Source organism: Cryptotermes secundus, unplaced genomic scaffold (assembly GCF_002891405.2).
Source record: "Cryptotermes secundus unplaced genomic scaffold, Csec_1.0 scaffold556, whole genome shotgun sequence".
Classification (NCBI taxonomy): domain Eukaryota; kingdom Metazoa; phylum Arthropoda; class Insecta; order Blattodea; family Kalotermitidae; genus Cryptotermes; species Cryptotermes secundus.
The window spans coordinates 197,658-265,054 of NW_019725847.1; the positions used below are offsets into that span (position 1 = coordinate 197,658).

Sequence of the window (67,397 nt, forward strand, 5' to 3'; positions counted from 1 at the left end):
TGTTTCAGCCCTATACAGAGCTATGCTCCAAATGTAGCATTTCACTAGTTTCTTCCTCAAATTTAAGTCCAATTTGCTGGTAAAAAGATTCTTCTTCTTGCTAAATGCAGCTTTTGCCATGGAAATCCTGGATTTAATTTCACTAGTACACCTTCTATCATCTGTTAACAAACAAACCAAATGAAGAAAGCAGTTTTCTGGGATTTGGCACCCTGTATACGTGGTGTTAACCGACGTTTCGGAGGAACGTATCGCCTCCATCTTCAGGGTAGAAGAAAAAATATAAGAAATCTGCAAGCGAGGAGACCGTGAGAACCGGTAAAAGCAGACAAACACAGAAAAACGCACACAAACATCCATGTCCTGAGTGGGATTCGAACCCACGATCCCGGCTTCCGAGCGAGCGAAGACAGTGCATGCCTTAGACCGCTCGACTACCGTGACCGGCAAGCTAAGGTATTATTTTCCATATAACATTAATAATTTTGAACGAGAACACATGCAGCGGGTTTATAACAAAATTGGCAACTAATTTTTTTTTTTCCATAAGAAAACATTTCTTAAGTGTGTACAATTATCCGTGTAACAAGCTCTGTAGTAAGTTTCCAGAATACAAGCTGATAGCCGCTCAGCTCCTCAGCAAAGTCCCTACTCCGATAGAACCCAATTGCTCACAAAGTTCTCTCAAAGGCCTATCACTGGACACTATTCTAATCCCCCTCGATCATATTCACACGTCACAACGTACTTTGCAAGTGCTGTCTCTGTGAAGCAGTTCCTCATGGCCGCCAGCTGCTTCCCAAACTTCTTCGGCTTTACCAGTTTTTACGTCTTCTTGGTGACCATTGCCTGCTGTCAGCTGGAGAAGCTGCGAGCGAACCTCCTGGATATCAGACAGGAATACAAGACACAAGAACAGGACTCGGGTGCTGAGACTGACCGAGAGGAAGAAGAGACCCTAGTACACACGTCTCAGGAAGTGTTCCGTCGGATGCAGGGAGAGCTCAAAGACTGCATACGGCACCACCAGCAGATACTAAGGTGCGTGACCCAAAAAATGCGGCTTAAAATGTTAAGTCAGTATAATTCAAAATGTGATTTATGTTTCATGGCTCAGACAATCCATATATTCAATTACACCTCAATGAAATATGGTGAATAAAACTCACTTTTTTTTTTCGAAAATAATGACATTATGTTTCAGCTGACCTAAATGGAAACCAAATCGAAGTAGGGGAATAAATATACGTATATCACACAAAAAAACATTGACTTCAATGGGACATACATTGTATTTTAGACAAATATTTTCTTCATTTGGTCTGTTGTTTTGAATATCAGACTCGTCAAGTGTCGAAATAGCCTTGATAAAGGAGTTGTTCATGGCAGAATTAACAAAACCTACGTTTCCATTGCGGACTTCTCGTACTAAATCCTCTGTTCTTAACGTCACATTCAGTTAATTTAATCCAACGTTGTCAAAATTGACCCTTAAAATAGCAAGGTAGACTTGTGCAGAAATGGACATTGGATGGAGTACTTTTCGATTCAGATATTTTTATTGTTAGCAATTATTAGTTTTTAAGAATTATTAGTATTATTATCAATATTATTAGAGGGACATAGATGTATTTAGAACAAAAATTCTGTCTCTTAAGTATATTTTATAGTTGCACTCTTAATTATTAATTTTTAAAATACTCCTTTGTTCAGTATTTATATGCTTTGTATACATACATTGTATTTATATTTAATTTTTTTTCTTATTGCATCATGGTTTTGAAGGTGGCATAAACTACTTTATTATCTGAGTGGTACAAGTGGACTAGATTTTGCCTTTGTATGTATGTGTTTATTTTGTTTGTCCTTTTGCTTGTGATTGTGTCAACGTTAGCCTTTGGGTTCCTGAGCTGTTAAAATTACATTATTATTATTATTGTGATTATTATTATTACTGATGTATGACGGAATTTTTATTATTATTATTATTCGTACTATTACTGTTATTGTATGAACTTTTCGTCTTTTTTATTTTGTTTCTAAGTCGTTTGCTGTTGTTTCTTTCTTATTACGCGTGCAAACTTTGTAATTTGCCTCTGGGATAGTAAGTTTCCACATAAATAAATAAGAATATATTTGAAATTGAATTTGAATTGTTATTTGCTTCTGGATATGTTCAGTTTGCATGAAAAGAGTATTAATTCACTTAATTATTTGTAAGAAATTATTACTGAAGTACAGATTTGGTGTACATTATGTGCGAGACATAACCTGAACGGCAATGCTATCATCAGACACAAAGCGCAGCAAATAAAATTCTGAAATTCAACAGCTTATGAAATATTACCGTGAAAAAATAGCATAATTACAATCTGTTATCATACAGCCTCGATTAAATTTTTGCTTGAGAGATTCTACTTCACAGATTCATGCTTCTGGCCTGTTGTTAATATCAATTGTAGGGAAATGAAAATAACGAACTTTAGATGTACTTTAATAACATAATGCTGATACCACACTTTATGAAAGTGATTGAATTTGTTTAGAAGTCTGAACGTGAAGTAGCCGCATAGGCCAAAACTTACAAAACAAACGAACTTCGTGGTTTTAGTCCGCAAGAGAACTAACTTCGCACTAACTTCGCCGAGAAGCGGCGGTCGCTCTGTTGGTATGGTTCGGTCGGCCTGTGTAAACACATATCGTAATAATCTCATAATGTCATTTTCTTCCTCAAATAAGGAAATTTGGATGAAGTCTTCAAAGATGTCCATTCTAAACTTTATTCAAAAGATACCAGGGACCCCTTATATCGTATTGGCTTTCTGACAGAGCAATTTTCTTTACAGACAAATTTGTCTTTTTTCTGACAGGTACATGAAGGCTTTGGAAGAAGCGATGAACCCAATACTGATGGGCCAGTTCCTTCTAATTTTAACGGGGATGTGTTTTGCAGCCTTCTCTTTTGCCATGGTACGGTATATATTTGTGAATTTTACCGACAGCTTTAGGATAATTAGTTCAAGTACAGGGAACATAATGCATGGTGTACGTATGAGTCGAGAAAATTAGTAAGTTTACTGCCGTAAGAAAAAAAGTGACAGTTTGTTCAGCCAGAATAGACACGCATCCTCTCTTGAGAAGAAGTCTTTTTCAATTTCGACATCTCGAAAATAAAAATCTTTACACTCTGTTGAATTAAGTACTTTCTGTTATGTCCGGGAGTTTTTAAGTTCTCTGAGGCAGTGGCTATGAGGATTACCGTCTCCTACAATATTAGGTCACGTAACCTGGTACATTGTTAATAACGTTTCGGAGTAATTTTTTGTCTCCATAGTCAAAGTAAAAGTGTGTCCTGAAGATGGAGGTAGAGTTATATCTGTTTTCTTTATTAATTCGATTCAAAGACATGCAATTTTAAATAAAATTACTAGGCCATAATTCAGTCGTTCAGGTTGATATAATGTCACTCTCTAGACTTGAACTCGAAAGGTGCTTGGTTCGAATTTTGGACAAACCAGCAGCTATCCTGACTGCGATTTTTCGTGTCTCTTTTTCTTTCCGGTCCCTCCATGAAAATTCCCCGGGGAGGGCCTCGGTTTGGCTGCGGTCGCTTCTATGTAAATACTTTCAGTCTATCCTTAACAAAATATCCTTTCATTCGACGCTACATACTGACAGGTTTAAAAATGAACTACACACGAAATATACTTTTGAGATTGAAAGTACACATGGGGCATTATGTCTGTAAGTTCCATATATAAAATCCTGCCGGACATCCGACGGAGTTCTCAACTAAAGTACAGATATTACCGAAAAATTTATATAGGCCTACATCGCTAGTTGAATCCATTTTACACTTTCATATCACGAATCTATAATCTCTATAAGTAGGTTTCATTCCTTCAGATGTAAATAAGTCCTAAGGACATGGACAAAGAAGTATTAGGGTATAAAATGAAATATAAAAGAAGAATGTTCTATACAATATATAAATATACTCGTACGTGTACGAGTATAATACTTTCATATTGTCTGTGTAGTGACTTTGTTTCTTTACTAAGCAATCACATGTAATTAATTTGTGTTTGATATTCACAAGCTAAGGCATTAATGAGCCGGTCACGGTAGCCGAGCGGTCTAAGGCATGCACTGTCTTCGCTCGCTCGGAAGCCGGGATCGTGGGTTCGAATCCCACTCAGGGCATGGATGTTTGTGTGCGGTTTTCTGTGTTTGTCTACAGGTAGAGGCCTTGCGACGAGCTGATCACTCGCCCAAGGAGTCATACCGTCTGTGTAAGATCTAGAAAAACCGAAGTGAACGGAGAAGTTCATGGAGGTATACCTAGGCCCACTGGGGCTGTAGTGCCAAGGAAAAAAAAAGTTTTAATGATAGGACGGATACAATAATCTTTCACCTTCAGAAACTTAAATGAATAAACGTAAGAATAATTAAATATTTTTACAGCGCATTCAATTTCATCTGTCTTTTAATATATTGAAGTGTTCTGCTGTAGGTTACAATATTTATGAAATTTGTTATAGGAGTATATAGATTATTAAAGACGAGTTTATAAGCATTTAATAAGAGTTTATAAATTATATATGATGTAATAAGTAAGCAATTCCATCATTTCATTAGAGTTTATTTAAAGAAAGCCTAGAAAATGTAGTAGTACTTTTGCCATTATCATATAAATTATGTTCATGATGACATTAAGGAATAAAATAGAGTAAATATTCCTGAGCAGAACAAAATAGAATTGTATATAATAGAACATAGTATAATAGAGTACACTAGAATAAAATGGGATAGAATGGGATATAATAGAATAGAAGAAAACGGAAGAAAGTTGAATAAAATCAATACAATTTCCCTTCTTATCCTCTTTCTGACCAAGTTAAAGCAATAAATAACGTTAAAATATAGTAAAAAATTCTCCATAAATGTAAAATTTTGCCTCCTGTTGTAACAAGGAAATGGATTAAATTATCAGTAAATAGAAGGTTGAAACCTTTGTTCCCAATAGACACCTTTCACAACGCCTAGGATTTGCACTTGCTGGAGACCAGAAGTTATATAACCGAAATAATTTTATGTCCATAACGCAAATGTAATTACTTGTAACTTGTGAATGTGTTCCTCAAATACAAGTCTCATTATGTATAACACGACATAAAAGTGGCCAAATTTATTGACAGCTTTCAAAAATGTGGGAGAATAAGGAAGAGAGTAGCTTGAGGCTGTAAATTTAGCGTAAGGAATATTCACTGTACTGGTTTTGGTAAGAACCATGATGAAACATGCTTTGTGCCCACAGAGCTTCGGAAACGGTTTGCATATGACTCAGGCTGTCTTGGGATACGGCGCATTCTTGGTACAACTCTACGCCTATTGTTGGTTTGGAGGAGAGCTGACTCGACTGGTACTGAAGTAGCATCCCCACAGTGCAGTTGTAGAGGGTGAAATATTCAGCATTGTTACATACAGACAAACCACCCAATCATAATATTAAACGGACCAAATATCCTTCCATAAAAATTTTTGTAAGCATGAGTTATAGATGTCATTATGCCGTTCTGGGTTACCACAGCGACTGAGTGTCCAGCGTTAAGACGTTGCGTGAAGGTACGCCTACGGGCGAGTGAAGACTTCTGTTTGTGTATTGTGTGTATTAGGCGAGTATCGATAAAATTTGCCGGTCGATGTGGATTCGTTGCGCTGACCACGCGATACCCTCTATCCGCTAGAGTTGTCACTAACTTCGCCGACAAAGGGCGGTCGCTCGGTCGATTTAGTTCGCTTGCGGACTAAAGTCACTGAGTTTTTTTTCTATCGATAATGTTTTGACGTAGATAGGAAGTGTAAACACTGTATAAGGAAGATGTTTTACAATTATTTGTGCGTGTCATTCGTGGAAGATATCTCCAATCATTGACTTCAAAAAATAAATTGATGTAATACAGGTACAAAGCAAAGTAAGTAGAGGTATCCCTGTAAAATGCCGTGGAAACCAATAGGGTTGTGAGATGTTGAGGTTCCCACAGTTTCTAGACAATCGGCCCACAGATGGCGGTAAGGTTGCCAGCCTTACGCGCTTCCACCCTTTACCCCCAAGATTATCCTGATACTCAATTCTGTTAGAGGCTGAGACGACCCCAGGGACATAGTATGGCTGGAAGGATTAGGTAAACTGAAAAAATCCACCGCATCGGGATTCGATCCCGCGACCCTCCGGCTTGTAGCGTAGTGCCTCAACTAACTACGCTACAGCGTGCCCCTAAATGAAGTGCCAACAACACGTGGTGTTCCCCAGCTGTCAACCATCCAAGTACTAACCACGCCCAATGTTGCTTAACTTCGGTTACCGGACGAGAACCGGTGTTTTCAATATGGAATGGCCGTTAGGTATGGCAAGGAATAAGAGGGAGAGAGCGGGAGAAATTGATAGTACGGACGTTTATACAGAGTGTTCAAATGTTTGCAGGCTTTAAGGGAATACGGTACTTACCAAAATGAGAGAAGAAGACCCAGTAAATATGTTTCCAAAAATTATTGTTAAATGAGACATGTGGGAGTTCTTAGGAAGTTCGCTTCTTAAGAAGAGAGAAAGAAGTTCAAAGAAGAAGTATGCAAAATATTTTAGCTTCTGAAAATGTCAGTGTTCCTCATACCTCGAGAATTTTCCACGAACACTCACTCTACCCATACTACTCGTACATCCAGCGAATGAAAGGCTTACTCCTCCTGACCATTGTGCAAGGTTGGTATTTTGCCACTGGCTTCTTGCAAAATGCGTTGCAAACATATAGTTTGTAGCTAATATCCTCTTTACTGATAAGCTAAGATTCACAAAGAACGGTATTGCAAACTTTCGTAATATGTTCTTATTGTCCTACATATGTAATTAAATTCACTCAATTTCCTCTCTAGCTCTTTATTCTCAATCACTAGAAAACACCGTAAGTAGTTAAACATTTTCTTCTTCTGAAGGATTATTACATATAAGAGCACGAATATCTCATGAGTGTTTTCCTTTTAAAAGCCATTACTTTGGTTTTATTTGTTAATAACATTATACTACAAGCAACTTTAGCTATTGCAATGGAATATTGGAATCGTAGTAGAATTTACTAGTGTGTTCTTCTAAAAAACCAGTATTAAAATAAATAAACACTGGCCAGGCATGCACTGTCTTCACTCGCTAGGAAGCCGGGATCGTGGATTCGAATACCACTCAGGGCATGGATGTTTAGTTTGTGTGTGTGTGTGTGTGTGTGTGCGCGTTTTTCTCTGTTTGTGTACAGGTAGAGGCCCTGCGACGAGCTGTTCACCCGCCCAAGGAGTCCTACCGAATGTGTAAGATCTAGAAAACCAAAGTGAACGGAGAAGTTCGTGGAGGTAGGCCTAGGCCCACTGGGGCTGTAGTGCCAAGAAAAAAAAAACACTGGTCAATTTGGAAATACTAAGAGACGAATAGCTGATCACAGTGACTGCGTGGACTAAGGCATGAAATTTCTTCGCTCGCTCGATCGCTGGGATCGTGGGTTCGAATTCCACTCAAGGCATGAATGTCTGTTTGCGTTTATTCTGTTTTTGTGTTGTTCTGTGTGTAGGCAGAGGCCTTGCGACGGGCTGATCTCCCGTCCAAGGAGTCCTACGGAATGTGCATAGGATTAAGAAACTGAAAAAGGGACCAAGGTGAAACAAAGGGCTGTAGAGTCATTATAATGATAACAGACGAACACAGGTAAGTGTATAAGTGTCCAATATCTGGTGATGGCTTAATGAGCTGACTGTACAGTGTGCCCATACTACAAGTTGTGGTGATTGAATAAAAGAAAGAAAAGTAAGGTTGAAGAAAACTATTCAACAAGAAACCCTTCTCTTGTATTTGCTAGTATGTTAAATTACCGTTAACAGAAAGGGTGAAATGTTGCAGGCAGAGAGTGTGAGGGATGCGGCCTGGAGATGTGACTGGGTGGGGATGCCTGTCTCTTTCCAGCGCTGCCTCGTCTTCATCACAGCCATGGCCAGCAAGGGGTTTACCCTCACAGCTGGGAAATTCGTTCCAGTGTCCAGGACCACAATGCTCAATGTACGCATCATTTTTTTTACTTCACGCAAAGAATGCAATGCCTGACTCGATCTAATATTCATAGTTCCTGGAGTTTCGTATTCCGACTTACTCACTCATGGAGATAAGTCCTTCTTGAGAAGCTGCCAATTGTGCAGCCACTCAAGAACTTCCCAGCGTTTTATCTAGTCCGAAGGTTCAAAGTGTTCACAAGAGCGCTCCAACGGTCCCTATACTGAGCCAGATTAATCTAACCCATACCATCCCATCCTATCTCTCTAAGATTCATTTTAATACTAGTATTTTCCACCCACCTACGCCTTGGTGTTCCCAGTTGTCTCTTTCCTTCGGGCTTTCCCATCAATATACTATATGCATTGCTCTTCTCCTCAATTCATGCTACATGCCGTGCCCACTTCATCCTCCTTGCCTTGATCATTCTAATTATATTTAGACAAGAGTACAAGTTACGAAGCTCCACATAATGCAGTTTTCTCCAACCTCCCGTCATCTCATCTATCTTCGGTCCAAATATTCCCCTCAACACGCTGTTCTCAAACACCTTCAGTCTATGTTCCATACCCATACAGAACCACAGGCAAAATTGTAGTTTTTTATGTTCTGATTTTTATGTTTTTGGACAATAGGCGAGAAGACAAAGTATTCTGGACTGAATGGTAGCAAGCATTGCCCGAAATCAACCTCTTAATTTTTTCCTTAACCAGGTTTTGGTTCGTTTATCCACAGGATCCGTCCAGGTATGAGGCTTCGTTTCGTATTCCAACAGTTTCATAAATGTAAGATTTGAGGCTTTCACGGAGGTGACTATGAAGAAAGCAGTCCTCTGGGATTTGGCACCGTGTATATGTGGTGTTAACCGACGTTTCGGAGGAACGTATCGCCTCCATCTGCTTTTACCGGTTCTCACGGTCTCTTCGCTTGCAGATTTCTTATATTTTTTCTTCCACCCTGAAGATGGAGGCGATACGTTCCTCCGAAAGGTCGGTTAACACCACATATACACGGTGCCAAATCCCAGAAGACTGCTTCCTTCAGTTTCATAAATATTCATTTTTCTTCTCACTACGTTGTCCGTAATCGAAATTCGTAAATCTACAGCAGAGGTATGACATGCCGACAGACGGACCTATATATTCTGCATTTCCATAATTCTCAATAATATTGTATTTAAACACCCTACAGCATCAGTTGATCACTTGGCATATACGTATTGATACACATACATAGACCTCCAGTCCGGCTTCACAGGTTACTGATTGAATTACAACTTAGTCTACATTTTCATGTAGATTTAACGACATGTTTCGGCAACACAAGGACATCATGAGTTACATATGACTGCATGCCTAAATAATTAGACCGTAAGATGGCGAGGGCTGTTGTCAGATATAGAGTCGACAATACGTAGATGTGGTTTGGATTTGAGAATGGATTCATTGACCACTTAAACACACGACTTCGAACTACAAGCAATTACACCGCCACCGCTAAGCTCCACAATTCACAAATCACCACAACACCCGCTAAGCTATCTCCATCCCTCTGTATTCACCAGCCATTCCCAGGCAACGGCTTCTAACAGCGGAGATTCTTCAGCTTCATGCGCTCAAATCCTCTCTTCACAGACTCCCATACAGAACAGATTACTGACCATCGATTGACTAAGTTCCAACCTTGTCTCTTTCTTATAACATCTCTGTATGGATACAGCAGGAAACACAGATATTTCGTTGTTACATTCGTGTCTGTTATTGCATGAACGTGTTTACCGAGCCGTTGTCCAGAAACGGCCCTGATATATCTGCCCATCTAGCTGTTGCTGCATAGTAACGGATCTACACGCTGCAATACAAATCAAATATGTACCTGGAAAAATTTAATATACAATTTTTAAATTAATTAAGAGACACACACTGGCGACCGGAAGACACGTAATTTTACAAAAAAAAAATTAGTCGTTTCTTCATAGTTATCAACGATGCTACACACAAGGATTCAAATTTGACGAAATTATACACAAGTTACTTGTTATCAAATTACACTTTGGTCACTTCACAATCTCTACAAGCACACACGTGTTATATTTCAATACTGTAGTGTTAGACACAGCAGAACACATTCTGTTGAACAGTGATTTACACAAGATTACCGAATAAAGTTGGATTTAGCAGAAGACTGTCAGCAACTGTTTGTTCTATATAGCAGTCAAAATAAAGGTCTTCAAGACCAATATCGAAACTGAGTGTCTACTGTCGAGCGGCCGAGTTCCCGGAGTGGATACTATTATATCTTTTGAACTCAAAAACTGTCTTAAATTAAATAAATTAACATAATATTGTCATGAAAGGGAGTAGAAGGTGTTTGGACATGAGATTGAATTTATTGACCGCTTTAACAAACGACTCGTGGATACAGTTAATTATAGTGCCAACGCTGATTTCCACACTTTAAAAAACACTACATCACCCGCTAAGTCTTTTTAGTCTGCTGTCTTCACTAGTCGTTCCCTGGTAATAGCTTCTAACAGCTCTCACTTCGTTACCAGCTGGCTCTCAGCTGCACCGACTACATCTCCTTTTCACAGACTCCCTTACAACCGACTGTGAAATCTTCAGAGTCAGAGTCAGAATCAGAGTCAGAGTTCCTTTACAAGAGATGGGAAACCGCCAAGCAGTTCATGTTGGTAATAAACACCTTGAGATACATGACCGCTAATTTTATTTTCCAAATGAACATTCGCGATTATAGTCCTTATGTAACATCCTCTCTGACGAGAGGATGGGTCTGTCGTTTACCATATTTTACTATCTCAAATTCGAGACCCCCCCCCAGTACCTGGAGGCATAGGTCCCCATATTTCCCCCCGGAACAGAGTGGCCCGGTTATACCCCAAGGCACTGGGCTCCCTTTTCTTCTCCTCCCACGACTCGAGAGTCTCTTGCCCCAGTTGTCCTTATATCTCGATATAGACCGCCTACAAAACACCGTTCATTGTTGTACTTAGTCGTTTCCTGGGGAACATGTTTGTTTGCGAAAGCGTTGCTTAACAACGGCTGCCTATACTTGCATATTAAGAATCTGCTGCCCAGCAGCGGATGTTGTTTCGTTGTTTCTTTCGAGGTCGTTACCCAGTAACGGGTACCTGTCCGAGTATATGCAGTTACATTCAAATTGGTTCTTACTTTAAGCTTCCCTCATAGTGTCGTCCTCTCATTTGTTTCCGAAAAGAGAAATCAGTCAACAATTTGGAGTTATGCATGTTATTCTACCATGTCCCAATTACATGAACCATAGAAAACAGTCGCTCTATAGTTGACGTTTGTTTACCGAGCCGTTGCTTAGCAACGCTCTGTCCATCACGTTACATTATTTTAGTGCCAATTTGTCTGTCCTGAACCCTTTTTATTGAAGATTAAGTGACTGCTTGCTCATGTTCTCAGGTCATCAACCAGACTTTCTCGTATCTAATGTTCCTAATGCAAGTGAAAGACAAGGAGAAAGAAGATGCATGAGCTATCGCGAGGCACACGCTGAGGCGCTCTTCTGATTGCACCCTGCACTCTTTCACGTTCTGCAGATAGTAAAGTGGACTTTCCAAAAAACGATGAAGACACAAATACAACTATAACTATACTTCCATCTAATTATCTTCCTTTTCCGTGTATTGTAACATTACTGCGCTGCTGAGCGATCATAACAGAGTTATTATCTGAAAACCTGTAATTGTTCAGGATATATCAAATTTATATTGCAATCAATTTATAATAGATTATTTTGAATTGTTTCATTTTTGGTCCGTTACACTATCAATCACAAAGTCAATAGAAAGTCCTTCGAGTGTAACAATGTTTTTNAGTGTTTTCATGTGTTTGTAATATGTGCCTCTGATGATGGTTTTCTTAAACCGAAACATGTAAGGCAAGTGAGATAAAGAAGTGACCTAAAAACATTGTTACACTCGACGGACTTTCTATTTATTTTATAATAGATTAATTTTTTTTAATTTTATAATTGATATTTGTTGTTGATTAGCAGCGGCGTTCAGTATAAATTGTATTATTTACACATTAAACAGTAATTTTAATAGAAATGTAATTAATATATGAGTATGTTGAATATAATTATTATTCCTTTGGAAATTCTTCCAAGTAAACAGGCCATTGCCTTTTCATGAGTGACTTAAAATAAAAAATAATTAATATTTGTCAGTAAGTCACACTAGTAAATGACCAGAGCCACTAAGTCCAATTTAGAAATAACTAAAATTAAAATAGTATAATTAATATAATGTTTGTCGCCAGAAGTAGATTGGTTACCTTAAAAGATTTTACTTCGTGGAGCTGCGACAAATTTGTTTCGCATGTAAACGTCAAGAACACGTGTTTACTCTGCCGACACCTAACCATAAGAGATGTTTATGTCGTGATGAAACTTGATAGCCAATGTAAAGAAAGTAATTGATTTGTCGGTATAAAATCTAAAGACTACCTCAACTTAAAAATTAAAACCAATCAGAGGACAACTTTTGTGAACAAAGTCAGTTTGAGTTTTCATAGCGTCATAACGCTACAACAACTAAGACAGTCTCTTTCAAGTTCTTGAAATGGCCGGATGTAGGCGCTTCATCTCCATTAAACAGTCAGCTTAAAGAAAGCAGTCTTCTGGGATTTGGCACCGTGTATATGTGGTGTTAACCGACGTTTCGGAGGAACGTATGGTTCTCACGGTCTTGTCGCTTGCAGATTTCTTATACTTTTTCTTCTACCCTGAAGATGGAGGCGATACGTTCCTCCGAAACGTCGGTTAACACCACATATACACGGTGCCAAATCTCAGAAGACTGCTTTCTTCACAGTCACCGCCGTGAAAGCCTCAAATCTTACACAGTCAGCTTAAAGTTTTCAAAACAGACAGGGGTAAATTCTTTCTTAAGATTTCAAAGCGTAAAATTGCAAACACTGTCATCAAGCACATTTTAAGTTGAGTATTATGATTTGTAAATGTGTGCGAGTAGCAGTGAAGCAATACATATTGACTGGGTAACTATCAAAGAAGTTGACAGACCACCAAAGCGTTTGCCTTTGCCTGCCCAAGTAGTATTTTCCGAATGACAAAAAATGCTAGTGCCATAGAAGCCCCAGTCTGGCTTCGAGACTATCGAATAAAATGTACATCACATGAAGCATCTGGTGTGGACAGACTGAGGTCCCCAGGAGATGGGAAATGACCAGTAGTAGACCCCTCCTCTTGTAGAAGGAGAGGCAACATTTCAGAACAATTTTAAATTTTGGAAAGAACCAAAAAATATGGCCATGGGTCCTGCCGGGTCCCGAAACCAAGACTGGCTGTGCTGGTTGAGGGACAGCAACAATAAACCCAACCCGACAACGTCCATTGTTACGTGAACAAGCACAACATTTCCTGAACCCGCGTCTGAATGTCTGTGGTAAACGAGTGCGGAGCAATGGCGACAGCGTGACCAGTAAAGTAAAATCAATTAAATTCAAAGAAAAAATTGATCTACTGCCATTTCGTCAACCACACATCTCACGTAAATTCACCAAGGATTGAACTCGAGGCACCATGAAGACAGAATTCAGAGTCCAACGGCCTGAGCTATGTGTCACTATTTAATTCGTTCTCATCAACGTCATAATTGGTTCCGCAAACACGCTAGACTGTTCCTGTTTTCCGTACCTTATTCAATAACAATATCCAAACTTTATATGTTGTATAATATGCATCATCGAATGATAGGACGATTAAAATAAAACAAACACAAACTCTGTGATTTTAGTCGGCAAGCGAAATATACCGAACGACCGAGCGACCGTCGTTTGTCGGCGAAGTTAGTGCCAACTTTGACGGATAGAGAGTGTCGCGTGGTCAGCGCAACGAATCCCCACGGCCGTTCATTACGGTTTTCTAGAACGGAGCCGCTGTTTCCTTGAAATAGCTCCTCAATTATCCTCACGAGGCTGGGTGGACCCCGTTCCAAGCGCACTACTCAGAAAATCTGGTAGCGCCGGGAATCGAACCAGGACCTCTGGATCTGTAGGCAGGAACTCTGACCACTAGACCATAGAGGCGATCAGCGAATGATAAATTGGGAAGTATGTGGAATGAAGTCGTCGTGACCTACTTTAATGCATTCCCCGCATTTTGCTGGAGTGAGTGAAGAAAAAAGCTCCCTTTGAATATCCGAATTTTGGCAGAGAATCAAACTCAGGATCTCCTGAATAAAACAGAAGTGCTAACCGCTTACCCAGTATTTCAATAGGGCGCACATATTTTCAGTACAGATTACAATAACTTCAGATTGAAGAAGTCAATATTCCTGTTGTTCAGAAGCTAACTTGAAGTAGGATAATTACAGTAATTATTTTTCTAATTATATTCATTTTCTTTCTGTTAAAAGAACGTGTTAAGCCATGGTAATTACTTTCAAATTTCACTTGATCACGCAAACCAACAAATTCTTAGTAACCACACCAGAATGTATTAACTCGTTTGTTCTACAGTTTCAGAAAGCACTCTCTCTGTACTTAGGTCAGTCGTACATAAACTCGGTCTTCTGTCACAAGAACTTTAACGTGACAACGATAACATCGAAGCTGCTATCCTAAACAGTTAACTTATTGTGTAATATACTTCACACACAATGACTCAAGATAATTTTCAGGAAGAACAGTCAAATTTTGAGAGACTTTTTTATTTTTATTTGATATGGTTTCGTCTCGCGGGTGTTCCATTAAAATCATACAAAGAATCGAAGCTCTATGATCTCTACTCCACAGTCATTTTGCTAAATGCATACTCGGTTGTCATAACAATGTCTGCGGATGCAATTCTGCACTTCGACGATTTGGAGCGGATTATGGAGAATTCCAGGGTCATAGTTCCAGCTTCAAGCTCGCTCTGGGTTCATCTGTGTCTCAGGTAACCCAAATTCAACGAGGGTGCCTGACAATTGCTAATGCAGACAACAATACCAAGCTTAAGGAAATGTGCCCTTACGGTAGCACGTGTCTGTGTGTATGTTACCTTTAGTAAATTCAGGGACAGCTGACTGATCTTCATGAAATTTCCTACCGGTATTCTGCCACTCCATTTTTGTAATTTATAATTTCTTAGCATTAATAACATGAATATGCTACATCGCGAAAATTGCAACTTGAAACTTACACTGTGCCACTCAGTGTTCTTCTAATTTTGTGGCAATAAAGCAAAACCAGTATTATAGCGTAAGATTAAATTCTATAGATTTCCAAAATGATGGTGGTAAAGAAATAGACAAACATGCAGAACTCCACGAGAAAATAGATCATAGACATATAGTATATAAGTATATAACGAATCATGTTCTATGTTTCAACAATTAGAAATATGACGAAAGTGTGAAATTTGATGTTATAGCTCTACTGAAACATTATCCACACACTAAGAATTTATTCGTATAAATAAAACTCTGTTGCCTATAGTCCGCAATCAAACTATACCGTCCGAGCGACTGTCGCTTGTCACGAAATAGAGAACAAAATTGAATAAAATATTATAATTTCCTCTACTCATTAAAGCATTTTAAGGGCGGCAAACCGCTTGAAAGAAGCTTCATTTTTTGTATATACGTGCATATTCAGGCCCTGCCCCTTTCATAAATACAGCGCACTGCTTACAAATTTCGTAGCTCTGTCCATAGAACCGAAAACAATAACAAAATATATGTAGTTAGAGAGGTGTTAATAGTGATGTGACTACTAAAATTACAAAGCTAAATTTATGATATTCCTAATTACATAATTGTAAAGTTGTCTTTAGAGAATGTATTTCTAATTGTAAAACAGTTGTAAATTGTAAAACATGAACATGGCCGTATGGTTCAAACCACCTCCATGTCTGCCAGAAATTTCCTGCTCGACATAAAAATATTATTTATTTCTTAAATAAATTTAATAATAGAAAACGCTTGGTGACAAAGAAACCAACATTCTGCCAGTAGAATAGCTGATTTTTTACCTGTAAGAAAGTAAATATTTTGTCTACTAATTTATTAATTCCCCTCTCTGAAATTAAGCCATTTACACAAAACTGGCCCCAGGCAAAGTAACAGGATTTCCCTGAAGTAATAGGAAATACAATCTGACTTCTGCTTCTTAATTCTGACATTTGAACATTTTGTCTCTGACTTGTGAGTGGTGATGAGAAGCCACATGAACAGAGCGACCTAATGAGGGCTTCCGTTAGTGAATATCGTGAATACATCACTGCGGCTCAACTGCTACGTTCTTACGTTTGAAATGCCACATGTAAACTATATTAATCTCAAAATTCAGTAAAATTCAAACAATGTACACTAGATTAAAATTCTTAAACAAATAATTTGTACAATTATAGATTTCTTGAACATTTTTCATCTTGTTTTTATTTATTATATTACTTATATATTATATTATTTGTTACATTATATATTTTTGGACATTATCCATCGTCCTGTTTCTATTTAAATTAAATTTAAATACAAATTATTTGTTTAAGAAGACTAATCTAGCCTACTTTAGGACACCATGCTATTTTCTATTTAAAACAGAACTACGGGTTATGTCCAAAAAGTCCATAACTCTACTAGTATTAATGTACAGTCGACACATACTTCAGAATAAATTGTAAATTATTTTATTCAGATTCCAGAAGAAATCGATGGAAAGACTGCTGCGTCTTGCTGCATCATTCAGTTACGAAGAACTGCACACCAAAATATCTGCAGACGATAGCTTCAAAATGACGGCACTTCTCTCAGTTATCAAACCAACAACCCTAAAAGTTCTCATTATATCGTTAGGGTACCATACATGTTACCTTTTCCTCCGCCTTGTGTTCAGAAAAGACAGGCCTCTAGCAATCAACGCATATTACGGTTTTGACACATTCAACAGCCCCATCTACGAAATGGTTAATCTCTCCCAGGTACGTCTACATACACAAAGCAGTCAACCTGTATACATTCCTAAACTTATTTGTTTTGCTTTTTTTATTATTATTAAATGAGAAAGGCAAATGTACAGAAGTAGCAAATAAGTGCAAATGTACAGAAGTAGCAAATAAGTGCAAATGTACAGAAGTAGCAAATAAGTGCAAATGTACAGAAGTAGCAAATAAGTGCAAATGTACAGAAGTAGCAAATAAGTGCAAATGTACAGAAGTAGCAAATAAGTGCAAATGTACAGAAGTAGCAAATAAATGCAAATACTGCGCTGCCGTAACTAACTTCGCAGTTTTAATCGTTTCTTGCATCCTGTTGTGTGTTTAATCAATAGTAGAATGAATTTACCGACTACACAACACGTTTTTATTATCACTACAAAACACGAATTGAATTGAATTCAATTATAATCGAATCGCCATCAAGAAATATGGTTTTTATAAAAAACTGCTGATAAAAGAGATTACTTCAGTAATCCTAAATAATGTTGCTAGGGATTAAATGACTTATGTCACTGTTCGTAATGTTACATTTCAGTATCCTGTTACACTCTACGTATCAGACTTAGAAGATTTTCCGCCGTCTAAGTGCAATGTCGTTCACTATCCTTTGTTGGACACTACATGTATTTCACAATTTTTTCGGCCTAACTGGCCATCTTCAGATGTACAGGCTGTTGTGTTCAGCAGAATCCTTGCCCACAAAAACTGTACACCTGAGATGGCCAGTTAGGCACAAACATGTATTTAGTGTCTAATAAAGGAACAACGAACAACGTTACACCTAGACGGCGCAGAAACTCCGGAGTCTGATATCATGTCACTTTTCCTGTTGACAGTTCCTGATGACAGCCGTGTGCTTTCCTCTGTTCTTCGGATCCACCAGTCTTTATGTGTATGTAGTGACGATTGCTTGCAGTCAGCTGGAAAAGCTCAAAGTCACAATTATGGATATAAACAAGAATGAGGCGGATCAAGAAAAGGAGGAGACACAAGTAGGACTAGGTGCCTCGCAGAAAGTTTTCCATCGCCTTCAGACACAGCTCAACGAATGCATACGTCACCATCAGCAGATACTCGAGTATGATATACCATATTTATTCTATTTACTCACATTCGTTTAATATTTCCTGTCCTTCCAATTTCAGTGACTCTGGTATCAATATACGTAGTAGCCAGCGGCTTAACGCGTAATTTCAAGAGGTCATTCCTGATTGATTGATTGACAGATATTCTATCAAATTGGGTTGCAGTAATCAAATGTTTTGGAGCAATGATTAGTTAAAATGCGGCATGACTTAAAGGATTTTTGAATAAGAATACTTTTAAAGGGAAAATATATTTTTCTTTTGAGGGGCTATGCTACAAGCCAGAAGGTAGCGGGTTCAAGTCCCGATGAGGTTATTAGATTTTTTCAATTGACCTAATCCTTCCAGCCGCACTATGGTCCTGGGGTTCACTCAGCCTCTAACAGAAATGAGTACCTGGATTTAATTAAATAATTTTCCTGGGGAGTAAAGAGCGGCCGGCGCATAAGGCTGAAAACTTTACCGCCATCTTTGAGCCGATTGTTTAGATAATGTAGGACCCTCAACGTCTCACAACCCTATGGGCCTTCATGGCCTGTTACAGGGATAGCTTTACTTTTTTTTTTACCATAAATATTTTAATGTAAGGAGCTGTGATCCGGTGAACGCGGTGGCCAGTTCAGAGTAACAGGGCCTCGGCCCAACTATCGGCCAGAGAACTTTACATTTAGATGCCGTGTGAGATTCCTACCGAATTTCGGGGTCCCTACGCCATATGGCTGCGCATCTGCAGTCTTTTCCGCAGAGAAGCTCTTTTTAAAAACCAGAAATCTATTTTTTTTTCAAAAATCTAATATAAATTTTATCTAACAGAAGTTACTGAAAACGTACGGTCCAACCAGCAAATGCCCAATGATACCAGACTATATGCACACGAAAAAACATTTTGAATTACTATCCACTGTTCTCGTGTGGATTTCTACGAGTATGAGCCCATAAATCGGTATTTATGGTACAGTTAACACCATTGGCTGCAAAGTACGTCTTATCGTAGAGCAAAATAAAGCGATGCAAAATGAGGATATTCACATAAGCAGCTTTACAGAGTTTCAATACACGGAGCCGTTGTGAAAACAATGTATGCTGACGTACAGTAATACTTTTCACTAAGGAAGTCCTCAAGAATTATATCTTGAAGTTATGACGCAAAGTCACAGAACACCATATGCATTTTTATATCATTATGAAGCTAAATGCCTTTCAGAATTTTACTCGCTATAACCAATACATCTTTATCTTCTGTACCTTTCATGCCTCCATCATAAAAACTCCGTATCTCGCAAGGCCGATCTGTCAGATTAAGTGGATTTTAATTGAAAGTTTAACTATCATTCTTAAAAAATTCCATTCCTAATTCAGTAAGCTTAAAAGAACATCTCAAAATCTTATTTCATGTTTTCAGATCTGACACTGGAACTCCAGTGACGGTATAACCTAAAAATTGCAAAGCTATCCTTCTAAGAGGCCGTGAAGGTCCATAGGGCTGTGAAACGTTGAGGCTCCCATATTTTCTGTAGACAACCGACGCACAGATGGCGGTAAGGTTGTCAGCCTTACGTACCCGCCGCCCTTAACTCCCCAGGGAAGATCCCTCGTACTCATTTCTGTTAAAGGCTGAGTCGACCCCCAGGGCCATAGTGCGGCTCGAAGGATTAGGTAAATTGAAAAAATCCACCTCATCGGGACTTGAACCCTCGACCTTCCGGCTTGAAGCATAGTGACTCAACCAACTACGCTACCGCATGCCCCCGACTATATAACGTAACACAAATTAAAACTCAAAAGACGTGGCTTTTAGTGCCTGTGCAAGGTTACCATGCTGCGACAACGTACGAGTATATTCCTTTCGCTCATCAGATATTGTATCTACAATAATTTCCTTTGTAAATGTGAAAATACCCTCTCAAAGAAACATTCTGAATTACGTGTTTTCTGATAAGAAAACATGGGCCTGTTCCTGTGGCGCAGTAAAATCCCATTAGAGCATAAAGACGACTAAAACCTACAGCAATCAGGAACCAAACGTGGCACTTGTAATGTCGATTGGATGTAAAGCAGTTTGGACAAAATTGATGAAATATTCTTTTCGACATGTGATAATTAAGATACTTGTATTTTATGCATGTGTATCCCTACTGTAGTTATATGCAACCGGGCAGACATCGGCTACATTCAGGGCGATAGCAGAACTATGGGCAACACTTCAATATAAATAGTTCAACTCAATTAATTTAATTAATAATTAAAATTAACAATAATTATTCTGTTATATGCAAATACTATAATTTATATCTGCCTGTGACTTCGTAATATCTATTCAAGAGAGTTCTCACCTAGGCGAATGCTTGTATTTAGTGATATTTACCAAAACTTGCTCAGGTCATTATGAAATACGGGCCTATAACTGTTCGAAACCCCCCAAAATTCTGCAATACCGATGATTCAGCTTCTAACCCTCAAAACATATACTGCAGTTCAGTTACAAAGATAGATCAGTTAATGCTGCTTAGCACAATAATCGCTGTTCATTCTGAGAACTATGAGCAACCCATAAACGCCCTCTGCAACCAGAAACAGAGATATACACGTATTATTGTTAATCATGTGGCGTATATATTAACCATTCTGGTTTAGAGGGCGGCACTTTGATGCCGTATCAATAGTCTTCATAATGTCATAATGACTGAAAATATACTGCATTCAAATAACCACCTTTGTGTGACAGGCTCATGAATGCTTTGGAAGAGTCTGCGAGTCCAGTCCTTGTATGTCATTTTCTACTAATCCTGGGTGGCATGTGCTTTGCAGCCTTCTCATTTGTCACGGTAAGGTAAATGCTTTCCACCGTCTAGCTATAATTTGTTTATTTATGGATTATTTCACATAGTTATTAGTAATTGGGACTATATTACATCGAACTGTAGGGCAATGTTTGAATAATGAACTTGGAAGGACGTGAAAGAAAGCGGCTGTGGGCATGCTTTGATATTGTGCTGGAATTTGTCTGGAGGAACTGAAGAAACCTGCGGAAAAACTTAACCGAATTATTCAGTCTCCCGTCCGAGATTTGAACAGCGCACCTCGAGTATTTAATTCAGAACCGTCATTGCTTAGCTAGTTTGCTTGATATCATCGATCAGAAGTGGTGAATACGTATAATTGTACAGATTGTGTCCGAGACGTATTGGCCATATTTCAGGATCGAGTTCCACAGAGCATATGGAGCAGATGAATTCAACATCATTATCGAGTTAAGACCTACTGGAGCAAACTACTTGCAGTATAAGTGCTGTAACTCGACCGAGTTCTTGCTTGCACACTTTCTGGACTCGTGTGGCTATGCTGTGTTGCAGTGTGGTAAAGGTATTATATTTAAGCATCCTGTTGCACTCTACACGATAAATGACACAAATTCCGTCCCAAGTGCAAACAATATATATTATATGTCTTTGATCTTGTTCTTTCTACACTACATGTTTCGGCCTCTATCGGCCATCATCAGGTGTATACTCTTAACGTTGCTGCCACACTGAACCCGGTCTAAAATTTAACATTTAAAAACACAATGTCACATTCTTCGTATTATCAACATCTACATCGTTGATATATGTCTGGTATGTAGATTATGTTGCACACGTCAAATTTGATATTCTTGTAGTAGCACTTAAAAAATCTTTAGTTATGATGTTTTTAAACCTTTTAAAATTTTATCTAAATAAATATAAATCTAAATAAAGACACACAGATAAAAGTAGCATTCCGCACACGAAACACAATAGGAAATATACTCAAACAAAAACCACAATTAGATAAATACAATAAAAGTGGCATATACCAAATGAAATGTGTAGATTGCCCATTGAAATACATTGGGCAAACAGGCAGAACATTTAGCACTAGATATAAAGAACATATACATGATATTAGAAATAATGATAGCAATTCCGGGTACTCAAATCACATACTAAATACAGGACATGCATACGGAACAATAACAGACGTAATGGAAGTTATAACAACGGGAAAGAAGGGCAGACATTTAAATACATTAGAGAAATACCATATATATAAAATAAGTAAGAAAGGCTTACACATGAATGATACACACATAGAAACACACAATCCCATATTTCAAACGATACACGAAATCTACACAGACTAACGGTACCTCTCTCTCCCCACTACCCATCCCCCCTACACTCACTAACATAAAACACAGCACACAATACAGCAGACAGCACACGTAGTACAGACAAGCAGCGGCACCCACACAAGAAGACTACATTAAGTAAGTACAAATAACAATATACACACATAAGAAAATATTACGTACAGAAAATATTACGTACATAAAATAATAATACGAATATTTGTATATTACAAATAACACCTGTACAGTGTGAAAACAAGAACTAGCCGCTCCAGCACTTAGACATAGGGCGTGTAACCCTAAGAATTTTAAATTTTAAATTTAAAATTTAGATAAAATTTTAAAAGGTTTAAAAACATCATAACTAAAGATTTTTTAAGTGCTACTACAAGAATATCAAATTTGACGTGTGCAACATAATCTACATACCAGACATATATCAACGATGTAGATGTTGATAATACGAAGAATGTGACATTGTGTTTTTAAATGTTAAATTTTAGACCGGGTTCAGTGTGGCAGCAACGTTAAGAGTATACACCTGATGATGGCCGATAGAGGCCGAAACATGTAGTGTAGAAAGAACAAGATCAAAGACATATAATATATATTGTTTGCACTTGGGACGGAATTTGTGTCATTTATCGTGGTAAAGGTAAGGTAAATTTGTCCCTGTGCTTAACTAATTAAGCATTAGGCCACGAAGAATTATGGAGGAGTGGATGTATAGACCTACGTTTCCTTGACCTCGGCACTACCTGCAACAGAGTGGTCTGCTTCACGCCCTGGCCGCTTTACCTCCGGGGAAAGTGCTCCCAGTACACTTTGAAAAGGAAGCTGGGTGGACCACAGAGGAGATCTGGACGACATGGAGAACTGTGGTTGTAGTCAAAATGCGTAACAAGTTTATGAATGAAGATTACGCTGACATGCATGTCGCACACGGTTTCTATAAAGGAAATGGCAGGGCTGCTCTGGTGGAATGTCAGCAATGATATCCACTTCGCAGAATTCCACATATCAAAACATTTGAGAATGTAAACAGGACTTCGAGGGAGTCTGGTTCCTGTCCAAGAACGTGAACAGCAGCGTGCAGAAGACGATATTCTGGTAGCAGTACAGAGAAATCAAATGGAACTAAAAGAATCACCTCCAGATCGACTGGTGTATGGCAGACACAGGCATGAAAATTTTTGTACCATGATGGTTTTATCCAAGTCACCTCCAAACAATACCAGAACATTAGGTCAACCGTGTATGAATTCGTGAATGACAGCAACCACGGCTACATATTTTGCGTGACATTCTATTCGCGAATGAAATTCAATTCAGCAACAAGAAGAATTTACAATATTCGGTACACAAAATCCTCATGAGGTAGCAGAGTGCAATTTTGAACACCGTTTTTCGGTTAAGTTATGATGTGAATTATCAGGCAATAATCCGATTGGACCACATAGTACAGAAGGAAGTTTCACAGCTCCATATTATAAGGACTTTTTCGCCAATGTACTGCCTCTGCATTAGGAGGATGTGTCTCTTGGAGCACGAAGAAGACCGTGGCTGCAACATGACGAATCACGTCGCCATTTCTGCAGACCGATAACGGAGTTTATAGCGAAAGATGAATAGAAAGAGGTGGACCAGTGGCTTGGCCCGCTCGGTATATCGAATTAAACTCATCAAATATCTTTCTGTAGTTTACATGAAGTCGAGAGTGAATTAGGGCGATAAACCAGAGGCAAGACATCAGTCAGTGGAAGTCAGAAATGAAGTTGCCTTTGGTATCAGAAACAAACTCGGACGTAGGCGGTGGCAGCCTTCAGTTGCACAACTATTGGCAGCACGCATGCAGTACATTTCGAGCATGTGTTATAAAAACCTTCAAAATTTATCGCTGTAAGCTTTTAAAATGATAATACTAAAGGTTAGTTAAGAAGAATTTTTTCTTTCAGCTCTACACTAAACTAGCCCTTAGTCGATAATGGTATCGAATCGACCTATAATGTGTCAGACTTTTCTTTTGCCCCAGCAGTCCTGTGGAACACTCTCCTGAGGTGTGGCCACTAAGTCACCGACAGATGAGAACGTTTAAATATTCACAGTGCCGAGATAAACACCAACATAAACTTTAAGGACTAGTGTGAGAATTCTGAGTGTCATGGTACCGAGTGTCATGATTAGACTTTGCGGGGATATAACGTCCTGTTGTTAGGCAGATAAGTACCAGCGTTTCGGAGACATCTGCTGCAGTCTGCTCCTCACAAGAGTCAGCATTGTTCTGTCAGATTACATGACGTAACAGGACACAAGGCAGTCATTTTTAGGGGACAACTTAACATTTTCATGTAGGATTCGAGGTCATCATAGCCGTGGTTATGATGAGTACTGTCTTCTGGTACATAAATGCCGTGTAGTGCATTGAAAGTCAACCGACGTTTCGGAAGAACATATCGGTTCCACTTTCAGGATCAAAGAGTAAGCCAAGCAAGAAACAAGCATGACTACAGGTGGAAAGCAGGGGGCACAACTTGCTACTTGCTGTCACTCTGGTTCCTTGCCGTGTTATTCCTCGAACCTGATGATGGAAGCGATGTATTGCTCCGAAATATCGGATGACTTCCAATAGACTACACAGTATGATATTCCAGAAAATGGACCTATTCCCTGCAACTTTCAATTTCCTTAAAATATTTTCATGTCCAGTAAAACAAAATGAATTACGTATATTATTATTATCCTCTGTAATTCTATATTATTCATTTCTTAATTAAATATTTATGTTTCATTCCTGAATTCGTAATAACACTTAGTTTAATGATAATGAAATTATTATTACTGTCATAATTATCAGCTATTTGTTTGTTTACTTTTACTTTATTCATTATTATTTCTTCCAAGTGTTAACCTGTAATTTGTATTTGACTTTTAATAAGTTTGTGTATAATGTAATTCATTCTTCTGCACTGTGCTGTGTCTGTAATTGGCCTTGCGGCTGTTGACTCGGCACATTAATAATAAAGAATTGAATTGAATTGAATTTTTATATACAGAATTGAAGAAGTCCTGAATTGTATAAACTATTAATGAGACTTTATAAAAACTCCGGTTGCTATAGATTTCCTATAGGAGCAGGAATAGCACAATCGGCATAGCAGGTTCAAGAGATTTTTCTCTTTTCCATACCATCCAGATCGGTTCTGGGGCCCACCCAGCTCTCTATCAAATATGTACTGGGACTCTTTCCCCGGGAATAAAGCAGAAGGGGCATGAAGCTGGCCACATGCCTTTAGCTATTGCCGAGGTCAATAATGATACAGCTATTTCTCCATTCCCCCAAACGTATTTAAGGTATTGTGTTCAATTAATTAAACACAGGAGCAACTGTACCATTTCAAATACCTTAGAATTGTCAAATATTACGATCTCTATCCGTAATTTGTAACCATTAAACTTCTGCGATATAAGGCTATTATCCATCTTTGCACGAAATTTCAGATACGCAGGTAAAATAATTTACCAGATATATTTCTAAAATAAAAAATTAAGTTTTAGATTTTCTGTTTTAGGCAGTGTGTACAAAAAAAAATATTTACCAAAAATACAAATAACAAAGCTTGCGACCCGGCGAGCTCTAGAAAAATACTTCAAATTCTACACTTATTATTGTGTCGAATGAAGGATGTCTTTTCAGGAGGAATTAATGTTGATGATAAGGAGCGGTCTAGTGTCAATCTGCTATTGAATATATTTGTCAAGAACTTGGCACTTCAGATCTCCTGGAGATGGCTCAGGGGCTGAAATACTGGGCTCTTTAAATTTTCTTTTGCTGCATTTACTACAACAAAATATGTTTTGTGTCCACAGAGTTTTGGAAGTCCATTAAACATGGCCCAATCCATCGTAGTCTACTGTTCATTCCTAGTACAACTCTATGCCTACTGCTGGTTTGGGAGCGAGCTCACGCGACTGGTAAACGACTAATGATTATCCCAGTTTTAATAACGTAAATACAAATTACTGAATTCGAATCTGGACGCAAAGACAAAATGTTTCAGGCAGAGAGTGTGAGGGATGCGGCATGGAGATGTGATTGGGTGGGGATGCCTGTCCCTTTCCAGCGCTGCCTCGTTTTCATCACCGCCATGGCCAGCAAGGAGTTTACCCTCACAGCTGGGAAATTCGTTCCAGTGTCCAGGACCACAATGCTTAATGTAAGGACCCTGTATTCTTTCCTTTTGTGATGTTTAGTGGGACAATCGTGTATGCCCATCTTTTCGCATATTTCATCAGAAAGTAAGCAATAAATATCAATAAAATCTTCATATTTCAAATCAGATATCTCCACTGCAACTTAAATTATGGAATTTATATCCATCCAAAAAAGACTCGTGAACCTATAATTTCACTCAGCCCGGTGTGTTTCAATTCTTCGAGCAATATCAAGGCCATATATTAACGCAATTAAATGAGCTATTGCGGGTTTCACATTATAAAAACAAAACTGTATTTATGTACAGTTGAAAAATTACATATTAATTAGTTTATAATTAACATAGCTTACGTTTACGTAACTTATATTATTAACGTTAAAGTGGCTCATAAATTTCTCGTATCGGATGTATTCGTATGTTCGAATATATGCTTATATGTCCAGCATAATCATATTAAGTGCCTAAAATATAAATATTATACTTCCTGATCCTTAATGTGGCATGTAATACAATTTTTGTATTGTGACACATGGGCCGTTTCTAGGCAACGGCTAGGTAAACACTACCTACAAAGTTGGAATAGCAACGAACAAGCAGAAGTTAATTTCTAGGAAATCAGGTCTGTAAACACATCCCCGCAACAGAGCGGTAAACAAGCTTCATCAACAACAGAGGCCGTGTTTTCTGTGTGGTCCATGCGGATTCTGTATAACGGCAGCCTGTAACTAGGATTAGATCATACCCATGTCGAGGCAGGGCCGAATACCTTCACCGTAGCCTTGCGAGTCGTAGGAGGCAACGAAAAGAGTTGTCTCAAATCTGAGAGAGTAATATATGGTCGCGAGTGCCGAGGGACTCGGACCCGAGAAAGACTGCCCTGGCAAGGACCAGCAGCATATACAAAAGGCAGACCCGTCCTCTCGTCAGAGAGGGCGCCGCACAAAAAAGAAGAACGTGACTGTCAAACAGTAATAAATATCTGTTCATCAACTTACTGAGTGATTGATCGTCATTCGCAACGTGACTTTGAGTTTCTGTATCAGATCAGAGTCGAGAGGAGAGAACTTGAGCAGAGAGTTGTCGGTGAGATATAGCTGCAGGAAGTTAGTCTATGAAGAAGAATTGGAAATCAGCCTCAGAAGACGTAGCGTGTAACTTTACATGTGTTATACTTAGAGTAATTTGTGAGTGTTGTAATTATTTGTAGTTACGACTTGTGAATATCTATTAAATCGACTCACCAAACTATACCCCGTCTACAAGTCACTAAAACACGTGNCGTCCTCTCGTCAGAGAGGGCGCCGCACAAAAAAGAAGAACGTGACTGTCAAACAGTAATAAATATCTGTTCATCAACTTACTGAGTGATTGATCGTCATTCGCAACGTGACTTTGAGTTTCTGTATCAGATCAGAGTCGAGAGGAGAGAACTTGAGCAGAGAGTTGTCGGTGAGATATAGCTGCAGGAAGTTAGTCTATGAAGAAGAATTGGGAATCAACCTGAGAAGACGTAGCGTGTAACTTTACATGTGTTATACTTACAGTAATCTTGTGAGTGTTGTAATTATTTGTAGTTACGACTTGTGAATATCTAGTAAATCGACTCACCAAACTATACCCCGTCTACAAGTCACTAAAACACGTGCTAATATTAATGTCTAATGAATAAAATGATCAATGCAAATGATGCTCGGAGATGGCCTCACGTGGATACGCACTACATTACAGTCTGCAGTCACCAGCTCACGCCGGTTCCTCGCTTGCGGATTTCTTATACCCTGAAGATGGAGGCGATACGTTCCTCATAAACGTCCGTTTACACAAGATCTACACGGCGCCATATCCCAGAAGAGAGAATTCTTCATAGTCACCGTCGTGAAAGCCTCAAATCTTACATAATTTATCACTAATAATATGATAATTTGAAATCAAAATAACTTATTTCTAAAACATTTCATAAGTGAAATTTTAAAATAACTGAAATCCAATTATTTTTTATACATGGTATAATTGCTTAGCAGTTGTGTAACTCGTGCCTCTTATTTATTGATTCATGACTGTTGTGCTGGATTGTTATGAAAACTCCCAGTTAAATTATAACACAGTGGTAGGATTGAACATCTGGAGATATCTCTGGCAATTCAAGCTAAAATTGTACATCGATCTGTAAACACAGAACGAAAGCCATTAATTGTTAATGTAGATATTTGCATCAAGACATATGTTAATACAAAAGAAAATATGTAAACCCATTCTATAACGTACGTAATATATTAATGGTGTTGCATGAGGTAATTGCAACAAAATGCGACAATGGATCGCTGTACACGTTTGCCGCAAGTAGTTCAACTTGTACATGAACACTATCATCTCTGCCGTCACTTGTCATCATGTTCATGAAACATACTCCTACTCATGTAGAAATGGTTTTTCTATAAACTTGTAATTTTATTTTACTTTATTTTTTCTTTAATGGACGTTGTGACCGAATTGCGAAAAATCGAAGCAGAGCCTTTAGTGTTACACAGAAAGGGGGTACTTCTAACAGAGGAATAACTCGGTGAAAAACTAAAAGGCAATTTGATACTGGGTTGATTTATCGAAATGAGCAGAATATGCGCAGGCGCAGTGTCTTCAGTAAGGCAGAACGCAATGAACATGAATTCAGTAGGACAGCAACAACATACCAACAGAGAGAGAGAGAGAGAGACCGTGCCTATAAAAGATGAATGGGTAAGTTATCATTTTGAGAATTAACGCGTTTATTTTCACAAAAACGTAGAGAGTAAATCAAAATTTGCCTATTTAAGAGCTAGGTTTACATTACTACAAAGCAATTAAATGTTTAAAAGTGTAAGTACTGTAATTTTTTATACTTAACATGGGACAGAATATAATATCATACACCATGATAGCATTAGGCATTAGCTAATCATCAGAGAATGAGGTTTCGTGATCTCTTAATGTAGATCGGGATTATGAAATCGATAACTCAGATATTTACTCTGTGTGTGTGTATATATATATATATATATATGAATGTCTGAAAATTCGTGTTTTATAATAATTTTATAAAAGTTATTTTTACAGCAATAGTAGGAACGATTTTGCGTGTGATATTATTTAAATTATAACTATTTTTTTTGCATAATATATTCGAATACTTTACAATACGCAATCTGTGATTGCATATCACGTGTCCTCGATAGTGATCATATAATTGAACAGTGGTTGAATGGAGGCAGAGAATCACAAGTAGTGTATTTCGGTGTTTAAAAATTTGACAAATTAATTGCCAATGAAATTTTGCGTGGGAATTCTATAGTTCATGTTGCTCTCGGTATTAAGGCGCCGCGTCTTGAAGTGTAGGCTAATACTGAGAATAGACTTAAAGCTCCAATTACTACAATTATTTTGTTTCTGAACATTAACCATCGTGGAGTTTTTCATTTAAAACAACGTTTCGGAGACTGGATTCTGTCTTCGTCATCAGGTAAAAGCCTACTCAGTGATAGACCTACGTGTTATCTCCGGACAAAAGCACCAGTACAGATACATAAACCAAGCAAATCATAAACCATTTCCGAGAGTTAAGATAGACATTAATAACATTAACAAAAGCTCAACACACATGAGACCTAGCACATATGTCCATACACTATTTCACTGCTATTGCTGTTAAAATCAGAGTACTATCAGAATAGTAATCATCAATAAAGAGGCGAAGTCTCTGTATGGTGTCAACATAAAAAAAACAGTTTTCAAACATAATCTAAATGGACGGGATTGTAGTCCTCTGATTTCTGCTGCAATAATTGGAGTCCAGATGGAAGACTGATCGGATGATCTACCAGAGCCATGTGGGCAGATTCCTTGTATTTCCATGAATTTTCCTGATGACGCAGACAGAATCAAGTCTCCGAAATGTATGTGTAGTATTTTAAACAAACACAAAACGATGGATAATGAACAGAAACACAATAATTAAATTAACATATCATATTCACAAAATTTTAGATCTTATCTCTAATTTCTATTTCATTAAGCTTATTTTGACTGCGTCACGTTCGGGGCTATTACGAATCTAATTTCGGCCAACCAGCACACAGAAAATCGCTTTATTGGTTCAGACATCTCGAAGTAAAACTGAATGTTTGTTTGCCCTCAGGTCATCAACCAGACCGTCTCGTATGTCATGTTCCTCATGCAAGTAAGGAATAGAAATTAATCTTCTAAGAATAGTGGTTCTGCATATCGTGCAGCCGGAGGGAGTGGATTTCTCAACCTTCAATAGTCTACATTTCGATAAATACGTGTTGTTGAGAGCCAGGTAGAAATAGTGATATATTCTATCTTTCAGCATAAGATATTATATATGACAATATAACCTTACGCACCCTATGGAAGCTCGCAATTGACACGATCCTAAGTGGTTTTCATTTACCTCCCTTTCACACAACCAGTTTCCATAAGATTTATCTGAGTCTGTCTCTCAGTAGAAATACAGAGATCTTTCAAGCGAAGAACGCCAACGTTAAATAAAAGTTGCATTTCATAAATAACAAGGAAACTGTGTAAATCGGTCTTCAATGTAGTCCCCTTTATATTTGACCTACTTCCACCAACACTGTACTAATGGCCGGATTTCTCGAGACGAGTGATTTTAATTGATTTTCTCAGATGCGTAGAATAGCGTGGTCACTTGAACAATATGTAATGATCTAACATTCTAAAGCGACACTTGTCATATTTAACATTCTCATCTCATTGAATAGATAAAAGTGAATTAGAGGGAGTACACATATGTTATACGTGGTAACAAATATCTCACTACAAAAGTTTGCGATTATAGGAGCATTTCAGGTAGAGAAAATTTTAATTCACTGAGATTTTTTTTATTGGAAGTTTTACCAAGGATTCGAGGTTTGAATTTATTCAGTAAAAACTAATTAAATTCCTAAGAAAGAAATAAAATCTGTAATTTTAAACTGACGTTCCGGCCTGCTGTAAATATCACTTCCACACAGCTTACATAATGAAGTAAAGATTTTTTTTTTTTGCAAATCCTTACATTTACTTTAATGCAGACTGAATTTCTTTCTGAGGAACAGGTTAAAGAGGACTTTCAGTAAACACGTTTTCAGCAGAACTGGTACATTCTTATTATGCCATTAAATCTGGGAGCAGAAACCGATGTTTCAACACCGCAGATAAAAAAGCCCGTCATTGTACACGAACCTGTCAGTTCAATTCACATACATATTGTGACGTCACTCGCGAGACCGCAGAGTTCACGTGACCTGTACTTACTGTTGCGCCATCCACGTCACACTATAAACAACACAAATTATACACGTATTTCTGAGGTACATTTGCGAATTTTCCGCGTATTAGTTTCTGTCTTTCATGCAAATTGTTCTAGAAGATTAATTGAAAATTTGATTTTTAATATATGATATTTAAAGAAAAATCATATGGACACAGAAAAATACCACATACACAAAATCAGTACAAAAAAACTACACATGAATCATACATACATTTGTATATACATATAAATTCATATTTGAAATATTACATGAATTAAATACTAGACAGCAACACGCAGACGCCATCCATCATATATAAGAGAGAACCAACTTTATAGAACGCCCATAACCACAATAGAAACAAAATAATAAAATATACACAGCACCAAAAAATACACATTCGACTGTACTGAAAGTAGCCACAACGTGTTCCGTACACAAACACAACTCATTGTTGCATGTTACAGACACACTGGTCACCACACACTGCCCACAAAGAAAAATTACACTTCAGAATTCAGAACTGAATCATAAAAAGCGTTAACACGGTGCATAAAATGCAGCGATTTCACTAAACCAGTTTCAGTGCACTTGATGATGCTCGCTTAAGTCGAAAGTGTGGTATATAAATATGACAAGTAAAGTGAAAAAAAACGAGAGTTTTAATTAAAAATTAATTTCTGAATTGCATGAAAGATGGAAATAATGCAGTACAACAGGATGCTGAAATACAATCTTACATTCTTGCGTTACTTGTCCAACCCATTCTACAAATATTCCAACCGGATGTTTCCTGAGAGATTCTCCCCACTAAAAAAAAACAGCTCTGTAACCACGGTCCAACACGCAACAATAGATAAAGATGTGTTCTCTATGTCGTCCGCGCCGAGCATCGGTGGAACAACGGGGTTATGCAACCCGTTCCTAAGCAACAGCTCAGTAAACACACTTCAGATTAGGCGGTGACGTCATCAAAATAATGACGGTGTTATACGTGAGGTCTGTGCAGAAAGCTTATAAGAGAAAAGAATGCAGTTAAGAGTTAGTTCAGGGGCAGTTACGAGTCAGTCGTAAGCTGGCGGAGTGAGTCCAGAAGAATTTTATTTCCGAATTTCCAGAGTGACTGACCACGAAATAGCAAGAACGCTCCATAGTGATTTGAAGTGCTAGTTTCTGTGGTGAGGTCCGTTGCCAGGAGACGACTAGTGATACGGATAATCCTAGTGCGTGTGCAACGGTGAACTGGAAATTGTATAAATCAGCGATAGAGGTGTATTTAAGTGTGATTAAGAGAACTTTTAATCAAAGTGCTAATAGATCCAGTCGTCCGAACTATAACACGTTATTTTCTTCATCCGTACCACCCTACACGTAACAATATCAAGACAGACTGAAGTGCCTTAGCTATAACGATAATGAAATATTATGAGCAGGACTTCCTCTCAGGAAGACATGGTCCACAGTGAGCCAGGAGGAGCAATGGAAGGGGCACAGAGGGGTCCCATTGGATCAAGTTTCATCTAAATATCCAAAATCATTCGCCATTTGGGTTCTGGCATGATTTTAAATTTAAGTTCACCTTAAATGCAAATTTTCTGACTGTGGAAATGGATCTGAAAGCATGACACAGTCCACATTTTGTACTGAGTCAATGCTGAAAGGACAGTCGTAATTTGTGTGACGTCACAAGTTTATGGGTTAATAAAATCCAGTACTGTGTTTTGGTTATATTTTTGTTCGTTGTAGATGGGGTTTCTTTTTCCGGTCAAGGTAATTCCAGCGTCTCAAACCCCTGACCTACACGCTATCGCTCGCTTCTTTCTCAACCGAATTGAAAGTCTACTAATAGGTACTTATGGGTAGAGCTGTAGGGAGGATAAAAAAGTGAAGTGGTGTGCGGAAGGGGGAGGGGGCAGACCTTGGTCGTCCGAAAGAAATATCCCCGGTTATAGTTGAAAAACTGACTGCTTTATCAAGAAATAAAAAATTCTTTCTTTTGTCAATTCTAAACATGCAAGTTTCAACGACGATGAAAGAAATCTTTACTAACTCTAACAAATCTGAACTTGGTAAAAAAATCTCGGGGAAATCTGAACACAAAACCCCAGCAGTCTAGTATTGATCTGCCCTCAGACACTCCTTATGTAATATTCTATTAACTGAGAATTCACATTATGCATCGATATGGCCACCTGACGACAGAACAACGACCGTCTAATTATTTAGTAACCCAAATCATTCTAATGAAATATATTCCACTGGAAATGTAAGCAAATATTTTCCTTCTATTTACGGTTGCCTCATACCATACTGTCACGTGCATTACTGTACTAAGGCACACATAAGTTATTCAAATCACCCGTTAAGTTTTCACGGGCTGACTTCTAATTCTTCTTCAACTACGAACTTCCCGTGACAAACCTCAACTCTCCAGTCTACTAATTTCAGCTGTGTTGTAGCGCTCCATGTCTTCAAGATAATTCCTCGGCACGGACCACACAGAGAAAATACATGTCACGCGCTCGCTATTTCACCAATCCAGTGGCGCGTTGGCTGAACCACAGAAAACACATCACGTGACCGCTACCCAACTAGTTCACTGATGCACTGACTGCTGCCTAGCAACGAACTATAACATTCGTACTATTGTTGCTTGTTCGTATCGCGGGATGTTTATCGTGCCGTTGCCTAGCAAAGCTTTGAGCAAATCTGTTACAATATTTTCATGGAATACTCCTGTTCGTCAGTCTTCTTGACTCACTTACAGATGATATTAGGACTTTAAACTCAATATACAGAACAAACACCACAAATTATGGAAAACAGAAATCGAAGATATGGCAATAGTGCAGAGGATTGAATCTCGATGAATGTATTTCTCAATCTGCCGAATATAGTAAGCATAAGGGTTTATATGCAGCAGTAGGCAGCACAGTTCTAGAATACAGAATCAGAGACAATGGTTCGAATGTTAGACATATTATTCATTTCACTTTAGCTAAACGGTGGCGTCACATAAAATGGTTTATAACAAATCCGTTCTTCACAAATCGAAGCCTGAATTACGTACGAAAATATCCAAATTTCTTACAGTTTGTGACGAATATGACCGTTGTTAGGCAACGGTTCGGTAAGCAGGTTCCCACTGCAACGAATAGACGTGGAAGTCCATTATGGGGCAACGGTTCGGTAAGCAAGTTCCCGTAGCAATGAATAAACACAGAAAAATAGAATAACAGAGGATCTGTACGACATGATCGCTTATAGTCGGTTCGCCCCCAAGTTATAAAAGAATTAGTTCAGTTCATTCGAGAGAGCCAGCAGTGATTCTTCGTTCCTCATTCGTCATTCGTAAGAGGGTTGAGTGTTCAGCTGTGGAGTATTAAGCAGCGGACAGCGGAAGCTGAAGAAGTGACTGATTCAGAGCCAAGTCAGTCACGCAGAAGAGAAGACACTCGTAGTCCAGAAAGGAATGGAGCGAGTCACTGATTGTGAGCTGTTACAATTGATTGTAATTGTATGAGAAGTGCCAATAAATCCAATCATCCAATCCAGAACCATTTTTTACTTGTCACGCAAACCCGTAAAGAGACAACATGATCCGTAGAATAAGAGAATTTTAATCTAAACACTGGAGTGTCTAAGGGAAAACTTAGAGATATTTTTTTTATATCTATATATTCCAAATAAAAATAGGAACGTCTGAATCTATAAGACGTTAGAGGGGGAAAATAGACCGACAGAAATAAAAATGTGTATTTTACTAGTGTCTTCCACAGTAAAAGAAAATTTTGAGTTTACACTCGTAAAATTAATAACAAATCTGTTTTCTAAACTGTGAGTTTAAATATACCCAGATAGTAGCTTAATTCGTTTTACGTGAAATCTAATTTGAAACAAGGGTAACTTTAGTTATAAAGTATATATCAATATTCTTGGAACTTGGAAGATTGAAATGACAACAAAAAAGGAATTCAATATCAATTCATTTTACATATAAATAATTACGTTTTACCATAAAGACAGGAAGTCGGGATAGCACAGTCAGTACTGGATAGTCCCTTTAACGTCAAGAATGTTGTATACTCCACGTCGTGCAGACTGGCTCCGGGGCCCACCCAGCCTCCTACCCATTGCGTAGCAGGGCTCTTTCCCCAGGGGTAAAGCGCCCGAGGAGTGAAGCTGACCACTCACCTCCAAGTAGTACCGAGGTGAAGAAAACCTGGATCTGTACATCCACTCCCCCATACGTCTTCATGGCGTAGTGCTTAATTAGCTAAGCACAAGGACAGTTTAACTTTTTTCTTAATGGCAGACGTAACACAGCTGTAATGGGACCCAAAGTTTCAATAAGGCAAATGTCAAAGGTAACCACTTTCATACAGCTCCGAATCTTAAAACGTGTCTCCCAAAGATATATCTTAATATTACGTATGCTTCTTCATTTTGGAGTTCATGTGGAGGAATTCCAGGAGAAATCCACAAAAGTTCTGTAAGTATTCCTTGTCTCTACCACAACTGCCATGTTCCCATTCCATCTTAGCTCCTTTTGTGCTAACTACAACACTAACTTCAGAGTGATTTACATATACACTACTCAAGAATACTTACACTTACCCACGGACACAGGGTAATTTGTTGTTTTTGTACTATTTGTCCAACGATTAACTCACTGATTTTGCTTTATGCTCAAGAAATTAATTAATGAAGAAAGCAGTCTTCTGGGCTTTGGCGTCGTGTATATGTGATGTTAACCGACGTTTCGGAGGAACGTATCGCCCCCATCTTCAGGGTTGAAGAAAAAGTATAGGTAAATCTGCAAGCGACAACACCGTGAGACACGGTAACGCAGTCTGCGTTACCGTGTCTCACGGTGTTGTCGCTTGCAGATTTACCTATACTTTTTCTTCAACCCTGAAGATGGGGGCGATACGTTCCTCCGAAACGTCGGTTAACATCACATATACACGACGCCAAAGCCCAGAAGACTGCTTTCTTCATAGTCACCGCCGTGAAAGCCTCAAATCTTACAAATTAATTAATGATCCCTATATTCCAAACTTCGGAACTAGATGGTGGGAAGAACCAGCTTCGTGCTCCGGCTACTTTAATCTTACAAATAGAATCCCTAATAACATTAATAGATGAATATAATTAGCAAATGGCAAGAAAGAGAGAAATTCAGTATTAGAAGAGACTTGAATCTGAGTCAGTCCAGCTCTGAACCAGTTACTTTACTCTCTGAACTATCCGGGTTACAATGTCATTGAGATATGCAAGAATATTCTTCATCAAATTTCTTTGTCTACATATTTTTTATCATTCAAATTCTGCTGGTATTACTGTTTGTTGTAAAATTAATCCATACGTGCGAGTAGCACGAAGTTTCTTTCCAGACTTCATTAATGATTTCAAACTCCAAACCGAATCACGCTTCGTTCAGACAAGCATAAAATTGAAACATCTATGTACATCACGTATTATTGATGGAAAATAGATTCGGCTCATAGTGCTGTTCCCTTTCTTTCTACCCCAGCATTCCGCTGAAAGACCTAATCGCGAGCAGATACTGCCCAGGGACCGTCCATTTAAAATAACACAAGAAATTACACTTTTTATTCATGGAGACGGACAACAATTCTAATAAAAGTGAAAAAACTGAAGAACGCTTCGGAACATACTTTTTAATTTTCCGAATTTCGGGTATTAGCATTTTACCCCACACATATCCAAATATTTACATGTTATACGGTACATGTTTTGGTCTGTGTGCTCACATAAATGTACTAGCCATGATACTGGATGTTCTGCAACACACAGATGACCTACAGTATTGTATGGATGGCATCCAGGCCATAGCTGCAATGATCACTGCCTTGTGGATACGCCTTTTTATCAGGTATTGTAGAACCAATATATCTAAATCTCTAAGTATTGGCTGTAGCAGTTACTTCGCTTTTAAAGTTTTGGGCATATCCCTCCCCGTTTGCCCTACTGCATTCAGGAAGTGACAAGTGGTCTGCAATAACATGTTCACATTGCAAGGTTTACTATACAGAACTTAGCGGAATTACTCGTAAAATCTCTATTCGTAGTAAGCATATTAAAATTTTCCCGGGGTTTTGGATCAGTTGGCTACCCTGAACTCAGACAAGATTAAATTTACAGACATAATTTAATCCTTTACAAGGAAATTGAACTATCACATATGAACCACGGCGTTCAATAATTGGGATTCCGCAAAGAATTTATATTCGTGTGTTTTATATTGAACTTAAGATAGATATTTTCTGTTTTCGAATAATCGATTGTGTTGGATTTACGATTCTCACAGGTATGACTTTGAAGGTGCCATCTTGGATGTGAAGCAGTATAGTTGGTTAGATACTCACCAGCGATTCCGAGTAAATGTTGGCTCCCAAAATGGGACATCAAATTTTTTACTACTGCGGAAGGCTCGGAAATCTTGTTTTGGATTTGTACCTGAGCGGGTGTAGGAGCGTGGCAGCTGTGACATATAACGGAAATCAGGATGCGAAGAGATGAGAATGTTTCTCACGGGGTTACTATACGGGGAAGACGCACGTAGCAATCACGACAGAACCCACAATTAATATCACTTTTAAACCAGCAGGCTTCTTATGATTTGCAAAATGTCCGTATCTTCGAAACGCCTGCATCTACGTCGCGTCCTCCGTTCAGAATCGAGAGATTTTGTCACGTCGGCCGCTAATTAAAAGCTGTTAATAAAAATTGGCTTATTTCAAGACTTCTCTGTCGCCTAACTGGAATATCACCAATTACATATTTAACTAAGCGAAAATTTGTCCGCGCCATAGCTCAACCGGTTAGTCGCTGGTTTCCCACCGCAGCGACCCGGGTTCAGTCCCGAGTCTCGTCAAGTGTGATTTGTGGTGGACAAAGTGGCGCTTGGGAGGGTTTTCTCCGAGTACTTCAGTTTCCTCTGCCAATCTTCATTCCACCAAATTCTCCATCATCATAATCACCCAGGGCAGGCTACAATAGGCCAATCAGTGGCCGCCGTGTCGAGTGGACCCAGTTGGACTCCACCCCCATCTAAACGAATTAAAAAAAAAAGCGAAAAATTTATAGTTCTAGAGCAGAACCGAATACCAGTTCATGGATACCATTAATTCTGGCTTCAGTCCTGCACGAAGGACGTCCCTGTGTGAGGTAATGAAACGATAATCGGCGTCCATTCATGGGGACAACAAGTCCTTAGGGAAATGTGCAAGGTGTTCGCAGTATTAGCACGTCTGCCTAGAGACAATGCAATGTAATATTCCTCATAATCCCAAATAACACGAGTAATACGAGGCTCTTATTAAGAGACCGAAGTGAACTGCCCTAATAATGGCAGCATACAAACTGAATCAAGTAAAACTAAAGTGAGAAACAGCTATATCGAACGATAATTCCGTGAAATTAAACTCTTTCAAAAAACGATATGACTTTGTCTCTTTAGTTCTTAAACACAGCCATTATTTGACGCTCAAATTGCAGTATTTTAAAACGGAACATACTAATATAAAGTCTATTTCAAACTGTGGTACTTCTACACCTATGGGTACGAAAGCGGCTTTCAAGGATATTACAAAGCAGAAGTTACCGACAGCGAAACGAGATATCGCCATAATGCTTACAACAATCGAAAACAGCATGAGTTCATTAAGTTGCGCATTCTCAAAATCTGTTTCTTGATTTTATGATATTTGTCATCTGTTTCCTTCTGTACAAATCACAAAAAGTTCTGAAACCTCTTTTTTTTTTTCCTTGGCACTACAGTCCCAGTGGGCCTAGGCCTACCTCCATGAACTTCTCCGTTCACTTCGGTTTTTCTAGATCTTACACATTCGGTATGACTCCTTGGGCGGGTGATCAGCTCGTCGCAAGGCCTCTACCTGTACACAAACACAGAAAAACGCACACACACAAACTAAACATCAATGCCCTAAGTGTGATTCGAACCCACGATCTCGGTTTCCAAGCGAGCGAAGACAGTACATGCCTTAGACCCTTCGGCGACCGTGAACGGCTTCTAAAACCTCTACCCTACATAATTTTTTATCCATCAATGAATAAACATTCATGGTCATAAGTAAATAAAATATAACCCCATAAAGCAGTCACTGAACTTTGTCACACAAACGGTTCGGAAACCGGATCTCTTTCTGTCTTCAGGGGGAAAAATGGATAGGCATTTGCCCTGCTGTTTCCATTACAAAGAGCTAATGTCAATCACAGAACAACGTATAGTCATTTCTTAATAAAATGAGTTACTCATCTTGTTAAGATATTTCCTGAATTACATGGGACCCAGTGATATCCTTTCTATTCAAAGTAGCAGTCACTGAAATCTGTCTTGAGGTAGTTGAAACCAGAAAATAATCTACTCTTTTATGACCTATTTTAATATTATCCTCCCAGCTTGCATTTTCACATTTCCCATATGTTCTATATGCGCCCAAAAGCACCCCACATTACTTTATTTTCTGAATCATATTTGGTGAAAGAACGTATCCAATTATCTCCTTCCTCTTGGTACTTCCTTTTCCTTCGATCCAAATGTTCTCCTCAGTTCTTGTCACTGAGCCTTCACGCTTCTGACTCGTACTCGGAGATGCCTCGTTCGAATTCTGACATGGACACAGACTACACTGACTCAGGATTTTCGTGGTTTTCCTCGTTCCTCTAGCCAAATACCGGGAAAATACATTAAATGTCAGCACAATTGCTTTCCTTCATATCCTCTCCAATTCATTATTGATCAATATCAAATCACATGACGTCATACAGTCCGAGTCACGAGTCCTTATACAAATTAAAAATACATAGACAAATACAAAAATAAACATTAATACTTTTCTACACCTTAAAATGCAACGATGATTTGTGTTTCAGCTTTCGGAAGAACGCCATCTTGAAGCTTCTGCTGCTCTCAGACCCATTCGAATGGGGAGATCAGCCTGCCAGAGACAGAAACTGTGGGCGACGTACAATGGCTTCTAGGATTCCACAAATCCCACTGTTCACAAAGCGAATGTGCATCTTCATATTAGTCTATTATGGAATCCACAGTTTTGTTCGGTTCATGACCGGTGATGACTATCCGTTGATGTTTAACACCTACTATTACTTTGTAGTATCATACAGCCCAGTTTATGAGATGATCTACCTCTCTCAGGTAATCTTTTAAGATGAGTTTACATCGTCACAAAGATCTTTGTAATACACATTTTAACGTTATATTTTCATTTGAGGTTAGGTGTCCCTTTATTTGCCTTCTTAATTAATTCTCTCTATAAATTTTTGGTGGACGGTGCAGGTCACGAGATTGTTCATTGTGTCGTCCTCCTCTTCCAACTTCCTTGTTTTCATAATTCTCCTTTTCTTCTGTATTGTAAAACCGTGTAGTTAGGAGAAGGCCCTACAAATATTCCCTCGAAATCACGATCGAAGTGCAAGCCAAGCTTAGCACAGCTTACAATCTTCTTCCTCTTTTTCATTGTCAGCTTAATCTTCGGCACTAAAGATGGAGGAGATGGGTTCCTCCGATGAGTCTGTCTGTCTTCGGACTACACGGGGTTACAACTCTTCAGACCCATCGCCTCCGGAACTTCAAATACAATTAACCATCTCTTTGATAAAAGAAAGCATTTAAATTGATCAACAGTAAGAATAGGCATATTGCAGTCTTTCAGTAGGGGCTCGCGGTAGCATAGTTGGCTGAGGCATGAAAGCCGGAAGATGGCAGGTTGGATTCCCAATGAGATCATTGGATTTCTCAATTAACCTAATCCTACCAGCCGGATTATGGCCATGAAGTCGACATAGACTCTTAATAGAAATGTTTGTCAGGAATCCTCCTGGGGGTAAAGGGCGGCCGTCGGGTAAGTCTAACACAATCACCGTCATCTATTGTCAGATTATCTCGAAAATGTGGGAGCCTCGACGTCTCACAGCCCTATATGCCTCCATGGCCTGTTACAGGGATAGCTTTACTTACACTGTATGTAGGTCCGATCAGTATGCAATTTATTCTACTTCATAACATTCCAATATATATTCTTTCTTTGTTGTCCTCATGGCACGTTTGTTTTTTGAGCATTATATACTAATTTAAGAATCAAAACACACTAAGGAACTCTCCGTTTCCTTACGTCTTCAAGAACCCTTTCTCCTTTGGGTATATTCCATTGTACCTCTGGGCAGACGATCTGCTCACGTCCATTGCACATGATCATACAATTTCTGATGACACTTCCCAATTTTGCATTTTATACTATCTGCCACACATTTTATGTCTGAGTGATTTCATTTCAGTTATGGTCCCTGCGTATTGCTCCGAACAATAATCTCACGCAGTCTCAGTTGTGCTGCCTCAGTACATCATTCACCTACTGTACCAAGCGCCCAGCATCCACAGCCGCATTGTAGTTTGGGTGTACTCACAGCATTGTGAAGTCTCAGCTGTGTGTCCTTCGTTTATTTTACAAAATTTCTTCTTTATATAAAATTTCCTCTGTTGGGGTATTATCACGTATTTATGGTCGTGACTAATAATAACTGGTTTGGACTTGATGATTAGATTTATTGATCACTCCTTTACAGTCACTCGTAATCTCAATAATTTACAATAAATTACAATAAAGTTTCGGCCGAACCCTTCTTCCTTGACCGCCAAGGATTCGCTCCATTCTCTCTCTCTCTCTCTCTTGAGTCAGAGTTCGAGAGAGAGTTACTTTACGACTGGCGGTTTCTCGCCACTGAGTTCGCCTTGGCGACAAGCCCCTTGAGACTCACGGCACAGTGATTATATTTTTAACTGAACACTTTTAGCTATAGCCCTTATGTGACATCCTCTCTCACGAGAGGATCGGTCGGTCGTTTACAATTGCTACTGGACCTCGCCAGGGTAGTCACTGTCAGGTCAGAGTCCCACTGGACTCATAACCACATTTTACTGTCTCAGATTCGAGACTCCTCAACCTGGAGGGCCAGGTCCCCGTATTTATATCCCCCAGGAACAGAATCGCCCAGTTATACCTCCAGGCACTGGGTTCCCTCTTCATCACCTCATATGACTCGCAGGGCTACGGTGGAGATACCCGACCTCGCCTGGAAACGGGTGCTCTCTTTTTAATCAGATTCAGAATCAGGGTTTACCGCCAACCATTTCGTCTTGGCGACGAGCCTCTTGAGACTCAAGATCAGTAATTTCATTTTCCAACGGAACACCTACGGTTACAGTCCTTATGTAACATCCTATCTGACGAGAGGATTGGTCTGTCCTTTACAATTGTTTCTGGTCCTCGCTAGCGCAGTCATTCTCAGGTCCGAGGCCCGCGGGACTCATGACTACATTTTACTCTCTCAGATTGGAGACTCCCCAACCTGGAGGGCCAAATCTCCGTATTTATATCCCCGAGGAACAGGGTGGCCCGGCTATANCCAGTACTGGACGTCCTCTATTGTTGGTTGCGTATTTCTTGCGGACTTGTTAACCGAGCCGATCTCCAGAAATGGGTCTACATATTTCCGTATATTAAAAAAATCCTTCCATGTATAACTTGCTCAACTATTCCCAGTTCACTTACAGTATTTTACCTCTTTTGCAGCATAAATGTGTGACTTAAATACGTATTAAATTTTAAGGGTTATAGGCCACAGACTTTTCTGAAGTCCAGGTTATTTCATTCTTCCTAGATTCTGTGTATTTTAACATAAATTTCCCACATACTATCCCAGTCGCTACAGACAAACATAATTTGTTTTATGCTACAAAAAAAAGATAATATTCCCACAGTTCTTTCCTTGCCTGGCAACAGTTTAAATCAACAGCAGATTAGAATGAGACAACAAGATCATTTAATCACGAAGTCATAATATGTAAGTAACTTTATCAGTCCAATGTAATTTATTTGAAGAGAAAAACAGTTTAAGAAACCCCACTTTAGCTAATATATTTTAAAGTAAAATATTCTGCAGAATGATTCTGAATTGAGTCAACATCAATGTGTTATATTCGAAACCATTTCTGGCAGATCATGGCAGCTGCTGTTTATATTCTAACATTTGCCAATTCTATTGGCCTGTATGGTTCAATAATGGCCATAACGTGCAGTCAGCTGGAGAAGTTGAGAGCGAACCTCCTGGATATCAGACAGGAACTCGACTCGGGCGCTGAGACTGACACAGAGGAGTGGAGAGAGGTTCAGACATCTCAGGAAGTGTTCTGTCGCATGCAGGAGCAGCTCAACGAATGCATACGTCATCACCAGCAAATAATCAGGTATGTTTGCTACATGCGCCATGCTGGTTTCTTGCTTGGCTCTTCTCAGACCCTCAAAATGGAGGCGATATGTTAATCCGAAAAATCGCCTGACGCTCAACTCGATGTAGAACATTCTTGCGCCTTTCTTAAATTGTCTGAAACATGTGTTTCCACCGAAAACTTTCCACGCGGCTGAATGATCATACATGAGAGAGATAGTGGACATTCAGGTTGACCAACATGTACGTATTGTACACTTAGGCACTCAGTGGAGGTGAGTTGCAAGTTCCGCGATCTGTCAGTATGTACTTTACACAAAGGAGAATCATGCGGGACTTTCGCAACAGGATAAAAGGGAGACTATAGGGCCGGTAGCCAGAATAGAGTGGAGATAATTTCGTATTCATATTGGGACACGTCCAGCCCTTAAACTATCACTCTGCAACCTGAGATAAGTGAAAAATGCAATCTACTTCACTATTTTAATGTTCTATGACTGTTTTTCTTATAGTATTATTATTATTAGTAGTAGTAGTAGTAGTAGTAGTAGTAGTAGTAGTATTGTATTGATTTTGTGATATGTTTGCTACCACCCAGCTTCGCTCCCTTATCTAACTAACTCCACGAAACAAAGTCCTTTTAGAGAATCTAATAGTTGTTCAGGTACACATGAAAGTTCCTGCCATTTAAGGAACGTAAATTTGGTTATCGGCGTTCACAGGTGCCCGCCACTGCTCCTATCCTCAGTAAATTAAAATCAGTTGACACCATCCCAGCCCTTAATAAAATTATCGTCCCGTCTATGCTAACTTTTCTCTGTATGCTCAAACCAATCCCCTATGCATCAATTACCCATGTATAGTTTCTCTTTTACTTAAAGCGGCCGGTGCGTGAAACTAATCACTTTCGCCCATCTAATACCGATCGTTAAGAATGACGAGCTCTACATCCACAATAAGTCGAAGCCCTGAGTGACCTGTAGCGTATATGCTTCTTTACCTTTATACAGACAATTCTGTGTTTGGATATTTCCTTGAGGCTTGAAGGATGACGTGTACCATGAATTGGCTGGAGCGTTACTGAAGTGGCTTCAGCACATGAATGTCCACATTTGGATACATTATACAATCACGGATAGTTCAATCCACAGAAGCGTTATTGTGCGTTACTTGCACTGTGTTCATAAGATTTAGGCAGCGTCTACACGAGCGCACAAAATTTGTCCGTTGTAACGAAAGTACTTTGCTGAGGACGTTGCTGAGGACACCACACAGTTGTGGAATGCAGTTCGTACTTTTTGTCTGCAATCGAGCCAGAAGAAAGTGTAGGATTCGCTTCTCTTGTTTATTTCTACAACAGACGCATTTTGTGCGCTCGTTTGGACGCTGCCTAAGCTATATATGTTTATTCGCCTTGTCTCTCTTCTTGCCCTTCTGTCTTTGCCTTTAAACCATAGAACAGTTGGGTACATTTTTACCAAATTTGATACTGGAGAATTTTTATGAAGAGCTGCTGAGCTAATACAAATATTATTAAAATCTTTAGTGTCTTCGGGTTGGGTGAGGCTGAGTCCACTTGATACGTCGACCACTATTTGGCCTATTGTACCAGCCCCAGATGATAGACGGTTATGAATGTGGGGCAGTCGGTGGAATGATAATTTGGCAGGGGAAACCGAAATACTCGGAGAGAACCTGCCCTAGTATCTCTTTGTCCACCACGAATCCGACTTGACCAGACCCGGGATCGAACCTGGACCGCCGAGGTTGGAAGCCAGTGACTAAACGCTTGAGCTATGGCGCGGCCATTAGCAGTGTCTTTACTCGACACTTTTACATGGGCATTTTCTTTGGTTTCGGCTTCTTTGGGCTCAACCACACTGCACTCTGCCACTTTGTGAGAGGCTCATATTGAAAACACCATGTCTCGTCACCAGTAACAATCGATTTTGTAAATTTTGTATCACTTTGGGCAGACCGTAACATGTCTTTGCAGTGTTCCGCTCTGGCATTTTTTTCATCGCCTGACAGCGCGTGCGGTACAAACCGCGCACAGACATTCCGTTTGCTCAAATCTTCGGTCAAAATTTGATGCACAGTACTTTTTGGTATTCCCAAAAGCTCCACAATGCGTCTTGCAGAAACACATCTGTCTGATGCAAGGATTTCGGTCACTTTTTTCACATTTCCTTCAATGCGACTTGTTCTCGGCTGCATTGATGCACGTGGAGCGTCTTCAATGTCCTTCGTGTCGTCACGAAATACAGCATACCATCGAAAAATGTTCGAGCGACTCAAACAATCACTACCGTACACACTTTTCATCACTTCGTACGCTTCTCCGGCTGTTTTGCCTAATTTCAAACAGAATTTGATGTTGGCTCTCTTTTCAACCGCCATTTTCCGACGAGCGTTAGAACAGTACTGATACATTCAAGGTCAAACACATGATGCAGCGACGCTTACACTTTGAAATTATAAACAGCCACAGCTGAAACTTCAAGAATCTTAACGGCCCAACTCGCCAACAGAGGGCATTGCAGAGCAAAATTGAAAAAGAAAAAGATTCTGGACACGCCGTGTGTATGTATACGAGTATATAACAAAAGTAAATTCCGCTCCGCGCCGGTTACAATGAGCTGTCTCGCATTACAAGTCGAGAGTCACTCAGCCCGCGAATTCCACGTCTGTACGCCGATGGCAGAACCAAGGTTCGGTCAGCGGACTAACGTACGTTCTAACACCGCTCTTTTCCTCTCGCCTTTGCTTGTATCAGCGCAGTCGGAACGGTGCTATCCCTGCTACACCTGTTTCTTCCTTAGGACAGTGTATGATGGCCACTGGAAGTTCTTCTCACAGATCAAACTAAGGAAGATCGGTATAGGTACGGGAAACTAGCTGGGTCGGTTTGCATGGGTCTCAGGGTAGCGATGCCGCAGAAAGCGTTTTTCTAAGAGTTGAGCCAATTAACGTTTATTTCCCTGCTAATTCACCACTGTTAAATTAATGTATTCTTGTGCTGTATGTTACAGAGTTACTATCGGCAGGCTATGTCTCGGAGCGTGCAAGGTCGCGTCCGTTCAGTTCGGAATCTATTGTGAAAGTCCCTCCTTTTGTGGAATGGCTTGCACCCCCACGCCGGGAATTCGAAAGATGGTGTTTTCATATACATTTTATCCCATCTTCCGTGGGAAGCTTGAACGAGGCAACCCAATCATACTGGCCCTCATTCACAGGCAATTGTAACAAGCTCTGACCTGTCCTTTTAGGCGCGTCCGGTTCCCCGTACCCGAGCTAAATTTTATGACTGATCATAAATGTCATGACTCCGGATTTCTTGTTTCTGCCAAAATCTAGGAATTTCAACATAAACACCGTATTTCAAGTCCCAGACAATGAAATACGATATTAAAGATCACGATACATTTCCAGTAATATCGAAACATAAGACTTTTGAAATTTAAAATTACGGAGAATTAATTAGAAATAAATTTCAGGTTCATCAATAATCATCCAAATAAATAAGGGCTCAGAATGATCAGCGTCAGTTCATTTGCACGCGGACATTAACATTTCACTTCTGACTTAAATAATACGTAATCCTTAGCTTAGCGGCACCAGAGCAGATCCAACAATTATAATTCCACTGAACATAATATGTCGGCCTGACATTTGGTTCCCACTGATTCAGTCTAATTGTACTAAAACTTTTAACTGAAAGAACACATAATTATGTGTAATTATATGTATAATTATAATTATTCCTTTCTGATTACGTAATTTTTCAGATTCATGCGAGTCGTGGAAGAAATCTTCAATCCATTTCTGGTTGGACTCTTTCTCCTGTTGATGTGTGGTATCTGCTTAACAGCCTTCTCTGTTGCCATGGTACGTTCTCAAAGATAAAAATGACACGAATAAATAAGTAGTCAGTAGCATATAATGTGTAAGAAGAACATAAATTTGAAATGCTTCTAGTTCCAGTCACATTTCAAAATATTCTAATTACTATTTGATTGGCCATAATTTTATCACTTGAAAATATCTGCAAAATGGGTCGCTTAACTGAATTCGGTTTTATGTAATTTTGGTTTCTTCACTAAATGAAATCTCAAATATTGAGTCAGAGAGCGAAGCTATGTATATGCAAGTTTCGTAGACACAGCTAGGTGTAAAAACTTTCGTTTGCATACGTTTTATTACTATGCGACTCGATTCGTCCTAACTGGCATATTAATGACAAATCAGATAATCAAATTAAACCTAAATTTTATTCAATATATAATTTTCTACCAATAAATAGCAGCACCAGTCAACAGATTTCCCTCACCACTTCACGAAAATGACAATATCTCCGCCCATAACCCGAAAACCACACACACTAAGTCAGAGAAACACGGTACACGCGGATTTCCCAGCTAAAGACTTCTGCATCATTCAAGGTAAGAACTCTTAAATACGGAATACCCAAATAGGGAAAACGCCCAGGATGAACAATATCCAGTAGGCTAACTGTATCCATGGATCTGAGTCCTTCTTGAGAAGCCGCCAGTCGCTCAGCTACTCGAGAATATTCCAAAATTTTATGGGACCCGAAAGTTCATTTCCGTGTTCACAAGAGCCCACCACTGGTCTCCCTCCTAAGCCAGATCAATCCAGTCCATACCACCCACCATCCTACCTCTCTCTGACTCATCACTATCTCTCCACATAGAAAGAGGCCTCCCTAGTGAACTCTTTCCTCCTGACTTCTCCACCAATATCATACAGGCATTCCTCTTCTCCCCATTCGTGCTACATTCTTTGTCCATCTAAACCTCCTTGACTACATCATTCTAATTATACTTGATGAAGAACACAATTTACAGAACTCCTCACTATGCAGTTCATCCCAACCTTTATCCATCTTCGTACAAATATTCTCCTCAGCACCTTGTTCTCAAACATCCTTAGTTCATGTTCTTCCTTTAATGTCAGAGACCTTAACTTTGACACTCATACAAAAGTGCAGACAAAGTAATAGTTTCGTACATTCTAATTTTAGGTCTTCAGATAACAGAATAGAAGAAAACAGTTTCTGAACTGAATGTCAACAAACATTTCCTGAATTCGATCTACTCTTTATTTCCTTTTGAACCAAATTTTATTTGTACTGAACTATAAGTTTTTATATTTAAATATTTAAATTTTATTTGTTACCATCGTTCCTATATATATAAACTTTGTCACATTTTCGAAAGATCTATTATCTGTCTTTTCGTCATGATTTTACCCTGAATTCTGATGATGAGACATCAACATGTATTTAGTTTTCTCTGCGTTTACTTCTAGACCAAACTCCTTATTAGCGTCATTTAGAGCATTTGTGTTTTTCTTCATGGTATTTATATTATCTCCCAATACATTTGCATTATCGGCATTAGCTAGCAGCTGATGTATCTCATTTAACTTCAGTCCCATTTGGTTTTCCTGAACGTTCGTATTGGCATATTCTGTAAGATGAAAAGCAATGGTAACAAATCAGCTCCTTTTCTTAGTCTGCTTTCAATAGGAAAATTATCACAAAAATCTCTGCCTACATGGACATCAATATAGGTTTAATTTAAACAATTTTTTGTCAGTCCAACTGGTTTCATGGGTATCATAACTTCTATGAGAATATTGTACAATACTTCCCTCCTAATTTAATCATAGATTTTCTTTGAAGACTATGAATAGCTGATATACTATTTCATTGTATTCCCATTCCTCTTCTAGTATAAGATATGAAACAAAATCTGATGAGTTTTTGGTCTGTAACGTCTAACCCACACTAACCACACTTTTTATTTCTTTTACGTATTGTAGTAACCTTGAGCAAAGAACGTTGTATGAAGATGATAAAGAATAATATGCATCCACATAGCTATAATCAGTCTAAGCGTATTTTCTATGAATTGGTGCAATAATAGACTCCTTCCACTTCTGAGCCAATTATTCCAAATTCAAAATAATATTAATTATTTCATGAATATCAGAACACAAATTTTCACCCCCTGCTATAAAACAATTCTGCCGGAATTTGATCGCTACCTGGCGATTCATATTTTTTCAATTATGTAATAGAAATTTCAAACTTAATATTATTAGATTCAGGTACCAGTGACTCATCTGTATGTATTTATATCTGCCAAGCGTCCTTAATCCTGTTCATATTCAATATCTGAGGGAAGAAATTCTTCCACCTACAAAGAAAAATTATGGGAAGCTGCAACCAGATCAGCAATCTTATCCTTATCAAGTGAGTTCCAGGTTGGTAACCATTCTTAAATGAATGTATTCCTCTATATAAGCTTGCAATGTTCTTGATTTTAATGTATTTCGCAAGCTCATTAATTTTGTGTTTCAGATATTCCTTCTTTTTCCCCTAAAATGTCTGCTAGCTCAGGACTTCTCATTGCTCGGATTACGCCCATTTTTTGGCTGTTCTCCTTCCACTCCCTTCTTTTTTCCATGGAAGCTCTGGGCTGCGTTTCTGAAACTCATTGCCGTCCTTGATCCTACTTGCGGAGGTTATTTCGAAATTTATTTTGGCTATATCATTTCTGAAATAATTTAGGCAGTCGTTTGTACCACATGTTCGGGGCAGTCGAATCCTTAATTAATCTGCCAAGGTAAGTTGTTTTCTGATAGACTTGAAAGGATTCTGACGATGGTGTATACTGTACTTCTTTTGGCTTATTTTGGACTTCACCCATCGTCCGGTATATAAAAAAGACAAAAAAAAACCCACAACGTTTCGGAGACTGGATCTGTCTCCGTCTTCAGGTGTATAGGGAAGGTTTAACCTACTCAGTTGGGCCCCTTAGAAAGAGCTAACTAGCAGGAATTTCGTGTTCTTTACTTTTCCTTTCCTGCAGTCTGGTTGTATCTCTACCCTAAGAGAATTGTTTGATTAGTTGTCGGTTGGGCAGAAGAATTAATTGTGACTGATCAAACGTATGCAAACTGTTATTTGTGTACCCAGTTTTGTTTATGGGATTTCGTTAGGAATTAAGTCTCTTCGAAGTAAAGAAAATCGATAGATAATTTGTTATATTATGCAGATAACAATATAAACTTTATTTGATTACTTAGTATATTTCTCGAATACTAATTTATTTGCGAGTTATAACAATCGGAAAGAAGGAAGAACACGACCTTTAATTTACGCCTTTATTTCGTGTGCTTGTTGCATAAAATACTTAAAAAATAAATGACACAAGTTGCGTAAATTCCAATGAATATTTCCACGATTCTTATATTTACTCTTGTCGTTTATCAGAAGCTTAAATTAAGAGAAAATTGCTTCGGTGTAAATGATCTACACAAAAGAGATTAGCTCTTACTTAATATATATTGGTAACATATATATATTTTTTCCCTTCTTCCCGCTCTTCTGAAGGCGTCGTAAAATTAAACACATATCACATTTAGGAAGATGTTATGAATTAGGTGTTTTGCGTGTGACTTACAGACGGGGTTTGGATTGGATGATTGGATTTATTGACACCTTATTCACAGAAGTCGGAACTATGGACAATACAGCGCTATCGCTGATCTACACACTTTACAGTTCATTGTTCCACACACACACTAGGTTTCTGAGTCTTCACTAGTCGTATCCTGTCAACGGATTTTTAAGTGTCCCTTGTACTGCGACCACTTCTGGCCTATTGTACCAGCCCCAGATGATAGGTGAGGGTGATTGTGGAGCAATTGGTGGAATGAAGATTGGCAAGGGAAACCGGAGAGAACCTGCACCAGCGCCAATTTGGCCACCACAAATCCCACTTGAACAGAACCGGGATCGAACCCGGGCCGCTTCGGTGGGAAGCCAGCACTAACCGCTTGAGCTATTGCGCGGCCCCTTTAACAGTCTCCAGACCTAACACCTCTCGACTTCTACCTATGGAGAACCTTGGAGGAGGAAGTTTATCGACAAAAGCCAGCTACACTGAACGCGCTACGTGTGCAGCGATCACACCGGACACACTGACAGCCGTAGTTCGCTCAGCAGTTCGGCGGCATCGACGCTGTTTAGCCGCTGATGGTGGTCACTTCGAACACATACAATGTCTCTCTCTCTCCGCGCAAGAATTGTAACTACATGTCATTTTGTTCCAAAGATATTGACTATCAAAAGCGGGTACATTTTTTGGATCCCTCTGTATATTCATAATCTCATTGGTGTTGTCATCCGCAACCCCAGTGATCAAAACAGAGTAGCAACTGTAATTCTGATTTATGTATTTGATAACTGTTACTTACATGTCAATTTAATTTTCAAATTAATATTTTCAGAACTGGGGAGATCTGTATTCATTGTCCGAAGCCCTTCTTATTTACTGCTTCTTGATGCTTATGTTGTGCGTCTACTGCCGTTTCGGAGAGGAGTTGACAAATCAGGTCTGTATCTGCAAGAATTTCACTTCTCCTCTAATAATAATAATAATAAAATGATATTACCTTAGGCCCGAGAGACTGAGAGACAATTATCAAGGCCCGCTCACGTGCAAACTGGAATTACCACTATTATTTTAGGAGAATTCTCTGAAGTTCTTAGCACTGATGGTGGTGCACTAAAGAAAAATTTTCCCTAAATGAGCAGCAGAATGATCAGTGTGGTTCAGTTCTGCCCCCCACTTGCCTCGCCTTCCTCTCGTTTTCAGATTGGACGTACAAATGCTCTCCTTCAAAAGAGTGCGGACACAGATTATATAAAAAATGAATTCTGAATTATAGAAAACTATATTTTCTTAACTATTAAAGATAAAGATATCCCTGTAACAGGCAGTGATTGCCCGCAGAACTGTGGGAGGTCGAGGCTCCCACATTTGTACGAAGATGAAGATAAATTGTTCAGCAAGATAGAGTTATGCCTCATTACAGTAGCATTTTTGGTTGTGAATTCCATGAGGTGTTTGTTCCGTACTGGACTGGGAAGACCCATCCGAGATTACCGACATAGCGATCCGCAACTTCCTATTTTAGGATGATATTTTCACGTGTTTATGGCTTCGTGACTAATAATAACGGGTTCTCGAGTAGATAATTGGATCTATTAACACCTTACACAATCAACTCGGAACTATAGGCAATTACAGCGTGAAGCTGACCACTCACCTCCAGCTAGTTCCGAGGTCAAGAAAATGTGGATTTATACATCCACTCCCCCATACGCCTTCATGTTGTAGTGCTTAATTAGTTAAGCAAAGGGACAATTTTACCTTTATCTGCTGAGAAATTGTGGTTGAGATTTTTACTAATACTCTCAAATATCAAATATTTTCAGGTCAGACGAGTGGGGCGGGGGCTGATTTTAAGCGAGATATCTCTTGAGTGTCATGAAAAGTTTAGTCGAAACTGTGAAATGTTACAGGCGGAGAGCGTGAGACATGCAGCCTGGGGGTGTGACTGGGTAGGCACTCCCGTCCAATTTCAGCGCTGTCTTCTCTTTATTATCGCCACGGCCAACAAGGAGTTCAGATTGACTGCAGGGAAATTCGTCACAGTTTCCAACAAAACTCTGATCAATGTAAGCTTCAGTGGTCATTCACGTTGCAAATTAAAACACAGTAAGAGACAAGCAGTAAGGCTGTCCAGGTGCCTAACTAAGCACTATATCGGTGCAAACGTGGACAGCAGTAATGTGGCACTAGAATTTATATGATAGCGATGAACTAGATTCACGATTTTCTAGTTACACCCAGTTACAAGAAATTACACAATTAATTAAGAGGCTGGGTCGTGATTAGAGACGGTCAGGACCTCATGGGAAAGACAGAAACCTATGTCACTGACAATTCTCGTGCTGTCCAACCCATAGCCCAATCATTATACTGACTACCATCTCACACCTCTCGTCTGTCTGTCTACCTCTCGCTCTCTCTCTCTCTCACATGTTGCTCACACTTGAAGCATAATGCATCCGTGAAACGCTTTCTTTCATTTCAATTTCTTAATCCTAGAAGCCGGTAGGACTCCTTGGACTGGGGATCAGCCCGTCGCAAGATCGCTGCTTACACAAACACAGAATAAATGCAGACAGACATTTATGCTTTGAGTGGGATTTTAACCCACGATCCCAGTGTTCAGGTGGGCGAAGACGGTTGTTAACAGGCCCGTGGTACCAAAGTAAAAGGGAGAATTCCTGAATTTGAACTGCACGTAATTTTGTCGTTTGTCTTTGTGACTTTTAACAGTTTAACATTCTCAAATAACCGCAACTGTTGTTTTATATTGGTGCGTAATATGATCTCCTATCCTGTGAGCAGACTACAGATTGATTGATTGATTCCTTCGTTCTTGCATTCATCCTTAGACCTCACGCACTCTCCCTTGTACCTTGTATGTTCTACTTCTTTTCTGATTCTCTGCATTATCCTTTTATAATTCACTCTTTTCTGTTTTTCTTTTCTTATTTCTTCCACTTTCTTTCTTCTTCATACCGCCGTTCTCGAATTAATTACAAGTGCTGAAATTATATATGGACTTGGAAGGATTGAGGCAGATTAATTGACATTAAATATTACACAATTTATAACATTCACGCCTACAATTTAAGGGCCACAGAATATAATTGGCTGAGAAGGAGTCCTCTTGAAAAAAAAAATATTCATTGGCTCTGTAAAATATGTTAATAAATTATGTAAATTATGAATGTTACGATGTGCGAACATCGGACAATAAGATTTTAGGATGTTGCAAAATTCACTACTTTTAACTCCATTATAATTACTAATTTCGTGTAAACTCTGGTTCTCAATCGTTGGTTTGAAAATGTCTTCCACCCTACTTTGACATTGAAACATCCTAACAGAATTTTCTTGTGATATTTAGGGAAATTATGAAAGACATGTTCTAGTTCTTCATAGAACCTGTTCTTTACATCATCAATTTTATCTTCTGTTGGTGCATGAACATTCATAACAATGATATCACACCAGCGGCCTCTTAGTATTATATATGATATCCTATCACTAATGAACTCTACCCTCTCAGCTGCTGATATGGGTCTCTTATGTACGAAAAGCCCTGTACCTAATTCATGATTTTCATTCCCCTTTCCATAGAAAAATGTGTATTCACCTGCTGGTTTGGTGACCCATCTCTCTCATTTCACGTCCTGTAATCCCACAAAAATTAACTTATATTCTGGTATTTCTTTCGTGCCTGTCACGGTCGAACCTGCCCTATACACACTCCTTACATCCATGTACCAAATCTTATGACCATTTTTTTAGTTCAGGTCGTTTATCTAAGGAATCCGTCGAATTCCGATGTCCTTTGTGACATTTTGTAAGAAACGTAACAAAAAAAGTAAAGTTATCCCTGTAACTGGCTATGAAGGCCCATAGGGTGTTGAAGATCTCACATTTTCTCTACAAAATAAGCTCACAGATGGCTGTGAGTTTGTCAGCCTTACGCACGGCTCGTCCTTCTCCCCTCACCTGGAAGATTCCTGGTACTCATTTCTGTCAGACGATGAGTGGAAACCAGTGTCATACTGCGGCTGAAAGAATTAGGTAAATTAAAAAAATCCGCCTCTTCGGGGCTCGAATCCACGATTTTCCGGCTTGTAACATAGTGCCTCAACCAACTACTCTACCGCGTATTTTTTATGGTGAGAAATTTTTGGCCCCACGCCAAACCCCTCTAGCAGAAGGACCACCCCTTCTCGGTTATCCGCGACTGCTTGTTCAGTATATTCGCAGTTGTACTCCATATTTGGAGGTTATCTTCTCCATCTGCAATCCGAGGACCCGCCATACCGTGGAGGCAATTACTCAGTACATATTAACAGGGCACAGTAAACGCGACTAATTATTGCAGTGTATGAAAAATATGAAACCTAATTGGCACCAACCCGACAATTAACGCTTCCATGAGAAATTGGGCCTAAGTCAGTTACAGGTGCTCTTTCTTGTAACATCGTAGATATTTCATGATGATTTGAACTTGTTTTCCTTATGGACCAAATGTCTTTTTTGCATCAAAACAAGAGTCTGCCTTCAGATAACACAAATCCATCGTTATCTCTAAAGTTAAAGAAAAAATGACTAATATCCTTTTCTGAAATCACATTCTGCTCTATCTAAAATAAATTAATATAATAATATAATATATTAATTAATATAATNCTCACCTCCAACTATTGCCGAGGTCAAGAAAACGTGGATCTATGCATCCACTTAATTAGTTAAGTACACGGGCGACTTTACGTTTTTTTCCCCCTTGGCACTACAGCCCCAGTGGGCCTAGGCCTATCTCCATGAACTTCTCTGGACTTTACGTTTATCTTACTGAATATTTAAGGAAGACAATTGCAAATCTATGCACAGATCTACTCCAAATACAAGTACCGTCCACTCATGACCTTTGTTACCAGTTGCGATGGACCAGCTCTCACACACAAAGTGTACCATCACTAAAAACTGTACGAGAGGATCTGCTAACAAGTATTATCAGTGATTTTTCTGGGTACACAGATTTTCAACCAAACGATATCGTTCTTCATGTTCCTCATTCAAGTAAAGGACAAGACTGAGGACAACCAGAACACTTAGAATCTAATTAACATCCATTCCCTCCGTACCAAGACAGCAAGACTGTGGAAGTTCCGATGGAAGAAGACAGGATCTCTATCTTCAAAATGCCATAGAATTATTCATCATATAGATTATCTAGATATAGGAGTGTACAGAACATAGAACATTTGCACCAAAGCACGTAGTTATAAGTATCTCACTGACCAGAAGGTGTTCCTAGTACTCGTTGTATTGAATAATATTAAAGCAGAGATATCATTGACTTTCTTATCATTAAAGTATTATCTACACAGCATGAATGTCAGTAAATAATTCCCTGATAGTAGAAGTATTAGCTGATACAAAACGACTCAATAAACACGAGACCGAGACAGTTTCAACCACCTCCAATCCTGAAAATACTAGTATATTCCTGTTAAGTCTCTCTTAATGGTATCCTTCAGTCAATTTCTGTCTTGAAAGTGAATGTTTTAACGGCCTTGACCGACCAGAATTTTGTGTGTGTAAATTCTCACTACACTTTCTGTATATATTGCCTTATTTGTTAAAGAGTAACCGACTGTAATTTCATCATACGAAGAACACGAGAAATTGCTTTAAAAAATACGATATTCTATCATTATTATGTCTAAATTATTGGTCTTTTCTACCCAATATGTGGCAACAAATTCGTCCTTCGGGCTCTTCAGGTGTTCAAATCGTAAAAAAATGTAACAGTGCTCAGTGTACGATGTTATACGTTATAAATGTTCACTTCTTAATTGGCCGTATCACATGCAACTTAAATCCATGACTTATTTAATCCGTCTTGCAGTGCATACATTCATTTATCTCCTTTCCCTCGCACTACATGTTTCGGCATAATAATGCCATCTTCAGGTGCTTACTTGTCCACGTCAAACCAGTTCATTGCATGCCATGTTCTTGCAACTTAAAATTTTAAAATTCATTTTAAATTCTAAATCACTGATGCGTCAAATGTTTCGGTCGATATGGTCACAATCAGGTGCTTCGAAATTGCTGTTGGAAACTGCTGCACCTCCGTTAATGTATACAATTCTAAAGCCTACCTTGTTCTAAGCGCCCATGTGTTATTGTACGTTTATAGTGCTACTGTTAACAGCTGCACACAACATGCAAGAGGGATCACCCAGCACTACAAACCTACAACACATCCATCCATCCATCCATCCATCCATCCATCCATCCATCCATCCATCCATCCATCCATCCATCCGTCCGTCCGTCCGTCCGTCCGTCCGTCCGTCCATCCATCCATCCATCCATCCATCCATCCATCCGTCTGTCTATATATATATAAAAGTAAAGCTATCCCTGTACCAGGCCGTGAAGGCCCATAGGGTTGTGAGACGTTGAGGGTCCCACACTATCTACACAATCGGCTCAAAGATGGCGGTAAGGTTGTCAGTCTTACGCGCCGGCCGCGCTTTACTCCCCAGTAAAATTATTTTTAATTAGTTCCTGGTACTCATTTATGTTAGATGCTGAGTAAACCCCACGGCCTAGTGCGGCTGGAAGGATTAAGTCAACGGAAAAAATCCAATGAACTCATCGGGACTTGAACCCGCGACCTTCCGGCTTGTAATTAATATATATATATATATCTGCCTGACTACCTGCCTATCTATCTATAGCTTTATAGCCCTTGTGGGTCTTGGCCGTTTTTCAGTTTCTTAATCCATGCACAGTCGGTAGGACTACTTGGACAGGGGATCATCTCTTCACAAGGCCGCTACCTACACACAGAACACACAAAAACAAAGGAAACACACACAGACATCTATGCCTCGAGTGGGATTCGATCCCAGAGTGAGCGGGCGAAGACGGTTATGCCTTGGACGGGGCGGCCACTGTGATCGGCTTGTACAATATAAGGGGGCATAAAATGAGGTAAAATTTGGAAGTGTGCACATCGACGGAAGTGCCGTAGTTTTCAGCGTCATTTTCTAAGCACTTGATGATAACCACATCGGCCGAAATATGTAGTGTACCAATGATTTAAAATTCATAGTGAACTTTAACGTTTTTAAGTTGCATGTCAGACAGCGAAAATGAGCGATGTGCAACATAATGCTGCAGTGTGATATTAAGTTATGAAGCTGTGCAGAAGATGGCTGAAGCTCTGTCACTTTAATGGCGGGATGAATTCCTCATGATCTGAGATGCATGTATTTCGGAAAAACTATCGAACGTAAACACCAACATATGTATGTTCTCTTTTCTACAAAATGGGGTAAAGCTTTCGATTTCTGTGCTATAAAAAGAGCCGGAAATTACTGTTGATCAATAATCTAGTCTTTGTTACTGTCCTGCATTCATTCTTCATTCATTACCTCTGGTAACTGCAAAATTCATCACAGCTGCAGCCATGTCTAAGGCGCAACATTCTTCCTTCTCTGGACTACTGGCATCGGAGTTTTAATCCCAGTCGGAAAATGAAAATATGTGCGCTTTCTTCTACGCTCGGGATGTACTGTGTTCTTAGAGTCTTGTGATGAACTAATACCCCAACCAAAAGAGTCCTACATGTGGTCCCGGAACCCGAATGACGGAAGGCCTTGAATCTACTTGTTCAGCGGCCCCCCATGAGCAGAATGAAACTGTTCGGTGATACTGTCTTCTGAGATGTGATGCAGTATAGTCTGGTAGGCTTATTCCGATGTTTCTGTGGAAATTACTGCCTCAGTATTCCCAAAGGGTAAGCCAAGCAAGCTGCAAGCAGAGGTCAAGCGCTGGTGCACTACACGAACAGAATGGATTGACACGCATTAGGATGTAGAAATAAGGTTTACTGCTAAAAATGTACCTTTCCGTCACATTTCTAATATCTTATTTAGTACTAAATAAAAATCATTAATAAAAATATGTTATTTTTCTTTTGATTCTATAAGGTTTAGAAAGTCACCCGCTCTGAGATAAGAACATGAGCCCTAAATTACAATATTTGATTTTAATATACGAGTAATTGGACAGAATAAGTACAAATAAAAAAGGAGCAAATTGCATAATGACGACATCCACAGTTCGAAGTTCGGGGAACAGAGGCCATGAGAATGTGATTATTCATTTATTCAAAAAATGCTCCGACTTGTACAGAACCCAAATTAAACTGGATCAGAACAGGACCCTGTATGGACCCACAGTAAAGAACCACTGGTTTCCGTAAGAACATTCAATTTCATGGCGCATTTGGTACCAACATATTAATTATGAATTTCATAAATTAAGTAAATAAGCGCAGAACTATAACTGAATAAGTCCACAGTCGATCCACCTCCATAGTTTTGCACGGTTGTGTTACTGCCGACGGAGGGGAATAACAATGCACAGTGACCCCCCTCCCCCCGTCCCATTATGTTCATATCACCTTTGATGAATATTGGCCGAATCCTTAAAAATTAAGACTTGGAATCGCTTCAGACTGCCAATGATTCTGGTATTTCAAATTATATTTATCTTATAAAAAATATAAAACCGGTTAATTACGGATACTTTTAAAGAGATTTTGTTTTTTCCTTGGCACTACATCCCTAGTGGGCCTAGGCCTACCTCCATGAACTCCGTTCACTTCGGTTTTTCTAGATCTTACACATATGGTAGGACTCCTTGGGCGAGTGATCAGCTCGTCACAAGGCCTCTACCTGTAAACAAACACAGAAAAACGCACACAAACATCCATATCCTGAGTGGGATTCGAACCCACGATCACGGTTTCCGAGCGAGCGAAGACAGTGCATGCTTTAGACCGCTCGGCTACCGTGACCGACAAAGAGATATTACGATACTTAGATATTCAGATACAGAGGACTTATGACACGTGATGTCACTGCAAGCATAGCCGCATAAATGTCATTGTTAGGTATGTGGTTGTAGACGAATGTGAGAAGTCCAACTGTATTCTGAGGACGCCATGTTGGGATCTTGTGCAGGTACGTCTGTTATCCGGGTGTATTTCTTGGTGTTTATCTTCATCCATTAAAAACAATAGCTAGAACAGCAACCAAAAATAGGTCACTAATTGCTACATATCATTCCTTTCGTTTCAATATATTCTTCTTCTTCTTCTTCTTCTATTCCTGCTGCTCTAAATTTGAGCACAAGGCATCTGTGAAACGCTTCGTTTCACTTCAGTGTCTTAATCTAAGACAGTCGGTAGGACTCCTTGGATGGGTCACCAGCCCACCGCTACCTAACACAAACAGAGTATAAACACAAACGGATATCCATGTTTTGAGTGGGATTCGAATGCACGATCCCAATGTTCGAGCGGGCGAAGACATTTCATGCCTTATACCGCGTGGCCACTGTGAATTGTCATTTTCACAATAACCTCTCCAAATTATTGTATGTTAATAAGATTTCTGAAATTGTCACAGATCGTTAAATAGCCCATGAGGAGCTCCTGATAACTAATTGTTTTACTGTGTAACCGGTTAAATTTCACCAGGACTGAAGACCTATACACGAAGTGATCATATTCTTACATGTTTAGTAGATGTAAGATCACGAATTTCCTTATTTGTCACTCTATAGGATCGGTAAGCTGGATATTTTGCTGCCGGTTTTATCAATAATTTGAATATTATTTCTGCTTTTATCCTCTATCATCACTCAAATATGATTGATACGGAAATTTAAACTTCTTTCAGCATTCAAAAATATCAATTTACCGAACGTTGAAACGCAGTTCGAGGGGATCTGAACTAGTTCATCTGTTGCAGCACCGGCCTGCGAGCTGGCCAGCTGGAAGAAACGGAATTAGATGGCTGGCAGGCTAAAGCATTGTTTTATCTTCAACCGTTTCAAATCGACTCTGGAGCCTTTAGCTTTTTCCTCAGTGGTAAAGCACCTCCATCTACAGGGTGAATCGTATAGAACCGGCCCGATGAATTTGCTAATAATTCCGCAGGTGATGCATATAACCGCTCACAATTACGACATAATAATCCGTGGGCCGTGCTGAGTCGAATGGTGTGCGCATGATCCGACAAGTGGCAGCCCTTATGCCGAAACGTGTCTGCAGTGCGCAGGCGACAGTCATGGAGTACACTGTTGAACAGCGAGTGTTTCTTGCCTACTTGAAAACGGCGGACATTTTCAACACCTGCTCTGATCACGGCACACAATCCAAGATAAGATATGTGTAAATTACTTTAATATCTGTATGGTATATTTTATATTACAGCTCATTTCGTCGGGCCGGTTCTATATGAATCACCCTGTAGTACTGACATGAGGAATGCATATATTCATACCTCCACTTCCCATATATCTCCATAGCTTAGAGCTTCAATAATTAATTAGTCACTTAGACAACAGTAAACTTACTTAACCTTGGCAGTATATATACTCAGAGGAGTCCAAAGTCGATGGCAATAACTTGCATTTACTGTCATATGGAACTTCATAGTTAGTTTAATTTGTCCCTCACTGAATCTGAGGCCTGATTATGTAGAATGGTTGTAAATTATTGTCGGGGTTTCCGTGGCTTATAATTCTCGAACCGGAAATAACAAAATAAATATTAAAATGTGGAATGTCAAATTGTAACTCAATAAGTTTTATCGTTTATAGAATCAATGCTTCAGAATTCTAAAAAAAAAAAAAGAAAAACTTCAACATGTGTAGCTTTATTTTGTTGTTTCCTGTTTGAGAATTATAGGCCACGGAAACACTGGCAATAATTAGAATCACCCTGTAGATCTCAGTATCCATCAATATTTACGACAGTGAGCATGGACTACGTGAGTATTGCAAAACTGTGTAGGCTTATGAACAACAAAAAAGGCCAGAACTAGAAAAATATTAATTAATTAATAACTTCATATTATGAGTGTGCGTGTATTTTTATTTGTGTTTTGTGTTTGGTTTGTGTGTTTACTTTTAAAAGAAAGATTATATTTTCAAATGTTTCCGATGTAGCCTTCAAGTATAATCGACAGTTCTTTGGAACCAAAATTAATATATATATATATATATCAATTTAGCTTTCCATATACTGTCTCTGTAAAAACACACCGAAACTCAGTTATAGTTATCAGGCAGTTAATTATGCTTAAGGGAAGTAGTTAACAACAATTTGAAACTTGTCTGAGGTATTGTGATTTATCATACTATTTATTGGAGACCTACGAATAATCAAGGCTTACCCTGAGTAAATATTTCAAAATTATCAGAATTCGTTCTATAATTGCAAGTGTAAGTTTTAAAGTTATCACGGCGCTGATTATGAACAATTTCATCTTCTGGGCAGACAGACATCTGCTCACGCTTATTCATTGTTCGAGGATTTTTATACTCTGAAGATTTGAGGCGATACGTTCATCCGAAACGTCGATTAAGAAAATATCTACACGGCGCCACATCCCAGAAGACGGCATTCTTTATAATTACGAGGTTTGACAATAAAGTTCGCGAACTCGCCAACGTGTGCTTGCCGTGGCGGCAGTGAAGAGAAACCTCAGTATGGTTTAATGACGTTGCCATATCAGCGTTTCACAGCTGTGTTGTTGATCTATGGCAGTCTCTTACTGGGTGGGTTGAGTGGCGTCTGTCAGCGTCTGAGTGAGTTTTGGTGTGCGCGACCTTGAATTAGAGCAATGTCTGTGAGGCAGTTTTTAGCTAGTAAACAAATAACATGGACCTAGCACCAGTGCCGCTTTTCTGGTCCCGAAGACAAAGGAAATGTTGAAAGAAACGCATTTTGATGATATTGATGACATCAGGACTAATACGACGACAGCTCTGAAGGCCATTCCACAAAACCGGTTCCAAAATGGTTTTGAACGGTGGACTGGACGCTGACATAGGTGCATAGCTTCCCAAGGGGAGTACTTTGAAGGCAAGCACAGTGATATACAGCAATGAGGTATGTAGCACTTTTACTGCAATGAGTTCTGGAACTTTATAACGGTTGTGTCCATAGCTCAGACCACATAGCTTCCATTGGTAGGATGAGAAATGAGAGAATTACAAAGGATATGGAGGGAAGAATTCATACCCTTTTCAATGTACCACCCCAGCATTTCGCTCGAATTAAAAAAGGGAAAGCACTAATACTCCAGTTAGGACAGTTCATGGCCCGACCGAGTTTCGACTCGGGCAGTAGTGTACAATTGTTCTTGGTGAATTATTTACCAGTATTCTTTTAGCGCGTACCACTTCATCAACAACAACACATGTGGTTCATGCATGTGGGGCACCACCTCATTTTCTTCTCATTGTCAGGCATCGCCTGAATCAGGCTTCCAGTAAACGGGATAGGATGCAGAGGCTTAGTCAACTGGCCTGCATTTTCTCCTGAGTTTAATCCTATGAATTTTTGGCTTTGGGGACACCTAAAATCTTTGGTGTATTCAGCGTCGATCAGTGACTTAGAAGGTATTATAGCAACGAGTAGAGAAAGCCTGTCAGGAAAATTGCTTGAAACCAGAGATTTTAGACAGATTGAACACATCTATGCGTGGGAGTGCTGAAAATTGTGTTGAAACGCATGGCAAATAAACAGAACATCTGCTATAGAAATCAAGCTAATATCGCCCATGTTTCAGCAGACACTGCTTTCTGCTCGTGTGTTGACAGGGAGCTTTTCGCGCATTCAACTGAATACTATACCCACTGTAACAGTTCTAAACAACATGTACAGGACATAGGAAGAAATAGAGACAAAAAGCAAATTTAAATCAAATTGGTCTCAAAAAGTTTTACTGTGTAATACAACAGGTCCGTCAATATTTTCGAGAAAGAAACCTTTGATCGGAAAGACAACGACCTCCCAATATTACGCGAGTCGTGAAAATGATTAGCAAAGATTCTGAACAAAAAAAAATGGGTTAGGAAATCCACTGCCGATGCCGTAGTTAGGCTAATTACATTTATTATATACAAAAATTTATAAATAAATCCCTGGGAAAGAAAGTCAATCCGAACTTCGCTTTGACTTGTCACGCACAGCTTGCAGTTCCCCGTAATCAATAATCCAAGTCATTAATAGCGCACTGATTATTTCTGCAGTATAAATTCTAAACCGCGTTTATTTTCACTTCAGTACACAAAAGCTATTGGCCCTCACACAACAGCAGCACATCCAAGTTAAGACGACATAATCTGCAAGCTATGAAGGGACTAAATATGTTTGATGAAGATGAAATTGCTCGAGAACGTTTCAGATTTTATTTTCTGATATTTAGAAATGTGGGCGTATCTTTAATTTCACGAAACAATTCGAAGGCTTACATGCTTTTTTCTGCAATTATGGTGTTCTGTGGTTACTCGATGTTGGTGGCAGTGATCCTAGATTTGTTGAAACACAAGGAAAACTTGCAACACACTATGCAGAATGTACATGCAGTCGCTGGAATTTTATGCACCTTATGGATACACCTTTGTTTCAGGTACAACGAAATAAATATTATTCTATTGAAATGAGTCTCCACTTTCCAGTAAAAGGAATTGTTATCCCTAAGATTTCATAGGTAGGACCATTCATGCTAATTGTGCCTGTAACGTGGAATCTATCTTGTGTACGAACACCTATAGAGGTTAATTCTTTCTTTTTAAACATGTTGCAAATTTCTATCAACTTTAACAAATATACAAAGACCATGTGTGTCCTTGTGTGATGCAGGAATTCTAACGCTGCTAATAATGTTTCTGATATCATTTAGTGTAGAATTCTCATCTTATTCACTTAACTGAAAATCCACGAATATGAACACCAAATTTCAACTGTAATTTAGTGTACAATTTTGTAACAAACATAATCGGAATTCGTCAAGTAATTTTGGCGATAAAAATGCCGTCGTAATTGGGTGATAGGCAACCATTCAATTCATCAGATGTCAGTGCCGACTTGTATCACATATGATCGAAATCCATTAAAGAAGTTTGAATTGAAGGAGGCACGAATAACAGAGCAGATTTCTTCTTTGGGGTGTGAAAGACACTCAGCTGCTCAATAAATTCCCTACATTTTAAGGAACCCGAAGTTTCTTTTACAAGGTCCAGACATGGCACCTTGCCCTTAAATCTGTCTACCAAAGAGTATATTTAATTTTATCCCCATGGAAAATGGTCTTATATTCCCGTTAGCTTTTTTCGCTTAGTGGGGGGTTGAGTCCAACTGGGTCCATTCGGCACGGCGGCCATTGATTGGCATATTGTAGCCTGCCCCGGGTGATTATGATGATGGAGAATTTGGTGGAATGAAGATTGGCAGGGGAAACCGAAGTACTCGAATAAAACCCGCCCCAGCGCCACTTTGTCAACCACAAATCCCACTTGACCAGACTCTGGAAGCCAGCGACTAACCGCCTGAGTTATGGCGCAGCCTTTTTCCCCTCCTCTTTGCTTTGGTATATTTGTATGCAGTTTCCTTGTTTCTCTCTCGTCAAATGTCTTGCCTTTTCACATTCTCCTTAGGTTGATTACCCCAGCAATATTCTGAAGCAGCTTTCTCCACATTCCTTTTACTTCTTCTGCTTTAGATACAAATGTTATCTCTATTAGGATTTCTGTCTCGAACACCTTCCAGTCTTTGTACTTGTCTCAAGGTGACAGATCATGATGCGCTCTCGTACATAGCAAAAGTATGTTTTATTATTGTTTCAGTCTTTAGATTTCAATCAGGAAATGGGAAGACAAAACGCAAATTTTGACCTTAAAGCTAGCAAGCATTTCCCATACTATTATGACAGACAGCTTAAAAACTTGAGCGCCAATGTAGTTATTGCGTGAAAGCAATTTTTCAAATAATAATAATAATACACATTTTTTTTTTGGCTGGAGAAGGATAGAATTGTGAAACTTATGACTTTAACAAACGCTTTCACTTGGGAGGACCTACCTACAACCAGCACTAAGGGTGAGACCACAATGGCTGCAATGATTCCTCGCATCCAGAAAACTGTAAAGCAAATGCTCATATCAGTGATGGCTTTTCATGGAAGCTACATAGTCGTTCGCCTCGTCAACAGTGAGCAACGTGTGTTGACGGCGAATTCGTTCTATCTCTTCGACGTATCCTCGAGCCCTGTTTACGAAGTTATTCTTCTAAGCCAGGTACATCACTGTGTCATAAGAAAATTCTGTCGAAAAATATACTTCGCGAAAAGGGAAACTAACAGATTCACAAATAATAACGTAGTGAAGATATTACACAATATTTGGAAACATAGCCTCCCCAAATAAATTACTATTATTATATTTGTAATGATCTTCTGCATACCGAATGACGACGGGGCTGTATCAATACAAATGTGGAAGAAATAACATTAATTCTTGTAACAGAATAGGGGTAACGTTCCCACCTCATGACTCAAGGTACGCGGGTTCAAACCCGACGGAGTTCGTGGAATTTTTAAGGGCGAAAAATCAGGGAACAAGTCCTCCGGGAGGGACTTTAAGCCGTGGGTCCCGTGTCGTAGCTTTATGGCACTTAAAAGATCCTCATGTCTCTAGGAGACCTCTGAGCAAAATTAGGCAAAGCTTCCCGCCCAAATAATTTCTAATGCCTCCGGTAGATGGGGAAGTACCACTGCCAGCCTCGCTGGCTGAACGGGGCTGATAGCGAGCACCAGTACCGGAAGGGTATGGCGACTGGTAGAATATCAAAGGGGGACGTACAATAGACTATTAGTCGCGGTGCATGGGGAAACCCACACCCTCCAATAATAATAAT

At 39.2% G+C, this 67,397-nt stretch overlaps 3 protein-coding genes and 1 pseudogene across 5 annotated transcripts in view; 3 read left to right on the forward strand and 1 right to left on the reverse strand.

Annotated features, from left to right (window-relative positions):
• Positions 1 to 11,607, forward strand: part of LOC117282255 — a 49,601-nt gene extending 37,994 nt beyond the window's left edge. Inside the window, exons 7-10 of the mRNA XM_033751180.1 lie at positions 860 to 1,041; positions 2,871 to 2,975; positions 7,921 to 8,095; positions 11,536 to 11,607. Coding sequence (XP_033607071.1) covers positions 860 to 1,041; positions 2,871 to 2,975; positions 7,921 to 8,095; positions 11,536 to 11,607 — 534 coding nt within the window. The remainder of the gene's footprint in view (positions 1 to 859; positions 1,042 to 2,870; positions 2,976 to 7,920; positions 8,096 to 11,535) is intronic.
• Positions 6,288 to 6,406, reverse strand: LOC111863743 (annotated as a pseudogene).
• A 17,576-nt stretch (positions 11,608 to 29,183) lies between the features above and the next one.
• LOC111863739 (odorant receptor 2a) lies at positions 29,184 to 56,928 on the forward strand. 3 transcript variants are annotated; one of them, XM_023850322.2, is made up of 8 exons: positions 29,184 to 29,259; positions 30,695 to 30,856; positions 40,758 to 41,040; positions 43,901 to 44,148; positions 47,918 to 48,017; positions 52,452 to 52,556; positions 53,530 to 53,685; positions 56,639 to 56,928. In XM_023850322.2, the coding sequence occupies exons 3-8, from the start codon at positions 40,855 to 40,857 to the stop codon at positions 56,714 to 56,716; spliced, it is 873 nt and encodes a 290-aa protein (XP_023706090.1). In that variant the 5' UTR covers positions 29,184 to 29,259; positions 30,695 to 30,856; positions 40,758 to 40,854; the 3' UTR covers positions 56,717 to 56,928. The 3 variants fall into 3 exon arrangements, with proteins under 3 accessions (XP_023706090.1, XP_033607076.1, XP_033607077.1); XM_033751185.1 differs by lacking the exons at positions 29,184 to 29,259; positions 30,695 to 30,856 and adding an exon at positions 37,690 to 37,734; XM_033751186.1 differs by lacking the exons at positions 29,184 to 29,259; positions 30,695 to 30,856; positions 53,530 to 53,685 and adding an exon at positions 37,690 to 37,734.
• A 9,575-nt stretch (positions 56,929 to 66,503) lies between these two features.
• Positions 66,504 to 67,397, forward strand: part of LOC111863732 (odorant receptor Or2) — a 12,821-nt gene continuing 11,927 nt past the window's right edge. The window contains exon 1 of the mRNA XM_023850313.2: positions 66,504 to 66,778. Within this exon, the coding sequence (XP_023706081.1) occupies positions 66,527 to 66,778 (252 nt within the window). The 5' untranslated portion in view covers positions 66,504 to 66,526. The remainder of the gene's footprint in view (positions 66,779 to 67,397) is intronic.

Coding starts and splice junctions, on each gene's coding strand:
- LOC111863739 (XM_033751185.1), top strand. CDS start 37,700: ATGATCACTGCCTTGTGGATACGCCTTTTTATCAG. Junction 48,018..52,451: donor CAGCCTTCTCTGTTGCCATG/GTACGTTCTCAA, acceptor TAATATTTTCAG/AACTGGGGAGATCTGTATTC. Junction 53,686..56,638: donor CCAACAAAACTCTGATCAAT/GTAAGCTTCAGT, acceptor CTGGGTACACAG/ATTTTCAACCAAACGATATC.